The following is a 64,799-nucleotide window of genomic DNA, read 5'->3' on the forward strand; positions in this document are numbered from 1 at the left end:
TCTCCCTGACCGAGTCAGTAATACCTACATCTTTCAAACAGACCACCATAGTCCCTGTACCCAAGAAAGCAAAGGTAACCTGCCTAAATGATTAGCACCCCGTAGCACTCACATTGGTAGCCATGAAGTCCTTTGAAAGGCTGGTAGTGGCTGACATCAAGCAATCATGTCGGAAACCCTAGACCCACTCCAATTGGCATACTGGCCCAACAGATCCACAGATGATGCAATCTCTATTGCGCTCCACACTACCCTCTCACCTGGACAAAAGGATCCCCTCTGTGAGAATGCTGTTCATTGACTACAACTCAGCGTTCAACACCATAGTGCCAACAAAGCTGATCACTAAGCAAAGGACCCTGGTACTGAACACCTCCCTCTGGAACTGGATTCTTCCTGACGGGCCGCCCCCAGCTGGTAAGGATAGTTAACACATCCGGCACGCTTATCCTCAACACGGGGGCCCCTCAAGGGTGTGTGCTCAGTCCCCTCCTGTACTCTGTTCACTCAATTCTGCACAGCCAGGCACGACTCCAACACCATTATGTTTGCTGATGACAACAGTGGTAGGCCTGATCACCGGCAACGATGAGACAGCCTATAGGGAGGAGGTCAGAGACCTGACCGTGTGGGGCGAAGACAACAACCTCTCCCTCAACGTGATCAACACAAAGGAGGTGATTGTTGTCTACAGGAAAAGGATGACCGAACATGCCCCCATTCTCATCGATGGGGCTGTAGTGGAGCAGGTTGAGAGCTTCAAGTTCCTTGGTGTCCACATCGCCAACAAACGAACATGGTCCAAGCACACCAAGACAGTTGTGAAGAGGGTGCGACAAAACATATTCCCACTCAGGAGACAGAAAAGATTTGGAATGGATCCTCAGATCCTCAAAGGGATTTACAGCTGTACTGTCGAGAGCATCCTGACAGGTTGCATCACTGCCCTGGTATGGCAACTGCGCGACCTAACTAAATTATAAATCGCCTTGGCTTGATAAATCTACAGAAATAACATTGTCCCTGCTTCTATTGGCTGTATGAGTGTTTAATAGCTTACTGATTCCATGAGCGTCAAGCCTAACGCAACAGCAAAATGAAATCAAACACTATATGGAAAAATACATTTAAACATTTAGACCAATCGATTGGTGGAAAGAACAGGAAGACTAAGTCAACCAAGATTTTTTTCCCGTTGGGGACAGCCCTAAAATATACCATCTACTGTAGTTGTAAATCGTTTACAACTCTGGACATTATATCGATTTGACACAGTATCAACCCAATAGTAGCCTTGGTGTGCAGGTCTTCAATTGTGGCAGGGTGGGCATATCCATTGTAAGGCAGGATTATCCATGTGTTGATGGTAAATGCTGATGGATACCCCAGCACAGGAGGTGTGGTACCAACTGGAGCATGTGGAGCACTCCATCTGTGAAAGTACATGTCAATTAGGCCATTGATTCCATTATATGATGTCACAGCTGAAAGGATAGCGCAGCAATCCACGATTTGGTTTGTTTAACTAGCCACTGCCATTCGATTCTAGATGAAATCATTGACCGACAATCCATTCAAAAGATGATTTAGCCATGAATGTGGCAAAGAGGGGAACTTGACAGTTTGGTGAAGAAATTAATTGGCATTTGTTGGCAGTGACTTGTTTCTGCCAACAAATGCCAGCAGTGGGGTGTTTCTATGTTTACCAACAACCAAATTAATAATTAAAAGTAAATGGCAACCTCTCTACAATCAAACATGGGGAGGTTATGTTAGGTTATAGCATACTGAGGAATTATAACGTAGTCGGTCAGCTACTTTGACATCCATGTAGGCTAAAACTACAACAAAATGTTGCCAAGCTCAAACATGTCAGGTAAAACAATAGTGCTATCGAACATTATTAATAGTCTATTAAAGTGGGTCCAGGACAATGTAGCAACAGTAAATGAGATAAGGCAGCAGTGACTTGGCCTTGGCTGCTGGGCTGTATCACCTTATTTCCCATCACACGGTAATGACACAAGAAGCAGTGTATGATGTAGACTAGGCTACAAGTCTTCAGCTTTACATTGTCAGATTATTAAAAAAAGTGATAGACAATCTTACCTTTGTCCAGGATCTCTTTGGCCACCTCCATTCTGGCACCACCGATGTTAACATGCATTGGGACAGTTGGGTCACTTAGTGCCTTCTCTCTCTGCATTAACTCTCTGGCCATCTAGGTAGTACATAAAGGACATACAATGGGATAAATATATCTACCATCTATAGGGCAATTGGGAAATATAAGATTGTGTGAAAGCAGGCCTCCAACTGCCTTGTCATCCTAACAATAATCATCTGATTCATTGTGAAAATCTTACACTTTGGAAAACCTTTGTCGCTTGGCTGTAATCATGAAAACAAGGCAGCACACTGGTGATGTTGAAGCTCCACTGATACCAACATTTCACATAGCAACCAAGTTCCTTATTGACCTGGGTCATATTCATTAGTGGACACCATAGCACATCAGTTAGCAATATAAAAAAATGGTTTCCTCTTGAACACATACACATGGGTCCCTTCCTGTTTCAGACCATTTTCTTAGGTGTGCACATGACAGGTGTCAAATGTATACTGATTTGTTATGCTAATCTAATCCTTTCAATGGAATGACTTTGGCTAAACCCTCAAAGATCTCTTAATGTGAACATTGGGTGCATTTGCTTTTTACCCACTTTTGGGTGGCCTACCCTTAAGGGTTACGCACAGATTTCTAAAATAACAAATTTGCCTCCTGATTTATCCTGGGAACTAATTAGCATATGAACTCACCAGCAGCACATCGTCGCCTGCCAGGGAACATTGCTGAAAACAGATTCTGTCCCAGTTCTGCGGGTTCGTTCCTCAAACCAGTATCTGTTTGGGGAGGAAAACATTAATTGTTTGTACATAGGCCATGACATTCTCTCCTCATTGTTATACTTCCAACAACTTATACACCTGCACAACACATGAATGGCTGCTCATGATCAAAAACAGCATGCCTGAACACAAATCAATAATGCTTAATAATTCTCTTCATAGCATACAACATTCATAAAATGAACATAGGCTAATTAAGTCAATATGCAACCGGACCATAAATGTAAAAGTAGTCTGAACATTGACAGGTCAATTTAACTTGTATGCCGGATATTGGAGAAATGGTCAAACAATATTTTTGGCTGACCATACAATAGATGTACTCAGTGGTGGAAAAGTAGTGGGGTGGAGAAATCAGAACTGGCTAAGTAACATAGATAATTAAGATGTCTTATCTGCAGAACATGCTTATATAATTGAACTGTTGAACTCGTCATTAGAATATCTCCTTTCCGACTCTGGTGTTGGCAGCTGCACTGCCTCCAACATATGGACCTCAGTCACCTGGGGCCCAGAGAGGGGAGAAGTCAGGCTTGTCTTTCACATGTCCCCGTTGCTATGCAGAATATCAGCAAGGAATATGGCAAAGGAGGTAAGGAAACATTGCTTCCATATGTGAACTGTGTCTTTATTGCATCCTTCAATCATGCTGCCAAACATACCTTTGTAAAACTGACCATCCTACAGATCCCACTTCGGCGATGTCATCTATAAAATAGCCTCCAACACTCTACTCAGCAAACTGGATGCAGTCTATCACAGTGCCATCCGTTTTATCACCAAAGCCCCATATACTACTCACCACTGCTTTATACTCGTCGCCAAACCCACTGGCTCCAGGCCATCTACAAGTCTCTGCTAGGTAAAGGTCCGCCTTATCTCAGCTCACTGGTCACCATAGCAGCACCCACTCGTAGCACGCGCTCCAGTAGGTATATCTCACTGGTCACTCCCAAAGCCAATTATTCCTTTGGCCGCCTTTCCTTCCAGTTCTCTGCTGCGAATGACTGGAATGCACTGCTAAAAAAACGGAATCTGGAGACTCATATCTCCCTCACTAGCTTTATGCACCGGCTGTCAGAGCAGCTCACAGATTACTGCACATAGCCCATCTGTAAATAGCCCATCCAACTACCTCATCCCCATACTGTATTTATTTATTTATCTTGCTCCTTTGCACCCCAGTATCTGTACTTGCATTACATTTAAGTCATTTAGCAGACGTTCTTATCCAGAGCGACTTACAAATTGGTGCATTCACCTTATGATACACATTCATCTTCTGCACATCTACCATTCCAGTGTTTAATTGCTATATTGTAATTACTTCGCCAGCATGGCCTATTTGTTGCCTTACCACCTCCCTTATCCTACTTCATTTGCACATGCTGTATATAGACTTTTTCTACTGTATGTTTGTTTATTCCATGTGTAACTGTTGTTGTGTGTGTCGAACTGCTTTGCTTTATCTTGGCCAGGTCGCAGTTGCAAATGAGAACTTGTTCTCAACTAGCCTACCTGGTTAAATAAAGGTGAATTAAATAAATAAAATCATTGCAAACCATGTAAAGGGATGGCCTAAGTAATGGGGAACCAATCACTTGTCTCCACAGTGTGTGAGTCAGTCACCTCCTCCTAGGGGGAGAGTTTTCACCTTGAACTAGGGGAGAGAAAACAAAATAACAAATATCCTAAGTTCTTACTACAGAACGAAACAAGTTACTGGTATTTGGGGCCTAAGGTCTGGCACAGGATGTGTGGGGTTAGTGTTTGGAACCATTGTACGTCATCTGAGGTTGCACCTATCCTGACCTATGCTGAGATTGCTTCTGGGTTATACACCAACTCCACTCAGTGGGTTCTCACTATATCCACCTTGTGGGTATGGCGACAAGCTCCCTTGTGAAGAAGTTATTCGAATAAAGATTTACACTACCGTTCAAAAGTTTGGGGTGACTTAGAAAAGTGCTTGTTTTTGAAAGGAATTTTTTTTCTCCATTAAAATAACATCAATTTGATCAGAAACACAGTGTAGACATTGTTAATGTTATAAATTACTTTTGTTTCTGGAAACAGCTGATTTATTATGGAATATCTCCGTAGGCGTAAATAGTGCCATTATCAGCAACCATCACTCCTGTGTTCCAATGGTACGTTGTGTCATCTAATCCAAGTATATAATTTTACAAGGCTAATTGATTATTAGAAAACCATTTTGGAATTATGTTAGCACATCTGAAAACTGTTGTCCTGATTAAAGAAGCAATAAAACTGCCCTTCTTTACAGTAGTTGAGTATCTGGAGTGTCAGCATTTGTTGGTTTGATTACAGGCTCAAAATGGCAAGAAACAAAGTACTTTCTTCTGAAACTCGTCAGTCTTTTCTTGTTCTGAGAAATGAAAGCTATTCAATGCGAGAAATTGCCTAAAAACTGAAGATCTCTTACAATGTGTACTACTCCCTTCACAGAACAGCGCAAACTGGCTCTAACCAGATTAGAAAGAGGAGTGAGAGGCCCCGTTACACAACTTAGCAAGAGGACAAGTACATTAGTGTCTAGTTTGAGAAAGACACCTCACAAGTCCTCAACTGAGGCGACTCCAGGATGCTGGCCTTCTAGGCAGAGTTGGAAAGAAAACAGCCATATCTCAGAAATGCCATTAAAAATAAAAGATTAATATGGCAAAAGAACACAGACACTGGATAGAGGCAATCTGCCTAGAAGGCCAGCATCCCGGAGTCGTCTCTTCACTGTTGACACTGAGACTGGTGTTTTGCGGGTACTATTTCATGAAGCTGCAAGCTGAGGACTTGTGAGGCATCTCTTTGTACCTGTAATCAAACCCACAAAGGCTGATGCTCCAGATACTCAACTAGTCTAAAGGAGGACAGTTTTATTGCTTCTTTAAATCAGGAGAACAGCTTTCAGCTGTGCTAACATAATACCAAAAGGGTTTTCTAATGATCAATTAGCCTTTTAAAATGATAAAGTTGGATTAGCTAACACAACGTGCCATTGGAACACAGGAGTGATGGGTGCTGATAAAGGGCCTCTGTACGCCTATATTCCATTTTAAAAAATCTGCTGTTTCCAGCAACAAAAAGTAATTTACAACATTAACAATGTATTTCTGATCAATTTGCTGTTATTTTAAATGGACAATTATTTAATTTTAAATAACAAGGACATTTTTAAGTGAGGCAAAACTTTGGAACGGTACAGACTTGTGTGATGTGTGTCTCTCCTCATTTGTGTCACGTCCTGACCAGCAGATGGAGCTGTTGTAGTAGTTTTGGGGTCAGGACGTGGCAGTCTTGTGTGTGAATGTTCTGTGTTGGTCTTGTGACTCCTGATCAGGAACAGCTGGGGATCGTTGTTCCTGATTGGGAGTCATATATGTAGGAGTACGTTTGTCACTTGGTTTTGTGGGTAGTTGTTTTTGCACTGCGTTTGTGAGCCTGCAAAACTCTTCGTGTCTACTGGCTATTATTTAGTTTTTTCCTGTGGATGCCCTTTCGTTTTACCATTAAAAGCATGAGTATCCACAAACCTGCTGCGCCTTGGTCCTATTCTCTCCCATACGACATTTTCTGTGAGGAGTACGACATTTTTTGTGACAATTTGATAGCATTTAAAATTTCCACCACAGTATCCAATTGTCATATAGTAAAGATGCCTTCATAGAAAATCACTGAAGTAAAAGTGAAAGTCACCCAGTAAAATACTACTTGAGTAAAAGTCTAAAATGTTTGGTTTTAAATATACTTCAGTACCAAAGGCAAATTGAATAGGTAAAATATAGTTAAAAACAAATGTAAAAGTTCAAGAACAAATCATTTTGATTTCCTTATGTAAGCCAACTGGAAGGCATGATTTTTTCTTTACAGAGCAAAAAGCACACTCCAACACTCAGACATAATTTACAAACAAAGCATGTGTGTAGTGAGTCCGCCAGATCAGAGGCATTACGGATGACCAGGGATGTTTTTGATAAGTGCCTGAACGGGACCATTTTTCTCGCCTGCTAAGCATTCAAAATGTAACGAGTACTTTCGGTGTCAGGAAAAATGTATGGAGTAAAAACTACATATCTTTAGGAATGTAGTAAAGTAAAAGTGGTAAAAAAAATATACCCCAAAAAAGTACTTTATTTTTACACCACTGGATTGACCATACCTGATGTGCTTCACCAGGTTCTCGCTCATATGGCTCTCCGCGTTAGGGGAACCTGTAGGGTCCAGCACAATGGCAGAGTGGGTCCTGCGATTGACATACTAAACACAAGCGGTAATTCCAAGTCAGTATATCAAAATGGCCTCAAACATAACATATCAACAATAGTACTGTCTAATCTCTCACTAAAATGCTCATTCTTGTGGAGCTTACCAAGAGTATCCAGTGGTAGTTTCCCACATTGCAAACTCCAATCAAGCAACTGTGCTGCTCCAGATTGGTCTACAGGAATGGGAGTGAAGATAAACTTATACGGTGTGGCAGGCAATCTTTTGTCAGGAAGGTGACAGCTCTCCCTACATTGACCCCTCTAGCCTCTTATTTAGAAACATGACACAAAAGCAACTCTGCGGACATGCCTTTACCTTTGACAAGGTGTTCTTGCACATCGCCACCTTATCCCCATGCAGGATAGTCCCTGCCACAAAGTGATCCACAATAAAAACATCCCCCTCCACTTGAAGGTTAATCCTCTTCAGTTGGAGGTAGAAGTCAATTACCTAAAGCAGAATGGCATACGGTTGGTCAAAGTTCACATGATGGCCAGGCAATACAGTCAACAACTCTAATTGTGCTTTATACCAACTGCACGCATGGAAATTTCATACAATTCAACCATAACATACCTCCCCGCTAAGCCACTCATTGGGCTTCAACGTAAGGAAGTCATAGAGGTGCAGGATGGCAACAGATCCCTCCAACAACAATCTTGCGGTTGCCCTGTCCACTCCATCTGACGACATTGCCCACAGTTGCTTCATCTATACAAACAGAATTTGGCCATCAAAAAAACTGCCTGACTGTACAGATGTGATCAACGTGCAGAATGTAACCAAAACAGTCACATTCCACTTACTCTATTCTCCAATTCTTCATCCCTGCTGGGGTGTTTGTCAGACAGAGACAGGTCACCCTATTGAATAAATGGTGACAGTTCAGTTTGGGACAGATCTGCATTTTGTGTTAACGGATATACATAAAACCCACGAGGACCACATGGCTTAGTAAATAGGTTACCATTTTAACATACCCAAATAAGAAATGTAACTAAATAGCAACACAGAAGACCGACCTGTTGATGAACGGCCAATTGTTCTTCCAGGTGTTTGGCGCCCGTGTGGACATGCTCCTTGGTGGCACACTTATGGCCAGAGCGTTTTGCGGCCAGATGCCTTGTCCTCAGCTTGATTGGCATAGGACTGTCCACACTTCCTCCAATGGCCAGTACAGGTGCCAGTCGGTGGACACACCTCTGGGCACTGTCAGAAGCACGTCTCCGTTGGCAACAGAGTAACGACATGCTGCTTGTCTGAGAAGCCCTGGTAGAGGAACGAATTGGTGCTTGGCACCAGGAGGATTCGTCCTTTTGCCACAATCATCCTGGCTAAGGCCTCCGCTCCAGTGTCTGCCATGACAACCTCTTGTGCCACACAGGACTGGATGCCTTCAGCAAAAGACACCATGTCTTCCTCTGACATGTGGTAGGGGAAACTGGTGGTGGCCATTCGCCTGAAAATTGCTCATGGCACTCAGGGGTCAGGTGGAAATTCCCTAGGTTACAGTAGCCCCGCAGCACTTCCCTCAAGGCATTGGTTTGGAGTTGGTAGAGTAGATAAACCAATTTATCTACTCTGACCTTCTTCCATCCAACCAATGCCTTGAGGACAGCATTGAAGCTCTCTGAGCAGTTGTTCGTAATTCCATCTGACTGGATGCCCAAGCTGTTGAGCACATATTGTGCGCTCTTGTCCATGGCATCAGAGAGCGACTGATGGAAATAAGCCATGAAATCAGGGCTCCAGTGAAGGCGCACACTCTCCAGTGTGCATTTGTAGTCACTCCTTGATTTCGTGGCCAAGAGCTCTTTGATGGCCTGCTGGTAATCGGCCACAGCTTCGGCACCCTCTGACCCCATCTTGTGCTTCACATTGTTGGAGATGTGGTTCCAGCAATTGACAATCCTGGCTTGCGGCAGCACAGACTGGATTGCTCCCTCAATAGCAGCCTCACGGTCTGTGCAGAAGATTGCTGTTGATAGTTGAGGAAGGAATGAAAGGATGGTGCGAAAGAACTGTTTGTGGTTTTCCATGTGCCGGGTGGTGTGAAATAAGGAATGCAAGGGGAAGGACAGGTGCCTCTTGAAATGCAACATGACGAAAAACAAGGGGTGAAACATAAAAATTGCCGAGGTCAAATGTGGTGTCATAGTGAAAAATGTGTGCCCCTTGGTGTTTGCTTTTAATAACTGCTTTGGCCTCTTCAACCACTTCTGGTGCTGCCACTACCAGAAGGGTTGCGGGTCGAGTCTCCATATGGGTGACAAATCCGGGGAGAATGTCACCCATCATATGTGTTGCCACCAACTCGTCCCGGTCCAAAACAGTGACGTCCCTTCCTCGATGAATTGTGTTTTTCACTTGTGCCAAGTTCCGAGGTTGGTAAACTGGCATGAATGATGCATTTGGGGGTGGTGGTGGGTTATTGGTCATGTCTGAGTATACTTTGCTAGGTGTTTCACTCTTTCGCCGGGACATTTAATCCATAATTGATGTAGCCGAGCGGATGAAATCCCTTGCTTGCTGCTGTTGGCTGTTGCCGTGGGGGTGGGGGACATTGGAGTGTGCCTCCTCACCAAAGTAGTGAATTAGCACAGGAGTATCAGGCTGGTGAAGCAACTCACACTCCTTTTTTGGAACCCTGGTGCTTCTTCTCCTGCATAGTACCGCACCCTTAGTATTGGTGAACGGCGAGGAAGGCTGTGGGATCCCTTCTGAATCCATCTTTTTTGGTCCGCCTTCCAGTCCTCACATGACGAGGAACTACAGAAAAATCTCTCCAGGCTTGGGGTGGAGTGGTGGAAGGTGGGATACTTTAGCGGGATCAACCGTTTCAGCTGCTTGTGCTGGTGTTAAAGGCAGCTGCCGCGTGGTGTACACTTGCTGGGGTATTGATTGGGGGACCTGGGGTGGTGATGGGGCAATCTGGGAGACGGAGTGAGGTTGTGCATTGGCCATCCTTCCCTTACTCCACACGTCGTAGAGTTGACGGCGATAGCTGAGGGTGTTAGACCTTCCCAGTTCAATGACTATCACAGAAAATAATCCACTTTCCTGATGGTAGCTCGCTGCTGTAACTTCCTCTGGTGAGAGGCCTAGCCTTTTAACAACTGAGGCAATGTCATCAGAAGTTGGAGCCCTCTTTCTCTTTGGCATTCTGACAAGGGAAATGACATTGTAATCTCAATACTTATACCACTTAGGACAAGTTTAAGACAGTTAACTAACTATATGGAATGTTATATGGAAAAATATCCCCTAGTGCCTCAGAGATTACCAAGCCAGACTGGGGTACATTCAGAATGAAATGGAGACCTGTTACATTCTACATAAATTACATATTTTTCAATAAAAATCTGCATGCAGAGTTTGACATTGAAGGTATAGGAAATGGATTTAAAGTGAATTATATTATTTGAAACAATTCAACCATATCCCCCCTGTAATCAGCGATAATTTTTAAATACATGACTTGCCAAATCATGTCTAAGCAATGATTACTTCCAGGGAGAATGGAATTACGCTATCATTCATAACCAGTGGGCTGCAGGTATAAGGGACATAAGCAGTAGCTAGGGGGCCACATACCATTATTAGGATTAATTTATTAACTTATTGTATTAGAATAGTAAAATACACAAGGTGAAAGTGAGATTTGGTTATGAATCAGCAGTTGGTTATCAAATAAAAGTTTGTCACATACACAGTAATACCTAACAAAAGGTTTGTAGCTCCCACAATGCAGTAATACCTAACAATAGAAAACACAATCTTGAAAATGTATATAATAAATATCAGAACAAGTTGTGTAAGTCTGAGTCACGTCAGCTACAAACATTTAGATTGGTAAGTTAGTCTAGCCAGTTGTCTTAACATCTAGTAATAATGCCCCAATACCAATTTTGTTAAGTCACTCACTCAGATATGGTTAACAAACATAAGTATTGGCAAAATGTGTAGAACTGCAGGAAATTCCCTGCAATACTGCTCCATGGCAAAATGAGTAATTACCTGACATGTATTATAATTGTCAATTTCGCTCCACCGTCAGGTGGGGGGGGGGAAATATTTTTGTACCCCAACAGAATCTCAGTCAGAGCCCCCAAAAGGCATGTTAAGATCCAAATGAACATCAGAACATGGACAGAGGGGGACCTGGGACTTCAGCCACAAATTTCAGAGTAATTGCTGAGCTAGGATGTGTCTATAATCGTATTCTTGTTGTAAACTGCAAAACTGATCCGAGAGGAACACTTCTACTCTGAGACATGTGGTAGTTCATTTCTGTATTACCAAATGAGGAGAAACAAACTTCACGCACCAGTCAGAGTTATACTTAAACTACATCTTTAATAGTAAGAGCTTTGCAATAGCAATGACTTTAAACTATTCCCTATTTCTAATGAACCGTTGAGAGTGAGAACACAACAGCTACTGAGATCTTTTATAGCAAAATCCACCCCTTAGTCGACATAACAAACCAGATATTAGTAACAGTTCACAAAGGAAGACATTATAATGAGAAAGGAGTATCCCGTAGCCAGATAGCATTCGCTATAAATTATGGTTCAGTTGGTTCTCATCTCGTTCTTGGTACTTAATAGCCCAAAAACACCACTCATCCAATGGCATAACTCAATTGTCAACTCTAGATACTCCCATCTCAAGTAAAACCCCTTCTTGACCCCACTCCTGGACAAGCTCACTGAGGAGAGTGAGCCTCTAGGTCATACACTATCCCAGGATAAGTGCAACATCAGAGAGGACATACAATGGTTCCAGACACTGCCATACACCTCCCCCAATGCCAAAGGAGGGAGTGACTTGCGCACAGACATTGTGGAGACAAGTAATTGGTTCCCCATTAATCACGCCATCCCTTCACATGGTTTAACAGATACAGTCACATATGAAGACAATGTTCCATCCTGTCCTCTTCCCTTTTTGATATTCTGCATAGCACCAGGGATATGTGAAAGACAAGCCTGACCTCTCCCCTCTCTGGGCCCCAGGTGACTGAGCCCCAGCTGAGGGATGAAGTGCAACTGCCAACACCGGAGTCCAAAAGGGATACATTCTAATAACAAGTATATCACATAAGCATATTATGCAGATAAGACATCTTAATTCTCTATGTTACCCAACTAATTCTGATTCATCCACCACAGACACTTGATACGTAAGGCCCCAGGTTAGATTGAATGCTGACACTTGGCCCCTGGGGTTGAGTGGGGTCATATGGGTATCAAACTTCATGCTAATGAATTTACCTGGAGTAGGAGTGATGAGTTATTGCTGACGCGGATGACGCAGAGGCTCAAGTGTTTCCACTGTACGAGATATCTGTGGAATGGTACAGACACTATACAGGTTAGAGGTCAAAAGTCTATTATATGCAAAAAACACGATTGGGTTGTCGAGCCGATAATAGAGGCTCTTTACATATATCCCTCCTTTCTTCCTCCCTAAAAGTCTCTGATTATAAATAACTAGAAGGGTTAAACCCATGTAGTGGAACCCTTGGTTTGAACTGCCCAATTCTGTGTAAGCAGTGATTGCTTCATTGAGGGAGTAATTAGTACCAAACAGCTCAGTTCTCCCAAAGTGCACCCATTAAAATCTCAACATGTAGAGAAAATATGGTGCTAACTCATTTTAGGCCATGCACATGCCAATCTAATGCTTTTACATTTATGGCAAATAGTGAATAATATTATGTGCGCCCTTCAGGAGAAGTGAGTGATGTCATTAAACTGAATTGAAATCATGATCATTAGTTATTTTTTACACAGACATCAGACCAAATTATGTAAAAATATTTACAGGCCACTCAAAATGACAAATTAAGAAAGACTACAAATTAAATGCTTCACCCACATATTAAACATATTCAAGGAATGTCTACAAGAAAAGAATATAGCGATATACAGATAATGTTTGCTATTTCAGTTGTCATTGATTGGCATTTCCCCTCATCCCAATTCACATGTCATGTCTACATCGTGTAGAACCTTTCCATTTAACTGCATAGTAGGCCAGCCAACATGGGACAAGTGCTGGGGAAAAAACAGTCACATGCTAGATCAAACAGTGAAATACCAACAAAGTTTTGCAGGATGTCATCCAGAAAGTGGAAATTTAAGGCCATGTGCAAGGGGTCAAAGGTCACAATTGTGCAGAATGGGAAGTATCACCATTAACCAGAGACTGGATGCATTATTAGTATATTTGTACACAGCTATGCTTAAAGACCGGCACATACACAGAAAAGACCCGGTTCATTTTTCACCCGTTAGAATGATTTCCTCAAATGTCAGATATAGTTTTAGTAGTTCATGAAGGTCTTTGGACACGAAGGTTGTGGTTAGCTAATGGGCCACTTTCACTAAAATGGAGAAATGGCATGTTTTTTGTATAAAAGCAAAAAGTTACAAAAAAAATGTTCTGATAGGGTCTACTACATCATACGAGAATGGTCCTTAGTGGTGCTGCAGACCACCAAGGTAGCAGAAAACCCACTTTCAACATTTGTATATTTCCATAACTGTAAAGGGGAAAAATTATTAGGGTGCATGCATGCAAGTTTGTCTGATAACGCAATCAGTCATTCAGGTCAATTACAGGGCATTTCACCTGCATGTGTTACTAGTGCCATTCTGGGCCTAAAGATAACAAATTGGACCGTTGACCCTTTGATCATTCTAAATTCCGGATGACCTCCACCCATACGGTGTTCCTATCATTTCATATAGCATGGATAACTGACTGCAACAACCCTTTTTCAAACAATTTGTCAACAGTGGGTCATCTAATATCAATTCAAACTTAAAATTATAGCAATCCTATTTCAATTCCTCTTGTGCCTCAAGGCCCCCAATAACCTCCTTTACCACAGAATTTTCTAAATCAAGAAATGTAATTTTAAGGACATGACACTGAAATATAACTTGGATGAAATGTTTTCATGACACTACTTTTGAAATGTGAAGATAAGTCTTACATTTTAGATTGGAGGGTCACGGCCTTTCACTTCAATTAGATGCTTGATGTGAAAGAGCTGGGCGACGGCTATGAAGGAGTCTGGAGGAGGCACAATGAGACATGACAATGGCATGTGTATGTTAAAATGATCTTTATATGAATTTTGGCATGTGTAAAATGTGATGCTATAACAAATAAACCTTACCAGTCACAACTGTGTCGATGACGACTTTTAAGGCGAGTCGAGATTTAGAGTAACCTTGATTTATAAATAACTACTTAATATTATTTGTAGCTCAGTAATTCAGTCACAATTCACCCTTCGATCACAGTCTTGATGCTCTGGAACAGGGAAATCTATGATTTCAAGCACTTATAACAAGCACCTAGACTACAGACACCTGTGTAGCACTGGCTACACCTCAACTTGCACTGATGTGTGGTCAATTAGACATTAACGACCAGAAATGACTAGACACCTTGTAAATACTTGACTTAACCCTTGTGTAGTCTTAACAGTCTGTTTACTTCCATTGTCCCAAGGGTAAAAAATGACCCACCTTCACTAAACCCTGACAATAAAGCAGCTTAATTTAATTTTAAAGGCCTAATCTATTTTGCATTAAGAAACGTGTCATTCATCAAACACTTTGTGAATATCTGGGTTTTCCAGAAAGACTGCATTTAGTCAGTGGACACCACTCATTTTTATTACAACACACATGTACATTTTATTTTTTTTCAAAAGTAGACTTTTATTATTATTATTATTATTATTGCTAAAGGTACTGCATAGGTATAAACATGTTTTTTTCCCAAGAGATAGCACTCGTTCCCCATTCCTAACCAGGGGCTAGTTCTTGTGAGTACAAACAAATCCCTGAGGAACAAATAATAGTGAAGCATTTTTGATTTTGCCTTTTGTTGGCATGAAAGAGCTAACTTGAGGTGTGTAGGGCGGTAGGGGCTGGTTCCCATGAAATAAAAGGAATGAAGTGACACTTTGTGTAGAATGTCCTTTTAATAGAGTTGTGATAACATATTATGTCGTGGAGTAACAATACAATCCTTGTCTGCAAAAGGCAACTTTTACCTGGGGGGCATGCTTTGTAGATCCTTCAAAGGCGTTCCGATACCTGGTCCCCAACAAAAAACCCACATGGTATGATAGCTTATAGACAGTAGTAGGCAAATGAAGGGAAAAAGTTACAATATTAAAATGATGGTATAACATTTCTAGGGTCTATTTGCTGGTAAATGGAAACAGGTCCCTTTGGAATTTGGTCCCCCATTCCTAAACACATCCATCTTATAGTGTAGGTTTTGAAGATTCATAATCTCTGATTGTAGTCATCAGAAGAAGATTGAGGAACGGTTGATAGGTCCAAGAATTACAAGCCCCCACACCGTTCTCCAACCTCTGAAATGTTGTCTTTGATGTGTGCATTTTGAAGGACCCCTTAACATTTTGACTCTGTCTGTACAGTAGAGTAGTGGTTATGGTGGCTGTTCCCCAAACCAGAGTTTGGGAGTTCAAATCCAAGAAGAGTATTTTTTAGAGAGCCATTTTTGATGTTGCCATTTGTTGGCATGAAAGAGCTAACTTGAGGTGTGTAGGGCGGTAGGGGCTGGTTCCCATGAAATAAAAGGAATGAAGTGACACTTTGTGTAGAATGTCCTTTTAATAGAGTTGTGATAACATATTATGTCGTGGAGTAACAATACAATCCTTGTCTGCAAAAGGCAACTTTTACCTGGGGGGCGTGCTTTGTAGACCCTTCAAAGGCGTTCCGATACCTGGTCCCCAAGAAAAACCCCACATGGTATGATAGCTTATAGACAGTAGTAGGCAAATGAAGGGAAAAAGTTACAATATTAAGATGATGACGTTACTAGAAAATGTCTCAGGTAAAAGTGAAAGTCACCCAGTAAAATACTAATTAAACATCATTGCTAAAATATACTTAAGTATCAGTGGTAAAAGTATCAATTATTTGACCTTCCATATATTAAGCAAACCAGACAGCACGATTCTGTTATTTTATTTAAGAAATAACCAGGGGAACACTCCAACAATCAGACATAATTTACAAATGAAGCATGTGTTTAGTGAGTCCGCTAGATCTGAGGCAGTAGGGATGACCAAGGATGTTCTCTTGATAAGTGTGTGAATTGGACCATTTTCCTGTCCGGCTCAGCATTTGAAATGAACAAGTACTTTTGTGTGCCAGGGAAACTGTATAGAGTAAAAAATACATTATTTTATTTAGAAACATAGTGAAGTAAAATTTCAAGTTGTAAAGAAACAGAAAGAGTAAAAGTACAGATACAAAATAAACAGATATATAAACGGAATGTAGTGGAGTAGTTAAAAAAAAAAAGTTAAGTAATTTACACCACTGGAATTGAAAGGACCACCTCAATTACCTCGACAAACCGGTACCTATGTATAAAGCCTCGCAATTTTGATTTTACTACTACCCTTTAATTATTAGTTAATTTTATTTCTTATTTTTTACTTAACACATATTTTTCTTAAAACGAAATTGTTGGTTAAGGGCTTGTCAGTCAGCATTTCACTGTAAGGTTACACATGAAAACATGTTGTGACCCTGGTGTGACATTATTGAACCTGTGCTGACACCTAGTGGACATCAAGAGGAACTACACCACACACATACACACTATAACCTTAAAACAGATGGGATGCTTTACATACGTTGCCCTTTTTTATAAGACACTAATATATATGTCCAATAAACAGACGTTCAAAAATCGTAATGTAAAGCACAAACGACTGGAAAGTTCTTCAAAAGCAACTATAGTGAATCAAGCATCTTTAGGTTACCTGAAATAGGTCAAAGCATATTGTATACGTTCTATTTTATTTAACTAGACAAGTGGAACTAAACAACATCGACACAGACACAAGTTAGCTGATATTTGGGAAACAGGATTAACACAGAGAGAACATGCCAAAATACAATGTATGTTTCTGTAATACGAGTAGGCTGGTATATACAGTATCATCGGTAACAATTGTGTACAATCCACCTAGCTAATAAAATACTGGGGCTGGCAGTCACTAGTTACATTTCAACCATAGCGATTCCCTAATTGAGGCTCAGAGTTCACCGGCGAATGCAGGAACACCGGAAATAATAACTAAACTAACGAACGAGGAATGGTGGAGGCTACCAGAACTAAGAGACATTTTTCAGGATAAACGTGGTGAATGAAAAACGTTATTACATTGCTCACTCCCTACCCGGTATCTCATTCTACCGTTATACGACTTTGTATGCGCTGTTGGTTGGCAACCTTGACATTTACGGAGCTTTTGGAACGGATTCCTGTTGGAACGTTCCACAAATTATACCCACCCGGGAATGAGTCCCATCTGGTCCGTCAAGTCTACACCAATACAAAGGACTCATGTAAAAGTCAGGATGGAAATACACTTTTCATAAGCCCTTAAAACATTGGAAAGAACTTACAAAACAACAGTATTCTTTTGCGTGGTTGTATTACTAACATAAATCACACACACACACACACACACACACACACACACACACACACACACACACACACACACACACACACACACACACACACACACACACACACACACACAATAATGAGCTTTAAACAGCTCTGGTTCCTCCAGAAATGTCCTGTACCTCGGGCCTAAAAAGAGTCCAGCCCGGTAAACAAGTTCGGGGAACTCAAGTGACCTTAGTCACGCAATGTTTGTCCGTTCATCCAGTGTAGCGTAAACCCAGTGTCAATCAAAATTACAAATATTTTACCACACAACTATAAAGCGTATCACATATTAGTAAGTCCTCAACTACAACTAACTACATAAATCATCACGGTATACATCACACCAAAACAAAATGAAATATCGTATACAAAAAGTTTGTGGTCAGTCAGACAAGCCAATCCGCCGACAGATCTCCAGCAGACAAAAGCCACGAAGAACAACGGAGAGGTGTAGTCCACGGACGGAAGCAAAGAGTGGATCCGATCCTGGGTAAACTTACTATTAGGCTACAAAGCACACTTTTAACTGCAACACAACAAACGGAAGAAAGACGCTTCGGAACTGAGAGTTGAACACATCCTCATTCACGTCTCCATCACAACCCCACTTTTGCGCAGCTGATGCTGGCTATTTAATTGGGAATTAAAGGGAAAGCGCCCTATTGGAAAGAAAAGCACTGAGACGTTCAGAAAAATTCAGGGCCGTCACAACGAGCATGTATAGAAGTAAGCTGAGCACGTACAGTGAGGGAAAAAAGTATTTGATCCCCTGCTGATTTTGTACGTTTGCCCACTGACAAAGAAATTATCAGTCTATAATTTTAATGGTAGGTTTATTTGAACAGTGAGAGACAGAATAACAACAAAAAATCCAGAAAAACGCATGTCAAAAATGTTATGAAGTGATTTGCATTTTAATGAGGGAAATAAGTATTTGACCCCTCTGTAAAACATGACTTAGTACTTGGTGGCAAAACCCTTTTTGGCAATCACAGAGGTCAGACGTTTCTTGTAGTTGGCCACCAGGTTTGCACACATCTCAGGAGGGATTTTGTCCCACTCCTCTTTGCAGATCTTCTCCAAGTCATTAAGGTTTCGAGGCTGACGTTTGGCAACTCGAACCTTCAGCTCCCTCCACAGATTTTCTATGGGATTAAGGTCTGGAGACTGGCTAGGCCACTCCAGGACCTTAATATGCTTCTTCTTAAGCCACTCCTTTGTTGCCTTGGCCTTGTCTTTTGGGTCATTGTCATGCTGGAATACCCATCCACGACCCATTTTCAATGCCCTGGCTGAGGGAAGGAGGTTCTCACCCAAGATTTGATGGTACATGCCCCCGTCCATCGTCCCTTTGATGCGGTGAAGTTGTCCTGTCCCCTTAGCAGAAAAACACCCCCAAAACATAATGTTTCCACCTCCATGTTTGACGGTGGGGATGGTGTTCTTGTGGTCATAGGCAGCATTCCTCCTCCTCCAAACACGGCGAGTTGAGTTGATGCCAAAGAGCTCCATTTTGGTCTCATCTGACCCAAACACTTTAACCCAGATGTCCTCTGAATCATTCAGATGTTCATTGGCAAACTTCAGACGGGCATGTTTATGTGCTTTCTTGAGCAGGGGGACCTTGTGGGCACGCAAGTGGGACCTTGCGGACCATTTCAGTCCTTCACGGCGTGGTGTGTTACCAATTGTTTTCTTGGTGACTATGGTCCCAGCTGCCTTGAGATCATTGACAAGATCCTCCCATGTAGTTCTGGGCTGATTCCTCACCGTTCTCATGATCATTGCAACTCCACAAGGTAAGATCTTGCATGGAGCCCCAGGCCGAGGGAGATTGACAGTTCTTTTGTGTTTCTTCCATTTGCGAATAATCGCACCGACTGTTGTCACCTTCTCACCAAGCTGCTTGGCGATGGTCTTGTAGCCCATTCCAGCCTTGTGTAGGTCTACAATCTTGTCCCTGACATCCTTGGAAAGCTCTTTGGTCTTGGCCATGGTGGAGAGTTTGGAATCTGATTGATTGATTGCTTCTGTGGACATGTGTCTTTTATACAGGTAACAAGCTGAGATTAGGAGCACTCCCTTTAAGAGTGTGCTCCTAATCTCATCTCGTTACCTGTATAAAAGACACCTGGGAGCCAGAAATCTTTCTGATTGAGAGGGGGTCAAATACTTATTTCCCTCATTAAAATGCAAATCAATTTATAAAATTTTTGACATGCGTTTTTTTCTGGATTTCTTTGGTTGTTATTCTGTCTCTCACTGTTCAAATAAACCTACCATTAAACTAATAGACTGATCATTGTTTTGTCAGTGGGCAAACGTACAAAATCAGCAGGGGATCAAATACTTTTTTCCCTCACTGTATAGAAGTAGGCTGAGCACGTATACAAGTAGGCTGAGCACGTATACAAGTAGGCTGAGCACGTATACAAGTAGGCTGAGCACGTATAGAAGTAGAAATAGGCTAACTGGCCTGCTGCGTGCAAATGTAGGCAAGTGCCCATTTGGGGATGGATGTCTGATTTCTGATTGTCTTAATTCACAACCACAAATCAGCTGAGCTTCTCAGTAAGTCTTTTCTCCACCTCACACAGTAAGTTAACTAAGTCAGTTTTTTTACTCTATCGTAAGTGATTATAGTTCCTCACTGTATTTGACAAATCTTTCCAACACTCCCCCTTCGATAATCACCAGGCCTAAATGTCATGCTCCGAGGATCCCATATATCCAGTGGAAATTTCATAAAACACCTGAACTCATTTCCCTTTGCAAAATCAGCCATCTCTGTCTCTAGCTCACTGGCACGGGAAACGGAGGACCCTGAATAGACTAATTGATACAATGTTGCAAGCTCGCTACTGACAGCTTCAGGCCAGACCTTCATAAATGCAGTCATTCTGCCGGACCCATTTGATTGAGCTGAAAGGCTACAATGTTAAACTTCACTACTGTTATCTCAAGTCAAGACAGATAGAAATAGCTCAAGTCAAGACAGATAGAAAGAGCTCAAGTCAAGACAGATATAAAGGGAGGCAGACAGGCAGAGTAGAGAGATTAATGCATTGAAAGAACCTGCATTTTCATCTGGATATTTTCTGTTTTTATTTGTTGGATTACTGCAGGGTATTTTTACTTAGTTGACAATTATAGGCCTATTGCTACATTGGCCTAGGCTATCTCTTAGTTCCATGCGCTCATTTCTTTAGCTGCCAATGGCTCACGGTGAATCAACGTGCCCATATGGCAGAGGCTGGTGGTCTCCCATCAGTGTGATTTTAACTCTAGGATTTGTATCATTTTAATTCCGATTTGTATTATTAACCACGTGACAATGATTTTGAGAAACGAAAACGTTATTATTGAAATTAAACTGTTGAAAATAATAATTGGCAAACAGATTGGTAGAGATGGTAGGATAAATTGTAAGCTCCCCAAACTTAACTCACGCGCTGCCTAGGAATAGACAGTTGTGAACCGAGCGCACATTTCTTTGTACTGTGTAACTACAAAGGATGTGTATGTGAGAGAGAGATAACAAGAGGGGTGTTGTCACTAAGATTGTGCCTATTAAAACTGAGCACAAATGGACAGCTATGCGATCTATCGCTGAGAAAAATGTTCACCTCAATCCAGCACCAGCGGGTGGAAAGCACCACTCACTGTGTTGCCTGTTAGACTAGGTCTAGTGGGCCTAAACAGACATGTTTGACATGGAAAGGAGCAGGCCTGTGAGACGAAGGCGAAAGAATGGCATGTTCCTTATTTTATATAGTTCCCATTCCCTTTTCGACAAGTTAATAATTGTAAACAAATAAAGAAACGTGGAAAACTATTGCGAGCACCCCTCCAGATCACTTGATATCCACTACTAGGGGGCGAGAAGAGAGGGGAGCGGGACAGAGGGAGAGAGACCCGACTTAACTCAAACTAAACTCTAAACAGCAAGAGCATGTCCGACTCCAAACACCCCACAACTGAATAGATCATATCATGAGCAAAACATGTCAATGTACATCAATAATGCAACAGAAAATAGTTTATCGTTTTTTATTGTAACACAAATTATTTCAGATTTACCATCTCACCAAAAGGGGGTGCTGTTGGCCCTATGGGACTCCCAATCACTGTCGGTTGTGATACATCCTGAATGCATAACACAAATATGTAATGTACATACGTCTGTCAAGTAAACCACAAAAGCTAATAAATATACAACGTAGTAGACAACCAATTATAGTGACACATCGCACCTCACAAATAAATCCACACATATCACTGTAATATAATCCTCTCCTGAATCCGATTCACGATGTCATTTCTAACTTCCGCCACAGGGTGGCAGTATTGCTATGCGTAAAATCACTGCCCCACCAAATCAAATCAAATTTATTTATATAGCCCTTCGTACATCAGCTGATATCTCAAAGTGCTGTACAGAACCCAGCCTAAAACCCCAAACAGCAAGCAATGCAGGTGAAAGAAGCACGGTGGCTAGGAAAAACTCCCTAGGAAAAATTCCCTAGAAAGGCAAAAACCTAGGAAGAAACCTAGAGAGGAACCAGGCTATGAGGGGTGGCCAGTCCTCTTCTGGCTGTGCAGGGTGGATATTATAACAGAACATGGTCAAGATGTTAAAATGTTCATAAATGACCAGCATGGTCAAATAATAATAATCATAGTAGTTGTCGAGGGTGCAACAAGCACGTCCGGTGAACAGGTCAGGGTTCCATAGCCGCAGGCAGAACAGTTGAAACTGGAGCAGCAGCACAGCCAGGTGGACTGGGAACAGCAAGGAGTCATCATGCCAGGTAGTCCTGAGGCATGGTCCTAGGGCTCAGGTCCTCTGAGAGAAAGACAGAAAGAGAGAAAGAGAGAATTAGAGAGAGCATATTTAAATTCACACAGGACACCGGATAAGACAAGAGAAATACTCCAGATGTAACAGACTGACCCTAGCCCCCCGACACATAAACTACTGCAGCATAAATACTGGAGGCTGAGACAGGAGGGATCAGAAGACACTGTGGCCCCATCCAATGATACCCCCGGACAGGGCCAAACAGGCAGGATATAACCCCACCCACTTTGCCAAAGCACAGCCCCCACACCACTAGAGGGATGTCTCCAACCACCAACTTACCGTCCTAAGACAAGGCCGAGACAAGGCCATCTGTCATTCAAACAGAGGGGTATTCCGAGGGTGGGGGAAACACCATCCACAATGCAGGTCGGTGGGTGGGACAGGATTTCCCAAAAGGACAGTGGGGGATGCCCCATGTAGGATACATTTTTATGCCACTGTCTGCAATCTGTTCATTTTCTTATGGACTACATTTGGCTAAACTGCATAGGACTTTTGGAGCATGAAAAACGATGTTTTAATTCCCGTGAAACAAGGCCAAATCAATATCTCATCTAGCCTGTTTCAAGGGGCAATGCAAGTAACTGAAATGTTGCTGAATTTTCTATAATGAAGGTTATTTTTATTGTAGTCCTCTGCATATATTATTTATGGGCAATCAGTCACCCCTGTAAAACCCACTGTCATGCAACATAATACAATGACAGATTAAATTCAACATCAACAATAACCAAAGCAATTACTAGACCAGTTTATTTATTGGAAATGCAACAATTTAGCATCACCCCCCCCCCATCTTATGAGGATTTATGGAGCAAATGATCTACCCAATATTTACAAAATCAATAGGATTTAATCCAAACATAGAAACCTGAGGAGAGAGTGGGTCTCTACCTCTCCTGTAAAGTGAGACCCACCCACCCCCACTCTCTCTCTCTCTTTCTTTCTCAATCTCTCTTGTAGGGTCGGTAGAGAAGTAACGATTTGGGGCATGTAGAGACAGGAAAGAGTGAGAGCAGCAGGTGGGAGGTCTTAAAACTGCTAATTGACTGTGTTTGTGTCTCTCCAGTCTCTACGACCCACTGTCCCTGATTATCAAGAGCCCACATGCAGGATAGACAATAGAAATAGAAGCTGTAGAAGGGGATGCCTGTTCTACTCATTCTGATTCTGTGAATAGAACACTGTAGTTGTCTCATTACAAACGTTGAGTTTGAGATCCATAGAGTGCAGTTGGGCTCTACCACAGTTTCATGTTTGATGTGTGTTTCATACGTCTTTGCTGACATGAGCACTCAGGGTAATATGATACTGGTCTCTCTCTCACACGCACACACACACACCCCGACACACACACACACACACAATCACACACACACACACAATAATAATACGTCTCAAGGGGCCCATTCTATTGATTTCTCTTTTTATCTTTAATCCATTTAGACTATAATGGATGGAAACCAGGGCAACTCATCCCATCTCATTATATTGAGGAGTCTTTTCATTGTACTTCAATATCAAACACATGTCCATTTCTAAATATACCCCACTGAATAGACTGCCTTATAAGGTATTATTAGTAATACAACACTATACTTTCTGCATAATGTTCACAGTAATTTATCAATTTTAGTAATTATCTTCTATGAGAGAACACACACTGCATTATGATCTGCTTTCCTGCCACTTTATTGTACCATAATGACTGGCCCTAGTGCCCTGTCTCTCCTCCAGGATGTACCACTAACCACCGTGTCCCCTCTAGTGACTGGTCCTAGTGCCCTGTCTCTCCTCCAGGATGTACCACTAACCACCGTGTCCCCTCTAGTGACTGGCCCTAGTGCCCTGTCTCTCCTCCAGGATGTACCACTAACCACCGTGTCCCCTCTAGTGACTGGCCCTAGTGCCCTGTCTCTCCTCCAGGATGTACCACTAACCACCGTGTCCCCTCTAGTGACTGGTCCTAGTGCCCTGTCTCTCCTCCAGGATGTACCACTAACCACCGTGTCCCCTCTAGTGACTGACCCTAGTGCCCTGTCTCTCCTCCAGGATGTACCACTAACCACCGTGTCCCCTCTAGTGACTGGTCCTAGTGTCCTGTCTCTCCTCCAGGATGTACCACTAACCACAGTGTCCCCTCTAGTGACTGGTCCTAGTGCCCTGTCTCTCCTCCAGGATGTACCACTAACCAACGTGTCCCCTCTAGTGACTGGCCCTAGTACCCTGTCTCTCCTCCAGGATGTACCACTAACCACCGTGTCCCCTCTAGTGACTGGTCCTAGTGCCCTGTCTCTCCTCCAGGATGTACCACTAACCACCGTGTCCCCTCTAGTGACTGACCCTAGTGCCCTGTCTCTCCTCCAGGATGTACCACTAACCACCGTGTCCCCTCTAGTGACTGGCCCTAGTGCCCTGTCTCTCCTCCAGGATGTACCACTAACCACCGTGTCCCCTCTAGTGACTGGTCCTAGTGCCCTGTCTCTCCTCCAGGATGTACCACTAACCACCGTGTCCCCTCTAGTGACTGGCCCTAGTGCCCTGTCTCTCCTCCAGGATGTACCACTAACCACCGTGTCCCCTCCAGTGACTGGTCCTAGTGCCCTGTCTCTCCTCCAGGATGTACCACTAACCACCGTGTCCCCTCTAGTGACTGACCCTAGTGCCCTGTCTCTCCTCCAGGGTGTACTGGAGGAGAGGGGGGGTGTGGGGGTCGTGAAACAGCTGGTGAGATCCAAAAACCAGTTGGAGCCCCCTACCTCACGGACCCGGACAGCCAAAGACAAACGAGGGGAAAGTGAGTGTGGTCATTAGTACCTGCAGGAGGCGCGTAATGAGGTGTGTGTGTCCACAGTATGCTGCTGCACTGGTCGAGGAAATGAGACGTGAGATGCAGGCTATACTATAATGTGCAGTGTATGTAGTAGGCCTATCCACCTATATGTAGCCCTACCAGTATAGGCCTATACATATGCAGGCCCATTCACCTACATATAGGTCTATAGACCTACATGCATATTCACATTTAGTTATGCATACGTAGTCTAAAAGATCAACAAGCCATAGTCAATGACCCTCAAACTCAACTCTGGACCTCGAAGCCAGTGTCACTACGTTTTTTCATTGTTCCCTCTAATCAGGAACTGATTTAGACCTGGGACACCAGCTGGGTGCAATTAATTATCAGGTAGAATAGAAAACCAGCAGGCTCTGGACCTCGTAGGGTAAGAGTTGAATACCCCTGGTTTATGAGAACAAGATTAGTCTTTGTGTCCGAAGCATATAGACCAAGGCTCTCAGATCCTGTTCCTGAAGAGCTACCCTCCTGTAGGTTTTCACTCCAACCCTAGTTGTAGCTAAAATTATTCAGCTTATCAACTAGCTAATTATTAGAATTAGGTGTGCTAGATTAGGGTTGAAGTGAAAACCTACAGGAGGGTAGCTCTCCAGGAACAGGGTTGGAGTGAAAACCTACAGGACGTTAGCTCTCCAGGAACAGGGTTGGAGTGAAAACCTACAGGACGTTAGCTCTCCAGGGACAGGGTTGGAGTGAAAACCTACAGGAGGGTAGCTCTCCAGGAACAGGGTTGGAGTGAAAACCTACAGGAGGGTAGCTCTCCAGGAACAGGGTTGGAGTGAAAACCTACAGGATGGTAGCTCTCCAGGAACAGGGTTGGAGTGAAAACCTACAGGAGGGTAGCTCTCAAGGAACAGGGTTGGAGGGAAAACCTACAGGAGGGTAGCTCTCCAGGAACAGGGTTGGGAGTGAAAACCTACAGGACGGTAGCTCTCCAGGAACAGGGTTGGAGTGAAAACCTACAGGAGGGTAGCTCTCCAGGAACAGGGTTGGAGTGAAAACCTACAGGATGGTAGCTCTCCAGGAACAGGGTTGGAGTGAAAACCTACAGGATGGTAGCTCTCCAGGAACAGGGTTGGAGTGAAAACCTACAGGAGGGTGGCTCTCCAGGAACAGGGATTGAGTGAAAACCTACAGGAGGGTAGCTCTCCAGGAACAGGGTTGGAGTGGAAACCTACAGGAGGGTAGCTCTCCAGGAACAGGGTTGGAGTGAAAACCTACAGGAGGGTAGCTTTCCAGGGACAGGGTTGGAGTGAAAACCTACAGGAGGGTAGCTCTCAAGGAACAGGGTTGGAGTGAAAACCTACAGGATGGTAGCTCTCCAGGAACAGGGTTGGAGTGAAAACCTACAGGAGGGTAGCTCTCCAGGAACAGGGTTGGAGAGCCCTGATATAGACAGCAGAATCAATGACCCAGACATACTGTAGTAGCCAAATGATCTCCCATGCGTATTTGTTTGGATAAAGAACCATGGCTCACTACTGTGTGAGGTCAACACAATCACCACCCCTCCATATCACACAGGCTGTCCCAAATGACACCCTTTTCCCTATGTAGTAGCCTATCCCTATAGGGCTCTGGTCTAAAGTAAGCTAGTGCATTATGTAGGGCAGAGTTTCCCAAACTCTGGCCTGGGACCCTCCCCTGGGTACACGTTTAGTTTCTTTCCCTAGCACTGCACAGCTGATTCAAATAATCACATTTTGATAACAAGTTGGTTATTTACATTTTACATTTGAGTCATTTAGCAGATGCTCTTATCCAGAGCGACTTACAGTTAGTGCAGTCATCTTAAGATAGCTAGCTGGGACAACCACATATTACAGGCAAAGAAAGTACATTTTTCCTCAATAACGTAGCTGTCAGTAGAGTCAGAGCACGAAGGGGGGGAAGGGGTTCAAGATTCTGTTTGAAAAGGTTGGGTTTCAGATGTTTTCAGAAGATGGGCAGGGACTCTGCTGTCGAATCTTCTAGGGGAAGCTGGCTCCACCATTAGGATGTCAGGACAGAGAAGAGCTTGTGTAGTGCTAGGACAACATCAATACATGAGCACCAGGGGGGCCCCAGGACAGAGAAGACCTTGTGTAGTGCTGGGACAACATCAATACATGAGCACCAGGGGGGCCCCAAGACAGAGAAGAGCTTGTGTAGTGCTGGGACAACATCAATACATGAGCACCAGGGGGGCCCCAGGACAGAGAAGAGCTTGTGTAGTGCTAGGACAACATCAATACATGAGCACCAGGGGGGCCCCAGGACAGAGAAGAGCTTGTGTAGTGCTAGGACAACATCAATACATGAGCACCAGGGGGTTCCCAGGACAGAGAAGAGCTTGTGTAGTGCTGGGACAACATCAATACATGAGCACCAGGGGGGCCCCAGGACAGAGAAGAGCTTGTGTAGTACTTGGACAACATCAATACATGAGCACCAGGGGGGCCCCAGGACAGAGAAGAGCTTGTGTAGTGCTGGGACAACATCAATACATGAGCACCAGGGGGGCCCCAGGACAGTGAAGAGCTTGTGTAGTGCTAGGACAACATCAATACATGAGCACCAGGGGGGCCCCAGGACAGAGAAGAGCTTGTGTAGTGCTGGGACAACATCAATACATGAGCACAAGGGGGCCCCAGGACAGAGTTTGAGAAATCCTGATGTAGGGAATGGGGTGCCATTTAGGAGGAAAGCGCAGTCAATTCTTTTCTGAAACTGTCCTGTTGTCAAAATGAATATCATTTTAGGCTCAATAAATAAGTGAACAGCAGCGCTGAATAATACATGGAATATGTCATTATCTACAACAATGGTGTGACTTGAGTATTATGTTTCAGGCATAGCCACTGCAGAGTATGTGTGGATTAAAAGAGCCAATAAACAAATTGATAAATGATGTATTGTGGAGCCTACAGCCTTTCCAGGGTGCTGTTGGAGAGATGCATCTCTGCAGCGCTCCACCAACGTTCATTGAACAACATGATCTAACATAAATCATGTAGCAGATAGAGGATATGCTAGAAAGAGTATGTGGCCTTTTCTGTATCCTACAGCCTGGAGATAAAATTTATGAAGATGTAGGACACTTTTACATCATGCAGGTTTCTCCGATCAAATAGGCTAACCTAAATGGCACTCAATCAAATAAAAATGAGCTGTCATGTTAACAACATATCCTAATAACAGGACAGGTGAAAGTAAAATGGACAATATGGAATGGACAATCACAACTGAGTTTCAGCCCATTGTCATGATCAGTGGTTTCAAGTTATTACCCATAAATTTGACAAGCTGATCATAGCGAAAAAATTAATTACTTCTGCATTTCCTGCAGAGTAAACACATTGCAAAAAGAGTCTTGTTATAACTCCTGATAAAGTTAGGTAGCTGGTGTTCAGAGCTTAAAACCTGTTGGGGATAGGGGGCAGTATTTGCACGGCCGGATAAAAAACGTAACCGATTTAATCTGGTTACTACTCCTGCCCAGTAACTAGAATATGCATATAATTAGTAGATTTGGATAGAAAACACACTAAAGTTTCTAAAACTGTTTGAATGGTGTCTGTGAGTATAACAGAACACATATGGCAGTCAAAACCCTGAGACAAATCCTAACAGGAAGTGGAAATCTGATGTGTGGAATCACTTTCAAGCCTTTGCCATTGAAACACACAGGGACTTATTAATCATTTAGCACTTCCTAAGGCTTCCACTAGATGTCAACAGTCTTTACAAAGTGGTTTGAGTCTTCTATGGTAGAAACTGACCCAAAGACAGGCTTGGGAAGTTGGTCACAGGGGGAGGGCCATTACTACTATGACGCTGGCGCCCATGGGAACACTTTTGTTCCGAAACGTTTAGTAAGACAATGCAATCGTCCGCCTTGAATATTATTGAAGCTCTGGTTGAAAAAGGCCCTAAAGATTTATGTTATACAACATTTGACATGTTTGAACGAACGTAAATATATATTTTTTGCACATTCGTGACGACAAGTCCCGCGCGCGTCAGTACATTATGAGTAGCCTTCGGAACGCGCTAACAAGAAGGAACTATTGGGACATAAATTATTAACTTTTTCGAACAAAACTACATTTGTTGTGGACCTGGGATTCCTGGAAGTGCCTTCTGATGAAGATAATCAAAGGTAAGGGAATATTTACAATAGTATATTTGATTTTAGATAGTTCCAAGATGGCGCTAACATGTATCACCTAGCCTATTTTTCTGAGCATACCACGTCGTTTATTGCAAAGTGTGATTTCCCAGTAAATGTATTTTTAAATCTGGCAATGCGGTTGCATTCACGAGATGTAAATCTATAATTCTTTGAATGACAATATTACATTTTAACAATGTTTTCGAATAGTAATTTTGTAAATTGTAGCGCTGCTCCACCGGAAGCATTTGAGGGAAAATATTTTCTGAACGTCACGTGCTGATCTAAAATGCTGTTTTTATATACAAATATGAACTTTATCGAACAAAAAATGCATGTATTGTGTAACATGATGTCCTAGGAGTGTCATCTGATGAAGATTGTCAAAGGTTAGTGCTGCATTTAGCCGTGTTTTGGGTATTTGTGATGCATGCTAGTTGCTTTGAAAATGGCAGTGTGATTTTTTTTTGGCAGGGTTATCTCCTAACATAATCTAATGTTTTGCTTTTGCTGTAAAGCCTTTTTGAAATTGGACAACATGGTTCGATTCAGGAGAGGTCTATCTATAAAATGGTGTAAAATAGTCATATGTTTGAGAAATTGAAGTAATAGCATTTATGAGGTATTTGTATTTTGCGCAACGCGATTCCACTGGCTGTTGACTAGGGTGGGACGCAAGCGTCCCACATTCCCAGACAGGTTAAATAGACATATTGATTAGTCACATTGAATCGAGCCTAATAAAGCCAATTTTACAAATGGTGGGCCAACCACATGGATGGTCATTCATAAAATTCCACTGGGGGCTGACAAGGTAGGCTACACCCCAGCAAGCATGAGCCAACGTCTTTTGGACGTCTTTTTTTGGTCTTGTCCGGACGTTGGTAGGCTTACCACATAGATGGGCATTCATAAAATTACATTTCAGGCAACATTGTAGGCTACACCTCTGTAAGGACGGACCAATGATGACGCCTTTTGGACGTCTTTTGGGTGCAGTTCGGGAGCGGACTAGATTTCTACCTCCACTTTTGGTCCAGTCAGGACCAAATCTGAACCAATCATAGACTTCTATGTTTGGTTCATATTTTGTTCGGTCTGGACCAGCCATGATTTGGCCCAAACAGACCTCTATAAATCACTTATTTTCAACTTTCATTCAGAGCCGAAAATTAACCTGATTTCAACATTCGGAAAATACATATTTTCTAAATCTAAATTTCTAAATTCAATGTCCTGGAAAATATGTATTTTAAACATATGGAAAATACCTCACCGTTCATTCAGAACCTATATTGAACCTTTTGATGGATTGCCAGGGGCACACTCCAACAGTCTGAGACATCAAACGAAGCATAATCAAAAGGGGATCATCTCGCTCTCCCAGAAGCTTGGCTGGTGCATAAAACCCCCAAATTCAAACAAAGGGTGTGATGTGTTTTCATAAAGCTTACTTGATTTTTATTTTTACTGCATTAGGGATAGCGTACACAGACGTTTCTGCTTTCTCCACTGTGTAGGTACAAATCTTTTTAATTCAAGACAGCATTTCTTGGGAACACAGACGAGCAACCCATGAGCAGCATGTGCTTCTGATCATTCCGCCAGATCAAAGGCAGTAGGGATGAACAGGTAGGGGATGTTCTCTTGATAAGTGTGTGATTTAGAAATGTTTTATGTCCTGCTAAGCATTCAAAATGTAACCCAAAAAACAGTTAGGCTACTATTGTGTGTCAGGGAAAGTGTATGGAGTAAAAAATAGATCATTTTCTTTAGGAATGTAGTGAAGCAAAAGTTGTCATACATAAATAGTAAAGTAAAGATACTCCCAGAAAGTACTTAAGTAGTACTTTACACCACTGATACAGGCTATTGAGCCACTGACTTGCGATTCTTTCTGCGTTTGACAGCCAACAAGATCTGCTCCAGGATCCTGTCTCTGTTGTTCCTCATGTTGTCCTTGGCCTTCTCCAGGAGGTGTTCGATGTCAGACACACCGTAGTGCTGCTGGAACGTTGTGTACTTCTCCCTCTCCTTCTTAATCTCCTCCTCGCCTAGGAAGAGAATAGAGAACCTTACAACACAACTTTGAGCACAGAGGGTTCTATTTACAGCTGGGGTGTTAAGCCGACGCTACTGTCAAATTTGTAGGTAAGTTTGCAATTTTGTCATGTAAAAACTGGCCCACTGGCATTTTCCAGTCCTAACGTCCAGGTTCGGCAGGTGACCTGTCTTATATCAACTCCTTGCAATCAGATGGGAGGAGCGGAAATATTTGAGGTGTGTCCTCAGGTAGCTCTGATAGGGATATTTAAGACCAATCAAAAACTGTTTTTTGGTGTGACACACACTTCCCATATGCGCATGGAACAAGAGCAATCGCTAAGTAGTCAAGACTGTCGATAAAGGGTTTGACTCCTGAGACCGCTTGGAAATACATCTTAATCACCAAAACTTTATTAAAATATGAAGTTTCAGAAGAATAAAACAGTGAGCTGACATTCCCTTTTAATCTAAGAATTGTAGGCAGGTCCACATTATTCTAGCCATGAGAAAACACACATTATATATTATTAAACATTTTTACACTCGGTACCGGTGGTCCATCTTGACCGTCGTGTGCGTGAGTGATGCAAAATAAATGTACACATCTACACCCACACTGCTCGTGTGGTCATCAAGCATCTGCGTGGCCAGGCGCTTAAATAGAACTTGGTTCTATTTGTGATGCTCAGCACGCTGCAAGTCCCGCCTCTCCCATCTTCTGATTGGTTTTTAGGAACATATACCCATGTGGGTGATTGAAAGATGAACTGAGGTCCACACTCCATTCGGTTGCCAACCGCCATATAAAGTCCAAATAATAATAAGAAGAAGAAGAAGCCTGAAGGAAGGGTGAGATGACTAGAAATTATTCGGTTGACCGTTTTATGTGTGGATTAATTGTCGGAGTAGAGGACCTTGTCCATTTCAGGTAAAATAACAATCCAATGTTAATATCCCAAGACAAATTAGCTAGCAACAGCAATCTAGCTAGCTAAATTGCCATAAATGTTTAATGCTTATCGACCTGTCCCCAAGTTAATATAGTTGGTTCAGAGTTTGTTTTGATATTTCAACCTGTGTGTCCTGATCCCGTCTTGTGTGGGGGACTAAATCAACATGCGTGTCCTGATCCCGTCTGGTGTGGGGGGACTAAATCAACATGCGTGTCCTGATCCCGTCTGGTGTGGGGGGACTAAATCAACATGCGTGTCCTGATCCCGTCTGGTGTGGGGGACTAAATCAACATGCGTGTCCTGATCCCGTCTGGTGTGGGGGGACTAAATCAACATGCGTGTCCTGATCCCGTCTGGTGTGGGGGGACAAAATCAACATGCGTGTCCTGATCCCGTCTGGTGTGGGGGGAACAAAATCAACATGCGTGTCCTGATCCCGTCTGGTGTGGGGGGACTAAATCAACATGCGTGTCCTGATCCCGTCTGGTGTGGGGGACTAAATCAACATGCGTGTCCTGATCCCGTCTGGTGTGGGGGACAAAATCAACATGCGTGTCCTGATCCCGTCTGGTGTGGGGGACTAAATCAAAATGCGTGTCCTGATCCCGTCTGGTGTGGGGGGACAAAAATCAACATGCGTGTCCTGATCCCGTCTGGTGTGGGGGACTAAATCAACATGCGTGTCCTGATCCCGTCTGGTGTGGGGGGACAAAAATCAACATGCGTGTCCTGATCCCGTCTGGTGTGGGGGGACTAAATCAACATGCATGCGGTCTGGTCAGCATGTATGTAAAGACCATGACAAAGGGAGGAGAAAATGGTTAATGCAAATACTTCTAGTAAATTGAAACTTTAGCTGGAGGAAATTCCAACATGGTTGCTGAGGTGAATGATTACATTGAAGCCTTAGTGGGGAGGAAACCATCTGTAGGTCATTGTTTGGTTCATTTATGAGCTGAATAGAATTGTTGCATTTCCATTGTCATTTTTCGTTGCCGTAGCATCAATTAATCACATGATTAATGAATACCAAGGACGGGAATACCAAGGACACAGGTGGTAATGTTGAGAGATTCTCGCTAGAGTTTACAGAACAACTGCTTCTGAGAGATTAGGGTCAGTAATTAACTGTAACAAAATGGAGGACTGCAGTGTAGCCTTTATTATGAGTGAAGGTTGCATGGATTGCTAAGACATAAGAATGTGAAAGTGTGTATTTTAATTTATGTAGTTCTGTACCTGTCTATTAATGTTGTCTATGTCATTTTATGTAGTTCTGTCAGCTGTAATGGTCTTTTAATGTTTTGTATGCCATATTTTATGTTTTGTGTGGACCCCAGGAAGAGTAGCTGTAGCCAATGAGGTTCCTGATAAACATACTAAATACTAGTGACATCAAAAAAGCAGACAGTTGGTGCAGATAAACAAGAAAAAGACATGACACAGAGAAAAACAAAGAGACAGAAAATAAGAGGGAGGTCAGAATAGGGCGTAGTCAGAGAGACAAGTATAAAAGACAGATAGACACTGACTACTATGATGACTACCACAGACCTTTGCAGTTCTGCAGGTTGAACAGGGGCATGTGCATGATGGTGGGCTCTTCAGGGCGTCGCCCCTCGAAAACGTAGCAGTCCTGAGGATGTTCTTTCTCCTTCCTCACACTCTCCTTCACTGGGGGAAAGGGGAGCTTCAGCTCATCTGCGTACTGTTTGGCACTAAGCACCGTCTGTGAGGAGCAGGATCAGTAGTATGGTTATGTCAATGTCCTTCTACAAACCAGCCCCTAGGCACCACTCCCTAGACCCTACTTCCTAGTCACTATTCCGTAGCCCCTACTCCCTAGAGAGAGCAGGAGACGGGAGAGAGAGAGAGGGTCACTACTACCTAGGCACTTCATGTTCTTCTGAAAGCTTCACACACACACACACACACACACACACACACACACACACACACACACACACACACACACACACACACACACACACACACTTTCCATTTTAATCATACTGGATAGAAAGGTAATGAAACAGGAATAAGCCATGTCTGTCTGTCTGTCTGTCTGTCTGTCTGTCTGTCTGTCTGTCTGTCTGTCTGTCTGTCTGTCTGTCTGTCTGTCTGTCTGTCTGTCTGTCTGTCTGTCTGTCTGTCTGTCTGTCTGTCTGTCTGTCTGTCTGTCTGTCTGTCTGTCTGTCTGTCTGTCTGTCTGTCTGTCTGTGTGTGTGTGTGTATGTGTGTTTGCCTCAAAGGGATCTCCCGCGCTGAAGTCCAAGGAGATGATGAGGTCGACATCCCTGGATGGGCGCAGGACGGGGGGGTAGGGAGAATTAATCTTTAACCCAGCATCTACCAGGTGAATCTTATCTTTGGATGCCATGCTGCTCAGAACGTTAGTATCTGGGGAGATGGAGGGAAAGGAGGGGTAGAGAGAGAGGGGGCGTAGAGCGAGAGGGGGGTAGGGGAGGTAGAGAGACAGAGAGGGGGGGTAGAGAAAGAGAGCGAGGTGGTAAAGGGAGCGAGGGGGTAGAGAGAGAGATAGGGGTAGAGAGAGAGCGTTGGTGAGAGAGCGAAAAAGAGAGTGAGGGGGTAGAGAGAGGGGGCCGTCGAGAGAGTGGGGGTAGAGAAACAGAGAGGGGGTAGAGAGAGAGTGAGGTGGTAGAGGGAGCGAGAGGGTGGAGAGAGAGAGGAGAGAGAGAGCAAGAAAGTTGATATTTTGGAGGGAAACATAAGATCCTGATGACTGATACTAGTTATGTTATTACATTATGAAGAGGTCTGATGTTACTGTACCTTGGATATTAAAGAAGAAGTTGTACACGGTTCCCCATTCCCATTTTTTGACCAGAGGGAAAATGTTCTGTACAATCCACAACTCTGGAGGAGACACACACACCAATTTCAAATTATTCATATCACCTGGTCAAAAATTATCTCAGTGATGGAGACAGTATGTAGTCTGTTCTGTATCTCACACACACACACACACACACACACACACTTTCCATAGTAATCATAGTGGACAGAAAGGAAATGAAAAAAACATTACCATCAGGGACCCAGGAGTTTATTATTGACACCTTATCCTTCATTCCCGTTGTCACCATATACTTTGATTCATCTGCAGAGGCTAAAACAAGAAAGATTACCTCATGGTCTGGCATGTAACACATGGTTTGAAAAAGCACGTGATAAAAATGAAGCTTCAGACCTCATTGATCACCTGTGTTGGTGATTGGTGTTGGAGTAATATAATGCCATTGTTACCGTTGTAGGTGTAGCGTTTGTCCTCCCAGTCTTTTGTCCAGCTGTCTGAGGTGAGGATGAGCTCCAGACTAACTGTCTCTATGAACTTCTTTCTCTCCTCCAGGCTGGTTCTCTTCCAGCTCTCAGAGTCCATGTTCCACAGCATCTCACCCTTACTGCTCACATGACCTAAAGTCAATATACACATCATCAGTAGGGTCATGATAATTGTGTGTGTGTGTGTGTGTGTGTGTGTGTGCATATGTGTGTGTATCTCACCTTCCAGTAGTTGTCTCAGTGTGGTGATGACGTTCCATGTCTTCAGTGGATCTGGGTCCTCAGCATTCACCATCAGCTCAGACACACACCTCACCACTTGGGAGGGCACACTCTCACACACCTCTACCTTCCCCCCTCTCGCAGACATCAACATCATGCTGTTCTGCCCTGCGGAACAAAACAGGTTGTCACATGTAGCGGAGGTGATTTGGAAACACACTCTCCTCTCGTGATGAGACATGTGAGGCATGGCCCCCCTCTTGACGGGGGAGAGAAACAATTTAGTTTTGGTTATTTTCCTTCAATTCTACACATTTTGCCATGGGGTGTAAAGAAAATGTTGCAGTTTTAAATCAATTCTTCTGCAGTTCTACACTTTTTGCCCTGGAGCGGAGAGAAACTTTTGGAATTTTTTTAACACATTTCATGCAATTCTACAAATTTTGCCATGGCGTGGAGACACATATTTGCATTTTTAAAGCACATTTCCTTAAATTTTACACATTTTACCATTACTTTTGCCATGTTAATGATATCTGAGTTAGAGTGAGTGACTAACAACCAAATCAATGGGAGGTCAGGGCCCCTGAGCACGCCCTGCGTGCCTGGTCGGTATTCGGCCATGATTACTACAAAACTTACCAATCAAAAAATGGTTAGCTGACATGGCTAATTGAGTGACTTTCAGTGACTGACATATAAAGAGCGATATTGTTGATGCACAACCAAATTTCAAACTCGCACCTTATATATTCTAATATTCTAACCCTCAACAGTAAGTTGTTTATGACTGGAGCCAGCCCAGTGATGAGGTCACCCTGCCTGAGACATATAAAACTCAAGTGTCACACTCAGAACTTGAGGATGTCCTCTTGGCTTAATGGTAGACACTTGTTTCTTCCACTTGGGAGACTCCCTACCCCTGGTCACATAAGGATCAGAACTAGATTAAACCATCATAACCCAAAACATAAATCAGATTTTACTCAAACCATTTTCTATAACAGGAATGTGAACAAACACTGTACTGCCTCGAAATATGTTTAGAACTCCATCCCCCATCCTGGAGTTGACGTTTTGTCATTGTTTAAATGACGGATTGTGGCTTTAAAGATCAAAATGGAATTAGAATGGGTTTAGAATATAGGTCTGTCTACATGTGGTATCTTAGATCACGTCATGCTATTTCTGAACAGTCCAATGAATCTCCCCACACACAGACAGTCAGATGGTTAAAACTGCTTACCTTTAGTCTTAATGCCAGCAGAAAATGTAACTGAAAAAAACAGAGGGTAGTGTGGGTACAAAACAAATATGGGAAAACACAGGAACATAGAAGAAAATGGGAACTCATAAGCAGGTGTGAGGGATGGATGGGATGCTGAGAGATGTTACTGTAATGGCCGTGGATATCATTTGTCTACGCATGTTTTCGTCCAGTATTGTCCTGTAGTTTATCGTCCAGTATTGTCCTGTAGTTTATCGTCCAGTATTGTCCTCTAGTTTATCGTCCAGTATTGTCCTGTAGTTTATCGTCCAGTATTGTCCTCTAGTTTATCGTCCAGTATTGTCCTCTAGTTTATCGTCCAGTATTGTCCTGTAGTTTATCGTCCAGTATTGTCCTCTAGTTTATCGTCCAGTATTGTCCTCTAGTTTATCGTCCAGTATTGTCCTGTAGTTTATCGTCCAGTATTGTCCTCTAGTTTATCGTCCAGTATTGTCCTCTAGTTTATCGTCCAGTATTGTCCTCTAGTTTATCGTCCAGTATTGTCCTCTAGTTTATCGTCCAGTATTGTCCTCTAGTTTATCGTCCAGTATTGTCCTCTAGTTTATCGTCCTCTAGTTTGTCTAGTATTGTCCTCTAGTATTGTCCTCTAGTTTGTCTAGTATTGTCCTCTAGTTTGTCTACTATTGTCCTCTAGTTTATTGTCTAGTATTGTCCTCTAGTTTATTGTCTAGTATTGTCCTCTAGTTTATCGTCCAGTATTGTCCTCTAGTTTATCGTCCAGTATTGTCCTCTAGTTTATCGTCCAGTATTGTCCTCTAGTTTATCGTCCAGTATTGTCCTCTAGTTTATCGTCTAGTATTGTCCTGTAGTTTATCGTCTAGTATTGTCCTGTAGTTTAGTTTGTCTAGTATTGTCCTCTAGTTTGTCTAGTATTGTCCTCTAGTTTGTCTACTATTGTCCTCTAGTTTATTGTCTAGTATTGTCCTCTAGTTTATTGTCTAGTATTGTCCTCTAGTTTATTGTCTAGTATTGTCCTCTAGTTTATTGTCTAGTATTGTCCTGTAGTTTATTGTCTAGTATTGTCCTGTAGTTTATTGTCTAGTATTGTCCTGTAGTTTATTGTCTAGTATTGTCCTGTAGTTTATTGTCTAGTATTGTCCTGTAGTTTATTGTCTAGTATTGTCCTGTAGTTTATTGTCTAGTATTGTCCTGTAGTTTATTGTCTAGTATTGTCCTGTAGTTTATTGTCTCGTATTGTCCTGTAGTTTATTGTCTAGTATTGTTCGGTAGTTTATTGTCTAGTATTGTCCTGTAGTTTGTCTACTATTGTCCTGTAGTTTATTGTCTACTATTGTCCTGTAGTTTATTGTCTACTATTGTCCTGTAGTTTATTGTCTACTATTGTCCTGTAGTTTGTCTACTATTGTCCTGTAGTTTGTCTACTATTGTCCTGTAGTTTATTGTCAAGCATTGTCCTGTAGTTTATTGTCAAGCATTGTCCTGTAGTTTATTGTCAAGCATTGTCCTGTAGTTTATTGTCAAGCATTGTCCTGTAGTTTATTGTCAAGCATTGTCCTGTAGTTTATTGTCTACTATTGTTTAGGAGTAATGCTTTATGTTTGTGTTTCTTTTTGATTGAAGGTGATTCTCTTCGTTGTTGTTATATCTTTGTGTTTCTGTACTGGGTCTGTTCCTGGGTTGTATTGTACATACAGGCACTATGTTCATTTTCATTCTTTCTTATTGACTTTTCTTTTGCGTTGTCTCTCTATCGTTGTCTGATGGATGTGTTATCGTCTGGTTGGGTGGGAGTAAGGGGAGGGGTGAAAGACTACCGTATTGCAAGAAGTCTTACCTAATTAAAAAAATGTAAGTTATTTATCACAAATGAACTCAAATGGAACATTGTTTCAATGATCCCCCCAAAATTACAATCATACACACAAGCCTTTCAGGCTAGCTAGCATGCTGCACTGTAACTTACCTCCAAGTAAGGCCCAGATCATTTTTACTACCTCAGCATTGTTCCTCTGCCCATCTGCAATGGCACTCCCACAGATACCTGCCCAGCAACAACAAACAAACAACAATTAATAATCTATAAGAGTTGTGAAAAAAAAGATGATATCAACAATGGGGACAAAGTTTTGTGTGTGCATGTGTGTGGGGGGGTATGTTTGTGTGCGTGTGTGGTTGTGGTTGTGTGCATGTGCTTCTGTGTGTGTCTGTGCGTGCCCCACCTTGCAGCAGAACCATGTCCATTTCCTTCCTCTTCTCTCTCAGTGTCCCGCCTTCAAACTGGCTCCCTAGACAGGAAGTGGGGACGAAAGCGCCCAATCCGGAGAAGCCGCTCTCGTGGGGGGTCATCTCAAACCACACCCCTACAGACAACAGGTGGATATTACAGAAATGTACAATCATTGGCTTTGTCTGAAATGACACCCTATTCCCTATATAGTGCACTACTTCTTAACAGAGCCCAACTGGGACACAGACTAATGCTTGGCTTGCTTTTTGGGCATCTACAGTAGAGTGTTTGTTCATATTGTATTAATTGTTTATATTATTTGTGTTGTTCTGGTTGTAAAACTCTTTGAAACAATTATCTTTGTAAAAAGCGCTATACAAATACATTTGATTGATTGATGCTGCGTTCACAGTGATCTCAGAACTCTGAAACGTTCAACTTGGAACCCCGTTTTACAAAGATGATACCCAAGTATCAGAATCAATCAATAGGAAGCTTTACGCAAATAACATTCATTTAAACTCTGAGGTTTGAATGAACGTCTCATAACAGTCACCTTTAGTGCAGTCCAGTTTGTTGTGCTCCAGTTCTATGGCGCTGTAGATGGGGTAGGGGTTGGTGCTGTTCCTGTGAGCTTCTTCAGAGAGACAGCGAGTGTGCATCTGATACAGGAGACAGAGAACAAAATGGAAGAGATGGGGGGAAACGGGGGGAGAGATGGGGGGAGAAGGGGGGGGGGGGGTAATCAGCTCAACAGAGGGAGAAAGAGAGAAAGAATGACAGATGGACACACATACATAAACCATACACTGACCTCCACACACACTGGTTGGCAGACAGACAGATAGACAGCCAGATATACAGACACACGCACACACGCTGGCAGACAGACACACACACAAACACGTACACAAACGCAAACACACACACACACATACTGGCAAATAGACAGACAGACAGACACGGAAACACACACACAACCATACACTGACCTCTTTCATGAAATAGGAGGCAGTGAAGGCGCCCCAGAACTCAGTGAGGTTGAAGTCCTGGTTTTGTTCTTTCCTCAATTTCAGCCACTTCACAGCTTTGCTCAAGCCGACTGTAGGACCCTTCAGCTTCTCTATCACCTCATCACAACGCATATTCAACGACCAATCTGAATCGCTGTACAGAGATGACATGCACCTGTGTGTGTGTGTGTGTGTGTGTGTGTGTGTGTGTGTGTGTGTGTGTGTGTGTGTGTGTGTGTGTGTGTGTGTGTGTGTGTGTGTGTGTGTGTGTGTGTGTGTGTGTGTGTGTGTGTGTGTGATTTAGAGGGAGGGAGAGAGAGAGAGACATATAATTTGTTTTAGGTCACTCAAAATGAACTTCCCTGCTAAGAATAATAGTAAATAAGTGTGTGTGTGTGTGTGTGTGTGTGTGTGTGTGTGTGTGTGTGTGTGTGTGTGTGTGTGTGTGTGTGTGTGTGTGTACCAGGTGGTGCCTGACACCCCACACATGTAGAGGAGGCTGCCCAGCAGGTTGTCCTGTACCAGCTGAAACAGAGATCCCAGCATGCCCACTGCTGCCCTCTCTCCTCCACCTGACCCCAGCAACGCTATGTTAGGAACATCCTCCTGAGAGATGGGGAGAGAGAGACAGAGAAAGAAAGAACAAAAAAAGGGATCAAATCTAGAGACATTCTCATCAGTGTCCCATCATATTTTAAATAAGAAAGAAGGGGGGGGTTGGGCTAACAACAGGCAGCTGGAGACATGGGAGTGGGGAGGGGGCTCCATATGTAGCTGGCTGTGGAGACAGGGAGGAGTTAGAGAAAGACCATGTGTACCAGAGAGAGTGATCGATAGAGAAGACAGGAGTACCCACCAGTTCACAATTGATACCCTGATCTTTCAGCCACTTCTTAATCAGAGTCTTCCTCAACGTCACGTATTTTATCTCTTCATCATTGATGGAGTGAGACAGACGCACAGTCTGACAGAATGAACAAAAGACAGAAAGATGTAATGATATCATTTGGTGAACTAAAGTGTTGATAGCTAAGGAAAAATGTTTTATTCAATGTATTTAATTGAGCCATAACACTTCTAAAGTAACATGGTATTTCATAAAAAGTTATTTTAAGATAAAAACATAATTCTGTCAGAAAATAATATTTTATTCCTTCATTCTGGATGCATATTCATATACATGTATTACAATACCGTGTGGTATGTTGCAGACAAATGTCATCCTCATATTGTGTAAACATAAACATAATGAAGTTTCCTTTCATTATGATTTAATTTGGTGAGCTTAGTATTGACAACAACAGAAAAGGGTTGTGTTCAATGTATATTTGAGCGATATCAGCTATGCAGTAGCATAGTATTTGACGAGAACCAAACATAATATTGTGTGGTTTATTTCAGACAAATGTCCTTCTCTATATTGTGATGATGAGTTTCTTACCTCAGGAATATCAGTTTGTTTCACCATTGTTCTCTCTGAGTCCACTTAAACAGATCCTTTAAACACAAACCAATCCCTTGGTTTTTATGCATGTCATAGGGTCAGAAAACTCTCAATAAGATGTTATTTAGAGTAAAAGAAATATTCAGATAATAATAACAGTAGTGTGATAGTCAATTACTCTAAATGATCACATTTGGGTCCAAGGACATAGTACTCAGTTGAAACCCAAAGACACTCTAATATATATTTTCTATGTCCTAAACACATCTATCAATGTGACTTCAACACTAGAAGCCAAAGACTCTAGACTGATTTGAATAAAGGTCACCTGCATCATTCTATTACACAACAATCAATCCCATTAATTTATATAGCACCTTTTACAAAGACAGATTGTCACAAAGGGCTTTACAACAATATCATATATATATATATATATATATATATATATATATATATATAAAATCAATAAAATAATACAACTAAACACAAATGCTACATGCAGTGTTTAGACAGAGAAGTCTTACTAGAGATGTATAGTGTAGTACAGCAGACTAGTCCAGTCTTAATCTTCACCTCCAGATGATCTCCTCTTGATCTCCACACTCTAGTCCCATCCTCTGTCATCTTATATAGGCCCAGACACACACACACACACACACACACACACACCCTTAAGATGACAGTTACTGAGAAAAATGCAGGAAACACTTAACACGCCCCTTTTCTATGGTGGTGAGTATTTCGTTATCAAATCGTATTAGTCACATGTGCCGAATACAACAGTGAAATGCTTACTTACGATCCCCTAACCAACAATGCAGTTTCCCAAAAAATATATGGATAAGAATAAGAAATAACAGTAACAAGTAATTAAAGAGCAGCAGTAAAATAACAAGACCATATACAGGTGGTACTGGTACAGAGGCACCAGTTTTTTTATTTATACCTTTATTTAACTAGGCAAGTCAGTTAAGAACAAATTCTTATTTTTAATGACAGCATAGGAACAGTGGGCTAACTGCCTGTTCAGGGGCAGAACGACAGATTTGTACCTTGTCAGCTCAGGGATTTGAACTTGCAACCTTTCGGTTACTAGTCCAACGTGCTAACCACTGGGCTACCCTGCCGTTGAGGTAATATGTATATGTAGGTAGAGTTATTAAAGTTACTATGCATAGATGACAACAACAGAGTAGCAGCTGTGTAAATAAGGGGGGGGGGGGCAATGCAAATAGTCTGGGTAGCCATTTGATTAGATGTTCAGGAGTCTTATGGCTTGGGGTAGGAGCTGTTTAGAAGCCACTTGGACCTAGACTTGGCATTCCGGTACCACTTGCCAAGCGGTAGCAGAGAGAACAGTCTATGACTAGGGTGGCTGGAGTCTTTGACAATTTATAGGGCCTTCCTCTGACACTGCCTGGGATAGAGGTCCTGGATGGCAGGAAGCTTGGCCCAAGTGATGTACTGGGCCGTACGCACTACCTTCTATAGTGGCTTGCGGTCGGAGGCCGAGCAGTTGCCATACCAGGCAGTGATGCAACCAGTCAGGATGCTCTCGATGGTGCAGCTGTAGATCATTTTGAGGATCTGAGGACCCATGCCAAATCTTTTCAGTCTCATGAGGGGGAATAGGTTTTGTCATGCCCTCTTCACGACTGTCTTGGTGTGCTTTGACCATGTAAGTTCGTTGGTGATGTGGACACCAAGGAACTTGAAGCTCTCAACCTGCTCCACTGCAGCCCCATCGATGAGAATGGGGGCGTACTCGGTCCTCTTTTTCCTGTCGTCCACCGTCATCTCCTTTGTCTTGATCACGTTGAGGGAGAGGTTATTGTCCTGGCACCACATGGCCAGGTCTCTGACCTCCTCCCTGTAGGCTGTCTCTTTGTTGTCGGTGATCAGGCCTACCACTGTTGTGTCATCAGCAAACTCAACGATAGTGTTGGAGTTGTGCCTGGCCGTGCAGTCATGAGTGAAAAGGAAGTACAGGAGGGGACTAAGCACGCACCTCTGAGGGGCCCCTGTGTTGAGGATCAGCATGGCGGATGTGTTGTTACCTACCCTTACCAGTTGGGAGCAGCCCGTCAAGAAGTCCAGGATCCAGTTGCAGATAGAGGTGTTTAGTCCCAGGGTCCTTAGCTTATTGATGAGCTATGAGAGAACTATGGTGTTGAACGCTGAGCTGTTGTCAATCAATAGCATTCTCACATAGGTGTTACTTTTGTCCAGGGAGGAAAGGGCAGTGTGGAGTGCAATAGAGATTGCATCATCTTCTCATTTTAAGATTATATCTCTGAAAGATTCCTTGCATTCCATGTTTCTCTCTAGTCAATCCATCCCAACAGTGCCTTTCAGAGAGTTTCTCTCATGCAGTAGTGTAATGCTATAGCGTGTGTGCATGTGTTTCTTCGTCTGTTGGGGTGGTATGTTCGTCTGTTGGGGTGGTATGCAAATTGGAGTTTGTCTAGGGTTTCTGGGATGATGGTGTTGATGTGAGCCATGACCAGCCTTTCAAAGCACTTCAAGGCTACAGACGTGAGTGCTACGGGTCAGTAGTCATTTAGGCAGGTTACCTTAGTGTTATTGGGCACAGGGTCTATGGTGGTCTGCTTAAAACATGTTGGTATTACAGACTCGGACAGGGAGAGGTTGAAAATGTCAGTGATGTCATGGCTTCTGGTTGGGGCACGTACCGTCACTGTGTGGACGACGTCATTGATGCACTTATTTATGAAGCCAATGACTGATGTGGAATCCGGGAACATATTCCAGTCTGTGCTAGTAAAACAGTACCATAGCTTATCATCTGACCACAATTTTATTGATCGAGTCACTGGTGCTTCCTGCTTTCATTTTTACCTGTAAGCAGGAATCAGGAGGATAGAATTATGTTCAGATTTGCCAAATGGAGGGTGAGGGAGAGCTTTTTATGCGTCTCTGTGTGTGGAGTAAAGGTGCTCCAGAGTTTTTTCCCCTCTGGTTGAACATGTAACATGCTGATAGAAATTTGGTCAGACGGATTTAAGTTTCCCTGCATTAAAGTCCCCAGTTACTAGGAGCGCCGCCTCTGGGTGGGCGATTTATTGTTTGCTTATGGTGGAATACAGCTCATTCAATACAGTCTTAGTGCCAGCCTCAGTCTGTGGTGGTATGTAGACAGCTACAAAAAATACAGATGAAAACTCTCTAGGTAGGTAGTGTGGTCTACAGCTTATCATGAGATACTCTACCTCAGGCGAGCAATAGCTCGATAATTCCTTAGATATCCTGCACCAGCTGTTATTAACAAAAATACATAGTCCGCCTCCCTTGTCTTACTACACACTGCTGTTCTATCCTGCCGATACAGCGTATAACCAGCCAGCTGTATGTTGATAATGTCGTCGTTCAGCCACGACTCCGTGATGCATAAGATATTACAGTTTAGAATGTCCCGTTGGTAGTTTAATCTTCTGCGTAGGTCATCGATTTTATTTTCCAGAGATTGCACGTTTGCGAGCAGAATGGAAGGAATTGTATTTTGTTGTTGATCACCTACAAATTCTCAGAAGGCAGCCCGCCCTCCGGCCCCTTTTTCTCTGCCTTCTCTTCACGCAAATGGCAAGGATCTGGGCCTGTTCCCGGGAAAGCAGTATGTCATTCAAGTCGGGCTTGTTGGAATCGTTAAAGGAAAAAAAGGATTCTGCCAGTCCGTGGTGAATAATCGCAGTTCTGATGTCCAGAAGTTATTGACTGTCAAAAGAGACGATAGCGGCAACATTATGTACAAAATAAGTTACAAAAATGTGTTACAAACAAAGCAAAGAAACAAACAAACAACACAATTGGTTGGGAATAGGTAAAACAATCAGCCTTCTTCTCCGACGCCATCTTATCAGTGACACTTCCTTGGGAAACCGGAGTGGTGCAAATTTTTAGGGTTTGATTGCTTCAACAGAAAAATACAAATATAAGGTATGAAAGCAAAGTATATGTCAAAAGTTATAGAAATTTTTTGATTCTCCGGTGAATGAAATGAACATTGTCTCAAGTGGTTTTCCTGTTTAGACATCATCTTTTTTTTTTTAAACAGTTTATTGGTAGTCCTATAAGAATGTGAGTTAAAGGTGCTAAAAGTATCATGAAAACAGTAACCAGTTGAATTTTTTCACATTTTGATACATTACAGCCTTATTCTAAAATTGCTGAAATCATTTTTTTTCCCTCATCAATCTACACACAATAACCAAAATGACAAAGCAAAAATAAATGTTTCCTAATTTATAAAAAATTTAAAACTGAAATATAACATTTACATAAGTATTCAGATCCTTTACTCAGTACTCTGTTGAAGCACCTTAGGCAGTGATTACAGCCTCGACTCTACAAGCTTGGCACACCTGTATTTGGGAAGTTTCTCCCATTCTTCTCTGCAGATCCTCTCAAGCTCTGTCAGGTTGTATGGGGAGCGTCGCTGCACAGCTTTTTTTCCAAGTCTCTCCAGAGATGTTCGATCAGGTTTTAGTCTGGCCTTTGGCTGGGCCACTCATAGACTTGTCCCAAAAACACTCCTGCGTTGTCTTGTCTGTGTGCTTAGGGTGGTTGTACTGTTGGAAGGTGAACCTTCACCCCGGTCTGAGGTCCTGAGAGCTCTGGAGCAGGTTTTCATCAAGGATCTCTCTGTACTTTTCTCTGTTCATCTTTGCCTCGATCCTGACTATTCTCCCAGTCCCTGCCGCTGAAAAACATCCCCACAGCATGATTCTGCCACCACCGTGCTTCACCGTAGGGATGGTGCCAGGTTTCCTCCAGTCGTGATGCTTGGCATTCAGGCCAAAGTGTTCAATCTTGGTTTCATCAGACCAAAGAATCATGTTTCTCATGGTCTGAGAGTCTTTAGGTGACTTTTTGGCAAACTCTAAGCGGGTTGTCATGTGCCTTTTACTGAGGAGTGGCTTCTGTCTGGCCACTCTACCATAAAGGCCTGATTGTCCTTCTGGAAGGTTCTCCCAACTCCACAGAGTAACTCTAGAGCTCTGTCAGTGACCATCCTGACCAAGGCCCTTCTCCCCCGATTGCTCAGTCAATTCCTTCGACCTCATGGCTTTGTTTTTGCACTGACATGCACTGTCATCTGTGGGACCTTATATAGGCAGGGGTGTGCCTTTCCAAATCATGTCCAATCAATTGAATTGACCACAGGTGGACTCCAAGTTGTAGAAACATCTCAAGGATGATCAATGGAAACAGGATGCACCTGAGCTCAATTTCGAGTCTCATAGTGTTCGGATTTTCGTTATTTAGCCCTCCGAAAAGGCTCACCAGGAAACACACAATGTCATGACTCGTGTTTTGTCCTTAATTTTTTTTTTTTTTTATCAAATGACCACAGGTCATAAACCTGAAATACAACAAACAAGTAATGACAATATATTATTCAGATATATTATTTAGTATATTATTCAAGTAATATAATAATAATGTAAATAATAAATCAAATAAGCCTGCAACACCATCAAAGATGTGGCAAATCTGGCTTAAAACAGCACCGACTACATCACCCAGAATGCCCAGCGCCAGAGGAGTATGCGCACAGTGACTCTGCCGTCACAGGTTGCTATGGACGCTGTCACAGGACACAGAACCCATGCCACCACATGCCTCGTCCAAAGGATTTACACACAAACGCAACATAATGCGGCACTCCACCAGGGATCACCGAACCAAACCACCGCTATCACCACCGCCACCAGAAACCAGCAGAGTGCTCCGAACAATCAGCACAATGCAAATGGCTGATAATAGCCTAATGCTATATAGCATCTGGGTCGCTGAGCTACCGCACCCAGCGAGCTACAAGTTACTCCCGGCCAACTAACACCAACACAGTGAGGTAAACGTTCAGTGCGCAAACATATAAGTGACTTAAACATCAATGCTAGACTGAGTAGTTCGCAGTTACATACCAACGGGCTGTGTGCTCCTGATGATTGTCTACGGGGAAGTGATTACCAGGTGCTGTAATTTAAGTCTCTAGTGAAGCTACGCATGCGCACATAACGTAACATATTTGAGCATCTAAGAAACTTAAAGAAATCACTCGTTCCCCATTTAATTTAACACATCAGACCCATTTGCTTCTCTTTTATCTATTTATATATTTTTTTTTCCTGAGTGAGCTAGAAATCTCAACACCTCCCACTTGGCCGACTGATCGAAGATCCAAGGAGGGCACAGTCTCTTGAGTCTCTCAGTGAGAATTTCAAACTAAAGTCCAGTCTTTGTAGGCATTTACAAACATGTATTAACTAAGGAGGTAGGCTCCACCACCTTTCCTCCTACTGAGTGTAGGTTTGCCCTCGAAGCACTCAGTTGCCTCCCAGGGTTACCCGCTAGCTAAGCAAAGAACACCGAGTCACAGTCTTTGGGTACCCATGGCGAGGACTTATCTTACCTCCTCTTGGTCTTCAGCAGGAATCAAGATCACCAACCTCCTCACATCCCTGCGAATGACGATTTTCGTGTGCATGGTAGAGTCCTTTCTCCGGGCCCTGGGAACCATGGGAGCAGGAAGACCCATGCAGGTTGTTATGTCCGCATCCCAGACAACCCCCTTCTCGTCTGGATATGTTGTAGCAACCCGGCCGAGCCGGAACTGCCCCCTCAGAGCGTTCTGGTCCGCAATCCAGACTACGTCTCCAACCTTGATACTTCTCTCTGCTCGGTGCCACTTGTGTCGTATGAACAAGTTTGGTCCTGCCAGTTTGCTCCATTTCTTCCAGAACCTGTCGAATCCAGCCTGGACAGCACTCAGCCTGCGCCAAGAGCGGGTTTCCATGTCGATTCCGTGTATGTCACCTCCCTGTCCGGTGCGCCCCAGGATAAGGGAGTTGGGGGTCAAGTACTCCACTGAGTCCTCTTGTTCCTGTGCCCTGGCGTCGATGGGTCGCTCATTAGTCAAGTTGGCTGCAGAGTAGAGAAGGGTCTGGAACTCCCCCCAGGTGTAGCAGCCAGTTGTTCCGCCAAGACTGTTAAGAGCTCTTTTAAGGAGCTTAACAGCTGCCTCTGCTGCTCCATTCCTGTGTGGCGAGTCTGCAGGATGAAAGTCCCATTGCCACTCTGTGCTATTTCTGGCAGCCTTGTCTTCAACAGATGCCTTCTGCAAACAGGCCAGGTGCTTGTGTAGCTCTCTCAGAGCAGGCCTGGCTCCCAAGAAGTTTGTGCCTCTGTCTGACCATAGCTTTTTGGGATGCCCCCTTAGAGCAGTGAACCGGGAGTAGGCCTGAAGAAAGCTCTCAGAAGACTGGTCATCGATGAGATCAGCATGGACGGCTCTGGAAGTCATGCAGCAATACACGACTCCCCAGACCTTTTTCTTGGTTCTTTTCTTAACAGCGTCCCTCACTTCAAAGGGTCCAAAGAGGTCTAGTGTAGTATACTCGAATGGGTTCGCTCTACTGGTACGTTCCTGAGGAAGAGCGCTCATCACTTGCCGGCAGAGCCGGGCTCTTTGCTTCTTGCAAGTGATGCACCTGTTGACCACCTTCTTCACTGTCCTCCGACCTTGCACAACCCAGGCCTTTCTTTTAGTGTGCAGCAGTGTGACAGCCACCCCTTCATGATTCGCTTCGTGAGCTTCCCTCGCAAGCAAGGCCCCCAGCCACGACCGGAACGGGATTAAAGGTACAGCGGTTCCGTCTTCATTCCAAGACTGGACTCTACCACCACAAAGTAAGAGTCCATTGTTGTCATCTTTCATCACAACAAGGCGGTTTAAGGTCGTATCCTGAAAGTTCACGCCGTCTTGGGCTGCAAGGGCTAGGTCTTGGAAAGCTGCTGTTCTCTCTCCCACAGACAGCCTGGGCCCCCTCACCTCCCAGTTTGCTGAGCTCGAGGCTTGGTAGCTTGTCCTCAGCCAGGATTCTGCCGCTCTTCGAACCCAGGCGATGGTTCCACACAATTTAGACAAGCTACTGAATCGTTCGGGCCTGACAAGGCGCACTAGAGCTACACCCCAGGGCTTCCTCTTTGGCCTCTCTACTGCTGGAATTGGACCTTGGTCTTTCATCTGCGGTCGCGGTGTGGAGTCTTGCAAGTCTGCCCCAACATCAGTATTGCTGGGGTCTGAGAACTTTTGTGCCTGAGACCTTGTGACTACAGCTGAGAACGCTCTTCTCTGGAACCTTTTAACGTCATCAGCCACGCTGGTCACTATCTCACTGGCCGTCTTCACAGGCCACTCAGCCTCAGGCCAACTCAGGAACTCTGGGCCTTGTTGCCACTCTGACCCTTCATCGAGTTCCTCAGGAGTTGCTCCCCTTGTGATGATGTCTGCTATGTTCAGGTTGCCCTCAATCCACCTCCAGTCTTCCACTGGTCCAGCCTTCTGGATCAGTGGAAGACTGATCCAGCCTTCTGGATCAATGCGGTTAGCGAAGAAAGTTTGGTAGCCATAGCTATCCTTGTGAATTGCTCCCAGGATTGTTTGGCTATCCACGAAGTGGACCCAGCGTGCGACCTTGATGCGGCAGTGCTTTACAAGGTATTTTCTCAGGCGGATCGAAAAGACAGCACCACATACCTCTGCCTTAATCACGTCTCCTTTCTGGTTGAGAGGGGTAAGCTTTGCTTTTGACTCAACCACAGCCTCACTACGACCCCATTCTGCGTCTCCCAACGGAGATAGAGCACCACACCGTAGGAAGCCTCACTCCCATCTGAAAACGTGACTCCCATTGGATGGCCTATGGCTCCAGTTGGTGTGAGGCTTCTTTCGAACCTGATCTGGGCAAGTCTCACATATTCTTTGAGGAGTCTTATGGAAGCCTCTCGTAGTTTTGGTGAGAGTGGGTCATCCCAAGTGTCCTTAACTGGACTGCTTATACTCGCTTCTTGGTAAGCTTCTCTCACAAGCATAACCCCTTTCCGCTTTGCGGGTGTGGCAAGACCAATGGGGTCGTAGAATCCAGCGATCTGGCTTAGCAGCATCCGACGGGTCAATGGGTTTGGAGTTTTACCTCGGACTTCCTCTTCGCGCAAATCGACTCCTGTTCTCATCTTTCCTCTCTTCTTTGAGAAATTTACAGAGGTCATCACACGAAGTTTGTCGGTCTCTGGTTCATAGCCGACTCCAAGTGCTTTGCTCTCTTCGTCCCGCATCTGGTTGGGTAACACCAGCGTTTTGGGCACACTCACAGTTGTCTTACTGATACTGGCATCAGTTGTGGTTGCGGACCTCCCACTTTGGCCTGATAAGACCCATGGCTTAAGGGAGAAGCCTCCAGCCTTTAAGATCTTTTCCACTCCTTTGGTGATTTTCTCCAGTATCTGCAAGTCATTGTGGGACGTCAAGATGTCATCCACATAACTATCTTCTACCACAACTCTGCGCTCCTCAACCATGTCTGCAAACTGGGGCAGGTTGGCTGTTTCTCTCATTGCCACCTGGGCGATACAACCAGCAGGTTTATCGCCAATGTTGACCCTGACGACAGCAAAGACTTCGATCACCTCCTCAGGATTGTCTCTCCAGAGGAATCTATGGAGGTGTACTTCTTTGTCTTCTAGCCAGACAGAGTTGTACATTTTTTTCACATCGCCCAGTGCGGCGTACAACCCAGTCCTGAATCTCAGAAGCACGCCCCTTATCTGATTTAGGACATCAGGACCCTTGTACAGTAGGTCATTTAAACTTATTCCCATGAATTCTTGGCTACTGTTCCAGACAATTCTTACAGGGGTAGTGGTTGAGTGAGGATTAGGAGCAACTAAATGACTGATATACCACTTAGGTCCCTTCCAGCTATCGATTTCCTCCTGGGTGACTTTAACGGCAGCCCCTCTTGAGACCATATCGTGGATTTGCTCTCTGTACGCAGCCTTCCATTCCGGCTCCCTCTCCAGTCGTTTCTCAGTGTTTAAAAAAGTCACTTCCACTGCACGTCGATTGTCAGGCAGTGTTGTGGGGTCTCCTTTCCACGGGTAAGCTGCGTCCCAGTGAGGGGATTCACTGTGCTTGTCAGCTTGCACGTAGGTCAGACATTCCTTTATTTTCTCCAAGTCTCTTTCCTCTCCTAGGGTCATTTCCTTGCCTCCAGGGGGGCACCTACCGCAGCTGCAGCCACCACACTGAGGATCACAGGCGGCGCCAATACTGTCCCACTTAAACCATTCAAAAACTTCTTTGTTGGTAGTTGCAGTGTTTCGGAGGATTGCGTCGTCTTCTTCCACCGAAACTCCACTGGGTCCTCCCGTCTTCACGAGAATCTCTTTGTACGCCCTTGAAGCTGTTCTCATTGACCTAGCGAAATGTGTTTCAGACCTGTGCACTGCTAGGTCTATCACTTCAAAGAGGTCAGGATGCGTTCCACCAACAGTCTTCCCAAGGGGACCATCCCAGAGGACGAGGTCTCCAACTACTCTGACTGGCTGTGGGACCAGGCGACCCTCCCTGTGGCTAATCAACAGGTCGATCTCTTCGGGCCGGACCAAGTCCTTGAGTTGAACATTTGGAAAGAACTTCTGCAGTTGCTGTGGCGTGACAGCTTGGTTCACTTTCGCAACATCTTCCAAGCCGTAACAGAGGAGTTTGTGCTCTGCTATTGTACCTCTGGGAGTTTTTACTCTCAGCCTCAGGGTATACTTCATGGTAGTAATGGTTTTCTCCATCCCTCCAACACCTTGGACAATCAACTTAATGTTCTCACCATTTAGCTTGAGACGCTCTGCTGCTTTATTAGAGATATAATTAGTATCTGAAGCGAGATCAATCAACGTACCGACTAGCTGGCCAGAGTTTGTCGTCACATCCAGTAGCATCATTATGACAGGGCACTCTTTTGGCTCACAACCAATGCTAGCACACACTTTTGTCGTGATCGAATTTGAAAAGGCTTCTTTGAACTCTGCTCGCACCTCTGGAGAAAGTTTGGCAAGGAGCTCCTCCTGTTTATTGGTTAGTCCAAGCCCCCTTTTCCCCAATTTTGTGTCGCTCTGCTCTCCGCTCTTTTCCTCTTTCTTCTTGATCTGTGACTTTGGACAGAGCAAGTAATTGTGGTCTGAAGAGCCCTCTTTCTGACAGTCATCCTTTGAGCATAGATACTTTTGTGTGCAGCCGCCATCGTCACCATGAAGGCGCAAGCACTTAAAGCATGCTCCTGCTCTCCTAAGCTGAGCCTTCTTGCCTGTCAGATTGAGCGTCTTGAAGACCTTGCAGGCGAACAGCCTACCTCCATGCTCGTTGTCTCCACATGTGATGCATGAGCTTGGTTGAGCGCCCTTTAGGGTGTTTCCTGATGTGGCTCTGGTGAATGCCCTCCTTTCTTTTTTCTTCTCGCTCGACCTCTCAGTATTGTCCGCCGGGCTAGGCTGTAGCTGGTCTAGCTCCTCGAGAATGTCCTCCTGCTTCTTCAAGTATTGCAGTAGACAGTCAAAGTGGTTGCATGTTGAAAACCCGCTTCCAGGGTCATTTTTGTGTGTTATCCACTTTTCTTTCAGGGAGTCAGGAAGCTTACTTTCAATCGACTGCACAACCACTCGGTTCTTCACAGCATCTTTCTCCCCTAAGACTTGTAGGTCACGAAGAGCTCTCTCCACGGCTTGAATCAGTTCGATTGTCTTCCTCGGATGGTTTCCTTTGATGGGGCAAAGTCCTTGCACTTCTTGTGCAATCAGCAGCACTATTTTTGGCTTATTTCCGTACTTGTTGTCCAGGAGCCTGAACATGTCGTTGGCGGATCCACAGCTGGACAATATGAGGTCCCTCTTGACTTTTTCATCTAGGCTTCCCAAGAGATGGAATTTTCTCACATTTTCCAATCCATGAGGGTTTCCCAGACGTTGCAAGTCCTCCCATTCAGCTTTCCAGATATATTCAGATATATTATTTAGTATATTATTCAAGTAATATAATAATAATGTAAATAATAAATCCAATAAGCCTGCAACACCATCAAAGATGTGGCAAATCTGGCTTAAAACAGCACCGACTACATCACCCAGAATGCCCAGCGCCAGAGGAGTATGCGCACAGTGACTCTGCCATCACAGGTTGCTATGGACGCTGTCACAGGACACAGAACCCATGCCACCACATGCCTCGTCCAAAGGATTTACACACAAACGCAACATAATGCGGCACTCCACCAGGGATCACCGAACCAAACCACCGCTATCACCACCGCCACCAGAAACCAGCAGAGTGCTCCGAACAATCAGCACAATGCAAATGGCTGATAATAGCCTAATGCTATATAGCATCTGGGTCGCTGAGCTACCGCACCCAGCGAGCTACAAGTTACTCCTGGCCAACTAACACCAACACAGTGAGGTAAACGTTCAGTGCACAAACATATAAGTGACTTAAACATCAATGCTAGACTGAGTAGTTCGCAGTTACATACCAACGGGCTGTGTGCTCCTGATGATTGTCTACTGGGAAGTGATTACCAGGTGCTGTAATTTAAGTCTCTAGTGAAGCTACGCATGCGCACATAACGTAACATATTTGAGCATCTAAGAAACTTAAAGAAATCACTCGTTCCTCTTTTATCTATTTATATATTTTTTTTTTCTTTTCCTGAGTGAGCTAGAAATCTCAACACATAGCAAAGGGTCTGAATACTTACGTAAATATGGTATTTCTGTTTTTAATACATTCGCAAACATTTCTAAAAACCTGTTTTTGCTTTGTCATTATTGGGTATTGTGTGTAGATTGCTGAGGATTTGTATTATTTAATACCTTTTAGAATAAGGCTGTAACGTGACAAAATGTGGAAAAGGTCAAGGGGTCTGAATACTTTCTGAAGGCACTGTATCTACATCTATCATGCTTGTGTGATTATTGCTGTAAAACCCTGACTTTTATGGCCATTTGGGAATTATTATTAAACTCTGTTTTGTTTTTATGGACTCTTTTCATCAGTTGTTTTACTTAAGTTCCTTAATTAGGTTAATTAATTTGAGGATTTTTAGCATTTGGTTAGCCTTTTACTGCAATGGGCTGAATCAGGGCAACACAGAGTGTTTCTTGGTATCTACTTTGAAACAAGGTAAACACCTCACACACATGGTAACGGGCTTTAAAAAAAGAAGACACCTGTATCATGTCAGATATAGACTTAAAATGTACTCAATATTGAGTTTCCATCCCAATATTACACCGTATACGTCACAGAAGACTGAAATATAACAAAACCATTTGACATAGAAACACCAGATCTTCAACAGGTTTTTTGAAAATAAATTATGAACAATATTAATAACATCCCACCCATGGTGGAATTTGGTAATTTTACCACATGAAACTGCTTCTTAACTGAATAAAATCGGTGTTTCTGCAATAAAGTAACCTAGACCCGGCCTATTGTACTATTGCATTAGTAGGAGTGGGGAAAGGATTTAATCCAGGAGAGATAATCATTAAGATGTCTATGGTGGAAGCTCTGACCCGGACAGCGAGAATCTTGTTAGGTTGAGATAGGTATGGTGCCTCACTCTAGACTCTGAGCAGGGGCGCAACTTTGGTTTTAGAAGTGGGGGGGGACCATCATTATTATTATCATTATTTATTCTCATCCAGTTGGATAAACACTCCAAACAGCTGTCGTGTCTTTGGCTATGCCAGATTAAGTGATATGACATGCTAACTTATAAAATGATTTCTCTGTAATTAATATTACCTGATTAAGCTAATCATGTAAATGTAATTAACTAGAAAGTCGGGGCACCACGGAAGAACGTTTATAGAGCCGTTATCTTCCGAATAAACTCTTAAAATACTTTGTAATATTTTACATCGATAGCAGTCAATATTAACCCTTGTCTTATTTTCAGTCTCATAATGAAAGTTGTAAATTCTTGGCTATCTTCACGAACCCTGGCTAACAAGTTGAATCAGCAATACAAAATTGGGTTTAATTATTTATTTACTAAATACCTAAACTAATCACACAGAATTACATATACACAGAATACAAATGATGTCATACAGAAAACGTCCTGGTGGACGGAACCTGTATCATGGCTGGTTACACAAAGGAAAGGGGGTTTGGCATGAATGAAAGAGCGGGAAGATTTAGGAACAGAGAAACAGCAGCTAGGCTATCGTAAATACATTATCTTATGCATTCTAAATTACCGGCCATTTGGAAAAGGAAAATGCAATAAATATTTACTCTGAGCTGCGCTTCGGTAGATTGGTCGCAGATGCTGGCCGGGTTGGCCAACAGATCTTCCTGTAAACTCTTAAGAATGTCTCTGGTGGTAAATTGGATACGTGGTGGTATCTTCGTCCGTCTGTTAGACTGGATCCGTCGTCCGTCCTTTCCTAGCCCACGTCTACAGCGGCTAGGAAGTATCACTTCTGTAGTGAATAAGCTCAAAGTTCATACCATTCGCCACCAAAGCTAACGCCGAGGTTGGCTTAGTTCTGTGCTTGACATGTGTGTCCTTCTAACGTAGAGGCTGCAGACCTTACGTACTGGAACAACCTGGTTATCTTTTCGTCAAAGGCTTATATAGTGGAGAGGGGGGAAGGATGTGTTTCATCGTTTATAACCCCTCTTCACAGGGGTGGGCCACTGATCGAGCAGGGCACTTTCCTTATGAAAACCCAAATCTCTCATTTGGAAGCTAAAATTACATTTCATCTCCTAACAAACAATTTCAATATCAAACATTTCAATTGCATAACAATTCCATGTTACTCTGATAACTAGAGGGTGTATACTTTCTCAGGTACAGTTTATGTCGTCCTGTCATCAATCATAATGTTTCAGATAACAACGAACCTGACATACATACTCATTACGTTCCCAAGCATATTTCCAACTGGTTTTATTACCAAAATATGGTTCCTTTCCCCATTTGTTTGATGTTCCCAGACTCTCTATATTTAACACAGGCTATTCAAGTCCTTCAGTAGGGTCAGAGAGGGGAAGGGAGAAAGGTATTTATGGGGGGGGGGGGTCATAAACCTTACCCACAGGCCAACGTCATGACACAGCCTACCTGACCGATCGGAGGCGTCTGCATGGTCCTAAAGCACACCGTCACACCTTTTTGTATCACATTACAATGATAAAACTGTGGGGGACAAAAATGCCATTTCAGAATGTGGGGGGGACATGTTGCCCCCATCCCAAGTGAAAGTTGCGGCCTTGACCCTGAGGATGCCCGCTAAACTGTCAAACCTTATTGCTTGGGCTTAGATGACATCACCTAGCTGTGTCTAGCCTATTTGATAAGGTTGATCTGCCTTTTTCATGCCCCCTTGAACAGATACAAGTAAGGATCAACTGTTCTTGGGAAAGGCAAATTCAACTGAGTATTACTGTGGGCAGAGTGGGAGTGTAGTTTCAACACTGAACAGAATTGCTTAAGACTAAAAGCTAAGGTTTTACACATTGAATTTGAGTCGCCAACAGCCGACAGGAGACGTTTTAAAACTGGGTAGTTCAGATCAATAAAATGACTTTCTAAAACCGTCAAATTATTGTGTCTTGTCTTGGCTGTTGTATCGTTACCCAGCTTGAAGGGACATGCTTTTGGCTCTAGGTACAACTTTTTTTCCTATAAGTTTATATATGAATACACATTAACAGACACACAACACCTCTAACTGTTGTATCTCCTCCTCCTCCTCCTCCCTCTTCCAGAGTACTCTTCTAAAAGGCAAGGGGCATGACTAGTCAGTTGCACAACTGAATGCGTTCAACCAAAATGTGTCATCTGCATTTAACCCAACCCCTCTGAGTCAGAGAGGTGCGGCTGCTACCTAAATCGATGTCCACAGCGCCGATGTTGTTGGGGGTTATCTGCCTTGCTCAACAGCAGAATAGCAGTTTTTCCACCTTGCCGGCTCGGGGAGGCAGAGAAACAGACATTCATTCTTCAGTGAGAGGTGTTTGAACCAGACATTTCCATTCAGTGAAAGGTGTTTGAACCAGACATTTCCATTCAGTGAAAGGTGTTTGAACCAGACATTTCCATTCAGTGAAAGGTGTTTGAACCATGTCGTAGAATTACAACATTATGTTAATCACATTACTTTAATATTAGAATGTGTTCCTATATGAGTACTTCCACATAGTTTGTTCTTCTGAGGTTTAAAGCTGACAGTAGATTTACGATGGCTTGGTGATAACCTAAGGACTGCATTCCATTTTATCATTAGTGCCCATGTGCTTGTCTGTCGTTGCCAGGGAGAACCGATCTCCAGGGCTTAGGATCCTATGTTGCATTAGTATTTCTGTATAAACATGTACATCTTGATGTCTGTTGCAAAGAGCACAATGTATCTTTGTATAATTTCTAATTAAATCAAAATCGGTCACATACACATGGTTAGCAGATGTTAATGCGAGTGTAGTGAAATGCTTGTGCTTCTAGTTCCGACAGTTCAGCAATATCTAACATGCAATCTAACAATTCCCCAACAACTACCTAATTCACACATATCTAAGTAAAGGAATGGAATAAGAATATTTACATACAAATATACGGATGAGCAATGACAGAGCGGCATAGACAAGATGAAATAGATGGTATAAAATACAGTATATACATATGAGATGAGTAATTCAAGATATGTAAACATTATGTAAGTGACGAGAGATCCATTAATTAAAGTGGCCAATGATTTCAAGTCTGTATGTAGGCAACAGCCCCTCTGTGTTAGTGATGGCTAAACATACCACATAATAACAGGTGAATCTGAATCAACTGATCAAATCACCATTATAGAGCTGTGATTACTAGAATAAAGCCTGTCTGGAACCACAGATATTGTAGATGACTCTGGCACAGGACTGACTGACGGACTCTGTGTGTGTGTGTGTGTGTGTGTGTGTGTGTGTGTGTGTGTGTGTGTGTGTGTGTGTGTGTGTGTGTGTGTGTGTGTGTGTGTGTGTGTGTGTGGCCTTTTCCCATTTTGGCCACAGCGGACTCCTCCCTGGTTCCTCCATCAATCATAGCAATAGTTGTAACTCTGATCCCACTCAGTCATAATAATAGTAGTAACTCTGATCCCATTCAGTCATAATAATTGTAGTAACTCTGATACCACTTTTTTTCTCAAAGCTGACGGGTTGTCATGTGTCCTACTAATATCAGTACACTCGTAACAACTTAAGTACTATGAAACTTCTATTTAATCAAATTAACCTCACATGGCAAATTTAAAAAAGCCATTCATTTTTGTTTGACCAAATTCTGCATTATCTTTGACCTCCACACAAAAACGAATCTATTGATTTGATGAAACAATGAAAAAAACGCCACCTGCTGGAGGGAGACAGATTTTCTGCCGAGTTTGGCCTCTCTTCCTCTTCCTCTCAGAAATGAACCAGAAACAAGGAGCCAGTGAGATGTCTCACTTCCTCTTCCATATCTGATTGAACTCCAGGTTTGCAACGTGAACTTGTTATGGTTCTGTGATCTACATATGGATCGCAGTGCAATTCAAAACCATCCTTGACCTCGCTGTCAGGTCAGCCGTGGCTAAACTTTAAACCGATATAGACGGGTTGGTTGTTTAGCAACAAAACCAACGCGTACACAACTATGAGGCAAAACAGACGGGGTTGGCTTAGATAGTTTACATGTTATCAACAATGTTTATTGAAAACAGAAATACATTTGCACAATCAGCACTTGTCTCAAATACATCATTACAGTTGTTGGTTAGCTAGCGAATTTGAGCCATATTGGTACAGCCGCCGGTAGCTGTTTGGGTGTGGGGATGCCACTAATACAGGCTGTACTGTAAAGGCCCCGCGTTCAATGAATCAGCAAGTTGAAATGTCAGTGTTTCCTAGTTCCGACTAGTATGTGAACATTTGAAGGAGGCATAAACTAGCTGAACCCAGTCACTTACTATTCCCCACATGGCAGTTTCTTGTCATTGTTGGTAGCTATCTGGCCAAGCATTGGTATAGTGACGTTTTCAGCTAACCCATATATGGAATGGCCAAGTGTGTGAACAATCATTGTAAAAGGTTCTTGGTTATCCTTTGCTGTCCACAAGCATTGGTTCTCATAAAAATAAAATAGGCCTAGATGTTATTCTATATGAACCATTCATTTGACCCCATAGCCTATGAGAATGAAAAGCACTGGATTGTAATGATAAGCGTGAACCCTCAACCTTCTGGCCCGTAGCCCTGTGGAAATGAGCTTGCTTTTCTGGCACAGTCTAAGTGGCAGAGTCAATATCCTCACTTATACACCAGGCTCGCTACAGTATTTAATGAGTAAGCATAGGATAAGGTTCGTTATCAGTAGCCTAGTGTTACGGGAATAAAGTTATCAATGTTCTTAAACCGAACTTCAATTAAACTACTCAGTCTGCCCCTCCAGACTGTGTAAGATTCTGGTTGAATGATGCAGACGGATAGCCAGCCTGCAAGGGTCAAAACGTTTATTTATGAGAGCTCTGAAAATCCTTACAATGTACAAAGCCCAAGCCTCCCCCATTTCTCCTTCTCCCAAATCCAGTCAGCTGATGTTCTGAATGAGCTGCAAAATCTGGACCCCTACAAATCAGCTGGGCTTGACAATCTGGACCCTTTCTTTCTAAAATTATCTGCCGGAATTATTGCAACCCCTATTACTAGCCTGTTCAACCTCTCGTGTCGTCTGAGATTCCCATAGATTGGAAAGCAGCTGCTGTCATCCCCCTCTTCAAAGGAGGGGACACTCTTGACCCAAACTGCTACAGACCTATATCCATCCTGCCCTGCCTTTCCAAATTCTACGAAAGCCAAGTCAACAAACAGATTACCGACCATTTCGAATCCCACCGCACCCTCTCCACTATGCAATCTGGTTAAAGAGCTGGTCATGGGTGCACCTCAGCCACGCTCAAGGTCCTAAATGACATCGTAACCGCCATCGATAAGAAACAATACTGTGCTGCCGTATTCATTGACCTGGCCAAAGCTTTTGACTCTGTTAATCACCACATCCTCATCGGCAGACTCAGTAGCCTTGGTTTCTCAAACGATTGCGTCGCCTGGTTCACCAACTACTTCTCTGACAGAGTTCAGTGTGTCAAATCAGAGGGCCTGTTGTCCGGACCTCTGGCAGTCTCTATGGGGGTACCACAGGGTTAAATTCTTGGGCCAACTCTTTTCTCTGTATACATCAATGATGTCGCTCTTGCTGCTGGTGAATCTCTGATCCACCTCTACGCAGACGACACCATTCTGTATACTTCTGGCCCTTCTTTGGACACTGTGTTAACAACCCTCCAGACAAGCTTCAATGCCATACAACTCTCCTTCCGTGGTCTCCAACTGCTCCTAAATACAAGTAAAACTAAATGCATGTTCTTCAACCGATCGCTGCCTGCACCTGCCCGCCTGTCCAGCATCACTTCTCTGGACGGTTCTGACTTAGAATTTGTGGACAACTACAAATACCTAGGTGTCTGGTTAGACTGTAAACTCTCCTTCCAGACTCACATCAATCATCTCCAATCCAAAGTTAAATCTAGAATTGGCTTCCTATTTCGCAACAAAGCATCCTTCACTCATGCTGCCAAACATACCCTCGTAAAACTGACCATCCTACCAATCCTCGACTTCGGCGATGTCATTTACAAAATAGCCTCCAATACCCTACTCAACAAGCTGGATGCAGTCTATCACAGTGCCATCCGTTTTGTCACCAAAGCCCCATATACTACCCACCACTGCGACCTGTACGCTCTCGTTGGCTGGCCTTCGCTTCATAATCGTCGCCAAACATTGGCTCCAGGTCATCTACAAGACCCTGCTAGGTAAAGTCCCCCCTTATCTCCGCTCACTGGTCACCATAGCAGCACCCACCTGTAGCACGCGCTCCAGCAGGTATATCTCTCTGGTCACCCCTAACGCCAACTCCTCCTTTGGTCGTCTCTCCTTCCAGTTCTCTGCTGCCAATGACTGGAACGAACTACAAAAATCTCTGAAACTGGAAACACTTATCTCCCTCACTAGCTTTAAGCACCAGCTATCAGAGCAGCTCCCAGATCACTGCACCTGTACATAGCCCATCTATAATTTAGCCCAAACTACTACCTCTTCCCCTACTGTATTTATTTATTTTATTTATTTTGCTCCTTTGCACCATATTATTTATATTTTAACTTTGAACTTTCTTCAAATTACAAATCTACCATTCCAGTGTTTTACTTGCTATACTTTATTTACTTTGCCACCATGGCCTTTTTTGCCTTTACCTCCCTTACCTCACATCATTTGCTCACATTGTATATAGTCTTATTCTGTATCATTGATTGCATGTTGTTTTACTCCATGTGTAACTGTGTTTTTGTATGTTGTCGAACTGCTTTGCTTTATCTTGGCCAGGTCGCAATTGTAAATGAGAACTTGTTCTCAACTGGCCTACCTGGTTAAATAAAGGCGAAATAAAATAAATAAAACAAAGCCTTTTATATTAACACACACACACACACTAACTTACATCAGTAGAGAACTCCACCCAGCTTTAGGCGGCTGTATTTTTCCACAGTACCCAGACCACCTGTCTCCTTATCTTTTGCCAGCCTAGCTGTTCCCAGGCCGTTGTTTCTCTCCCTAACTTAGGGAGGCCTCTTCTCCTGTTCCTTTCCCAAGGTCGTCTTATCAACTCTGCTCTGCTCATTTTCTGAAGTGGTAACAGTGTCTTGCTCACACACAGTATTGGAATATAGTTTTTAACCCATTATTATAGCCTTAATTCTAATTTTATTTTATTATTTATTAACCTTTATTTAACCAGGAAAGGCTCATTGAGATTTAAAATCTCTTTTTCAAGAGCATCCTGGCCAAGATAGGCAGCGCCAAGTCATTACAAAAATTAGAAAACCAACATGAAAAACTAAAAAAAAATACAAGTAATCTAGTAAAAACCATAGAATTAACAAAGAATATAACAAAATCAAAAACAGCAAATTAAAAACATTGACATGTCAGGGAATCAGTCTCAAGATCATTCATCAGTGATTTAAAAATACCAATCGGGACAAGTTATTCCAGTTTAAAAGTATTTTGTAAGGCATTCCAAGACGATGGCGCAGAGTACATAAAAGCCCTTTTACCAAATTCAGTTCGGACATTTGGAACAGTTAGCAAGATAAAGTCCCTCGAACAAAGAGAGTACCCACCACATTTCTGAACAATAAAAATGCCCAAATAAAAAGGTAGTAAACCCAAAATGGCTTTGTAAATAAAAGTATACCAGTGACTGAGCCTACGAGTGACTAGAGAAGGCCAGCCAACCCTGGTATATAAAGTGCAGTGGTGCGTAAGGGTTTTGCAATTTAAAATAAATCTCAAAGTGCCATGGTAAAGGGTGTCAATTGATCTCAAACACTGAGCGGAAGCATTCATATATAAAATATCCCCATAGTCTAGTAAAGGCATAAATGTAGCTGATACTAGCCTCCTTCTGGCTTCAAAAGAAAAACAAGCCTTATTCCTAAAATAAAATCCTAATTTCAGCTTCAATTTTTTTGTAAGTTGTTGAATATGCATTTTAAAAGAGAGGCCATCATCAATCAAAATTCCAAGATATTTATATGAGGTTACAACCTCAATCTCCTTGCCCTGACAGGTAGTAATAGGTGAAAGGTTCAGAGGTCTATTTCTTGCTTTAGAAAACACCAGTAGTTTAGTTTTGTCAGTATTGAGGATAAGCTTCAATTGAGACAAGGTATGTTGAACAGTATTAAAAGCAGTTTGCAAGTTCTGGAAAGCTTTTGTAAGAGATGAAGCACAACAGTAAATAACAGTATCGTCAGCATAAAAATGAAGTTGTGCATTTTGGACATTTTTGTCTAAATTATTTATATAAATAGTGAATAAGAGAGGAGCAAGTACAGAGCCTTGGGGCACACCATTTAAGACAGACAATTTAACAGACCTAAGCCCATCAAATTGAGTGCACTGAGTTCTATCAGACAGATAGTTAACAAACCATGCAACTGCATGCTCTGAAAGACCTACACTCGACAATCTCTGCCTTAGTATAGCATGATCAACTGTATCAAAAGCCTTAGAGAGATCAATAAAAAGTGAGACACAATGCTGTTTTTTGTCAAGAGCTTCAGTGATTTAAAACCTTCATGGCTGCTGTAATTGTGCTATGCTTCTTCCTGAAACCCGATTGGTACATTGATAAAACAGAGTTAGTATATAAAAACTCTTTTAGCTGGTCACTCACAAGGGTTTCAAGTATTTTCACCAGGGGTGACAGCTTTGAGATTGGCCTATAATTATTTAAAAGAGTTGGATCTCCCCCTTTTAAAAGTGGCAGGACAAATGCTGATTTCCAGATCTTTGGAATTTCATTACATTCCAGGGTTAGATTGAACAGATATGCAAGTGGTTCAGCTATGAAATCAGCTGCCAGATTTAAAAAGCAGGGATCCAAAAGATCAGGACCTGCAGGCTTTCTCTGATCTAAGGATTTCAGGGCCTTATGTACCACCTGCACTGAGAATGGCAAAAAGCTAAAAGTTTGACCAGCTCTCACTGGTTCATCAACACAAGGTTGTACAGAGACAGAGGACACTGAATCAAACAGTCTACCAGATGATACAAAGTGCTCATTGAAACAATTCAGCATTTCAGTTTTGTCATATATAGCAACAGAGTCCTTCAATACACATGACGGTAATTCATTAACATTACTGTTACCAGACATAGACTTAATAGCCTTCCAAAACGTTCTAGGGTCATTCAGGTTATCAGTGGTAACAGACATAAAAT

General features: G+C 43.1%; 1 protein-coding gene and 1 long non-coding RNA gene across 2 annotated transcripts; both read right to left on the reverse strand.

Annotated features, from left to right (window-relative positions):
- Positions 1-1,000: 1,000 nt before the first annotated feature.
- LOC106600452 (uncharacterized) lies at positions 1,001-3,587 on the reverse strand. The gene is made up of 3 exons (XR_006760285.1): positions 2,821-3,587; positions 2,110-2,221; positions 1,001-1,432 (listed from the first exon to the last, which is right to left on the reverse strand). It is a non-coding gene; the product is annotated as an uncharacterized lncRNA (long non-coding RNA).
- An 18,895-nt stretch (positions 3,588-22,482) lies between these two features.
- Positions 22,483-42,683, reverse strand: LOC106577847 (cytosolic phospholipase A2 gamma). Its single transcript, XM_014156234.2, has 17 exons — positions 42,589-42,683; positions 42,059-42,114; positions 41,474-41,581; positions 41,081-41,223; positions 40,597-40,792; positions 40,161-40,266; positions 39,597-39,737; positions 39,341-39,418; positions 37,375-37,404; positions 36,129-36,296; positions 35,871-36,038; positions 35,653-35,733; positions 35,397-35,480; positions 34,849-35,003; positions 34,158-34,332; positions 31,490-31,658; positions 22,483-22,576 (listed from the first exon to the last, which is right to left on the reverse strand). Exons 2-17 carry the CDS (start codon positions 42,083-42,085, stop codon positions 22,561-22,563), a joined length of 1,845 nt encoding a protein of 614 aa, XP_014011709.1. The 5' UTR covers positions 42,086-42,114; positions 42,589-42,683; the 3' UTR covers positions 22,483-22,560.
- Between the last annotated feature and the right edge of the window lie 22,116 nt (positions 42,684-64,799).

Source organism: Salmo salar, chromosome ssa18 (genome assembly GCF_905237065.1).
Source record: "Salmo salar chromosome ssa18, Ssal_v3.1, whole genome shotgun sequence".
Classification (NCBI taxonomy): Eukaryota; Metazoa; Chordata; class Actinopteri; order Salmoniformes; family Salmonidae; genus Salmo; species Salmo salar.

Coding starts and splice junctions, on each gene's coding strand:
- LOC106577847 (XM_014156234.2), bottom strand. CDS start 42,085: ATGGTGAAACAAACTGATATTCCTGAG. Junction 41,582..42,058: donor AACAAACTGATATTCCTGAG/GTAAGAAACTCA, acceptor TCATTCTGTCAG/ACTGTGCGTCTGTCTCACTC. Junction 34,333..34,848: donor GCGCGGGAGATCCCTTTGAG/GCAAACACACAT, acceptor TGCTCCTCACAG/ACGGTGCTTAGTGCCAAACA.